The sequence below is a fragment of the Solanum lycopersicum genome, chromosome 5 (assembly GCF_036512215.1).
Source record: "Solanum lycopersicum chromosome 5, SLM_r2.1".
Taxonomy (NCBI): domain Eukaryota; kingdom Viridiplantae; phylum Streptophyta; class Magnoliopsida; order Solanales; family Solanaceae; genus Solanum; species Solanum lycopersicum.
Genome location: NC_090804.1, coordinates 7,195,683 through 7,267,771, shown reverse-complemented (window position 1 = coordinate 7,267,771; position 72,089 = coordinate 7,195,683). Strand labels below are relative to the sequence as shown.

The 72,089-nt window shown below is 33.1% G+C and overlaps 2 protein-coding genes, 1 long non-coding RNA gene, 2 other non-coding genes and 1 pseudogene across 9 annotated transcripts in view; 1 reads left to right on the top strand and 5 right to left on the bottom strand.

Annotated features, from left to right (window-relative positions):
* LOC138348498 (uncharacterized) overlaps positions 1–431 on the bottom strand; it is a 1,416-nt gene extending 985 nt beyond the window's left edge. Inside the window, exon 1 of the long non-coding RNA XR_011221126.1 lies at positions 55–431. This is a non-coding gene — a long non-coding RNA (uncharacterized lncRNA). The remainder of the gene's footprint in view (positions 1–54) is intronic.
* A 15,575-nt stretch (positions 432–16,006) lies between these two features.
* LOC101268683 (uncharacterized) lies at positions 16,007–18,644 on the bottom strand. Of its 2 annotated transcripts, none has more exons than XM_004239084.5 (2): positions 18,226–18,644; positions 16,007–17,497 (listed from the first exon to the last, which is right to left on the bottom strand). In XM_004239084.5, the coding sequence occupies exons 1-2, from the start codon at positions 18,319–18,321 to the stop codon at positions 16,400–16,402; spliced, it is 1,194 nt and encodes a 397-aa protein (XP_004239132.1). In that variant the 5' UTR covers positions 18,322–18,644; the 3' UTR covers positions 16,007–16,399. The 2 variants fall into 2 exon arrangements, with proteins under 2 accessions (XP_004239132.1, XP_069153992.1); XM_069297891.1 differs by having other exon boundaries at positions 16,007–17,799; positions 18,226–18,538.
* A 9,501-nt stretch (positions 18,645–28,145) lies between these two features.
* On the bottom strand, positions 28,146–28,235 carry LOC112941612 (small nucleolar RNA snoR8a). Its single transcript, XR_003247033.2, has one exon. It is a non-coding gene; the product is annotated as a small nucleolar RNA snoR8a (small nucleolar RNA).
* A 14,332-nt stretch (positions 28,236–42,567) lies between these two features.
* On the top strand, positions 42,568–46,363 carry LOC101268394 (BTB/POZ domain-containing protein At1g67900). 4 transcript variants are annotated; one of them, XM_069297889.1, is made up of 6 exons: positions 42,568–42,738; positions 43,010–43,105; positions 44,153–44,224; positions 44,296–44,365; positions 44,450–45,688; positions 45,768–46,363. In XM_069297889.1, exons 3-6 carry the CDS (start codon positions 44,166–44,168, stop codon positions 46,230–46,232), a joined length of 1,833 nt encoding a protein of 610 aa, XP_069153990.1. In that variant the 5' UTR covers positions 42,568–42,738; positions 43,010–43,105; positions 44,153–44,165; the 3' UTR covers positions 46,233–46,363. The 4 variants fall into 4 exon arrangements, with proteins under 4 accessions (XP_069153990.1, XP_004239131.2, XP_025886886.2 ...); XM_004239083.5 differs by having other exon boundaries at positions 42,605–43,105; XM_069297890.1 differs by lacking the exons at positions 42,568–42,738; positions 43,010–43,105 and adding an exon at positions 43,653–43,725.
* An 8,489-nt stretch (positions 46,364–54,852) lies between these two features.
* Positions 54,853–56,268, bottom strand: LOC112941536 (uncharacterized). Its single transcript, XR_011221125.1, has 3 exons — positions 55,892–56,268; positions 55,507–55,686; positions 54,853–55,116 (listed from the first exon to the last, which is right to left on the bottom strand). It is a non-coding gene; the product is annotated as an uncharacterized protein (transcript).
* A 563-nt stretch (positions 56,269–56,831) lies between these two features.
* Positions 56,832–60,065, bottom strand: LOC138348475 (uncharacterized; annotated as a pseudogene).
* Between the last annotated feature and the right edge of the window lie 12,024 nt (positions 60,066–72,089).

The window sequence follows — 72,089 nt, the reverse complement described above, 5'->3', positions numbered from 1 at the left end:
AAAAAATTTTCAAATCTCATAATTTACGATGAAAGGCCTTGATTTTGAACTTACTTGATCTTGGATGTGTAAGAAGTTGTCTTTTTTAGCAATATTATTGGGGTATGGCTTTTTAAATAAAGATAAGAACTTTGGGAAAAGGGAAGTGATAGTCCAACAGGATTCATGAGGATTATCTTTTTCGATTTTTATGTCTGAGTTTATATTCGATCTTTTATTAAATTTAGATCGTGTATTGCATAATTTATTTAAGAATGATATTTTTGAATTTTTTTTTTATATTCAAAACTCAAAACTTATAATTAAGAGCGAAACAATTCTATCACTTTACCGTAATCATTATTAATTTCGTAAGGATATTTGGTTGTGGGTGAAACTAAAAGGATAAGGAAAAAAGAAAAAGAAAAGTGATGGGATTGCACTATTGTAGTAATTAAAGCAAAGATAGGTATAGTCATATATATATTTATTTTCATTTTATTATATAACATAAATAATATAATACAACTTTCATCTTTAATTCAAATATCTTTAGTCTTTTTCTTTCTTTGGTGTCACGAGAGATATAATCAACTCCATAAAATGTCCCATCTGCATCCAAAATTTAAATCACTTTATGGTCATCACTCAACCACTCCAAATATCCTAAATCAATACAAAGAAAACTTTAATCTATTTCCTACTTTTTTTTTAGAATATTTTATATTAGTATTGTATGATATTTGTGCATAACTCAATCTCTTCTTCAAATCTATACAAGGAAATCATCAATTCATTCTTCAATCAATGTAGCACTTACCCACTCTAACACCCCCCCCCCCCCCCCACCTCACGATCAGTGTTTTGGGAAGCGAGAAGCGGAAAAAAGCGACGAGGGCTTGCTTCACAGAAGCGAGAAGCGTGAAGCGAAGCACTCGCTTTTTTTTAATTAAAAAAAGCGACATTTAGTATAAAAATAAAAAATATTAAATAACTAAATAGAGGTAATATAGTCTTAGATTGAAAGAAATTACATAGGCAAAAATACTCATAAGTCATAACATATAAAGCAAAAAATAAAAAACATAATTAAATCACAAAGATTCAAACTCCTATTCTTCAACTTGATCCTCAAACTCTTCAAGTGCTATAACCAAGGGTTCTACTTGGTCATCATCTTCTTCATCATCAGAAGACTCATCAACAAGGTTTCGACTTGAACTAGAACCTCCAACTTCTCTTTCCTTGCCCCTCAATGTACTCCTCCTAAAACTATAAATATTCTCCTCAACACCACTTGCCACAGAAACATCACCATAAGCGAGACTTTCTTTTTCGTACACTTGTTCATCTTGATGATGTTGTGGTGCTCCAGTTAACCATTCATTTGCCTCATCAATACTATCGAACAAAATTGAATTAATGGTATTACGAGCCTTGTAACGACGCGCCAATGTTCTATTATATTTGATGAGCACTAGATCATTAAGGCGTGTCAACTCCAGCCTATTTCTCTTTTTACTATGGATCTGCACATAGTAGAAAGTAATAATAGGAGGACTTGGGATGATTAAGATATCAATTAAATTAGTAATAATGTATTAATGTAATGTAGTTTCTCACATGTTCATACACGCTCCAATTTCTCTCACAACCGGATGCGCTACAAGTTAAACTTTGTACTCTTATAGCAAAAATTGTTGCAAGTTTGAGACATTATGACCATATTGCATCCACCATTCAACTGTAGAAGAGTTATTTTAAAAGATGTGTAATAACTTAAAAGTTGAAGTTGTAAACAGTTAAAAGATGAAATTCTCACCTGGTGACCTCAAGGTTCTAGCTCTAATGACTGATTCAATTCCAAGTAGGCCACCCGCTTTCATGTACACACCAAGCTCCTCCCCTATTTTGTCTTGCAAAGTTTTATCTGGGATCATCCTCTCTACACATTTATGATATGTCTGCCACACTTCTTCAGTTAAAGTCTTCATGTGATTATTTTTATAGTAGAGTCCTAGGTTTAAAATGTGTCCCGCTGCATGCAAAGGCTGATGAAGTTGATCTGTCCACTTTGCATCAATGATTTCAAAAACACTTTGATATTTTCTTGTATCATAATTGAATGTCTTTTCAATACTTTCTTTGGCCCTATCCATGGCTTCATAAATCGTGGCGGATCTAGAATTTTAAGGTTGTGGGTGCTCTGAAGTGAAACTATAAAAAATATGTGTTAACAATGAGATTTGAACCTTGGTACAACAACATTAAAAGAGTCTTAAGTACCCATCCTAGAACCATTGGGCCAACTATATGATTTATTCATTGGGTGCTCTATGTTAATTTTATACAAATACCTATCGATTTTTACATAGATATATATATATTGTAATGAATTTAATGGGTGCTCGAGCACCCGGCGGACACCATGTGGGTCCGCCCCTGTCATAAATGTAACCCATTGGTGGGTTTTTTCCCCATCTACCATACGAAGTACATGAATTAAAGGACCACCAACTCTGAGTGCTTGAACAACGTCATTCCAAAAAATGGACTAATGATATGTCTCACAACTTCTTTACCAAGAGGTTCCTTTGAATAAATACTCTCATTCCATTCAGTTGACATAAACAAATTTCTCAAATTTTTCTTTTGCTTATAAAAACTATATAAAGTAAAAAAAGTTGTTGCGAATCTTGTCTTGGCGGGTTTTACCAAATTTCTTTGCTTTGTATATCTCCTCATCATATTCAACAACAGTGCCCTTTGATTGATATAAGCATGTATCTTAACAGCCTTGCCAAAAACTGTCAAAAAAATGACAGTTAAAATATAAAGAAATCTAACATGAAGTTTAAAAAAGCAAATTAAATATCAAGACTCAAGTTCACCTGTAGAATACGGGGCTTGTTTGAAAATATCACCAAACATCAAGTTGATACAGTGCTTTTTTTGTTCTCGCTTGCATTATCAGTCACAATTTGTACCATATTTTCCTGCCCTACCTTCATGATAGTCTTCTCAAACAAATTAAACATCTTATTAGAGTCGGTAAAAGAGTTACTAGCATCATAAGATTCAAGAAATACACTTCCTCTTGGAGAGTTCACCAAAACATTAATGACCATTTTTCCGTTCCTTGCTGTCCATTTATCCATCATAATGGAACAATCATGCGTTTTTTATTGAACCTTATGTTCTACTACTATCTTGTTTGTCCTCTCCACCTCCTTTTTTTTTAGAAAAGGAACTCTTACCTCATGATAGGTGGGACGCTTCATTCCAGGGCCATATTGGCCGACTACCTCAATGAATTCACCAAAACTATCTGTGTTGTTAACACAATTGAAAAGAAATCCTGCATCATACATCCACCTAGCAAAAGCAGATACATCACGATCCCTCAAAATCTTTCTAGAAGATTCTAAGTCAAACGGTTCACCATTTCTCTTTTCGTTTGATTTTTGCGAGAAATAGAGATTCAAAGGACCCTTTACGATGTTATTGATGAAAGACCCACTCCCACTACATGAAGGCATCCTTTGTTGCTTTGAGGGAGGCCCCATTGGCATCGACATATTAACTTTAAATTCATTATCATCCATTTCATCATTATCAACAAGATTAACCATGGATGCTTCATGGTTTAATTGAGTTTTAAACTCATTTTTCTTCAACATATATTCTTTGATCTCTTCCCTCACTTTATTCGGAACTTTCGTACATACTTTTAAATCTCTATAGCCATCCATGAGATGTCTTTTGTGACGAAAGATTCCACCATTGTATGTCACATCACAAAAGATACATTTGACTTTTGTGTTACTACCCATAGGAGTTCCATATGCCCAAGCCAGATCTCTCTTTTGTGAAATCTTTTCAAAAAATATAAGTTCACTAAATACTACAAACAAAAAGAAAGTTTCAAAAAATAATATAAAAAAAGCTGCTAGCATACACACTAATCACAAAATAAAAAAAAAGCAAAAGAATTGAAAAAAAAATAGAGGAGGCAACAGTCAGTAATTAGAAAAGAGCAAGCAGCAGAGATGAAGAAAAGAAGAGAAGAAGAAGAAAAAACTAGAGTAGTCGAAACTCAGAGAGATGAACTAACAAATATTAGCTAAAAAAGAGATAAACAAAAAGTTACCTGCAGTCGGTCGAGGTTGAAGAGAGAGGCAGCCAACAACCTCAGTCGAGATCGTCAGGAGAGAAAGAAGAGTCACAAGGAGAGAAAAAAGGGAAAGAGTCGTGAGGAGAGAGAAGGTTATATTTCAGATTATTTTTAAAAAAAAACTTAATTTTTTTTTAAAAAAACCCTAATTGTCGCTTTTTTTTTTATATAAAAAACGCGCTTTTTCCTTAGGGTCGCTTCTCGCTTCTTCATCTGAAGTGAGAGATTTTTTCAGATTGCCTCGCCTCAAGATAAAAAAGCGCACAAGGGTCGCCTCGCTTTAAAGCGCGCTTTCACAACACTACTCACGACCAAGTCCAACAAGAGCGTGGATCAAAAGTCCAAACATGGATGAACCTGACTCTGATATCATGTAAATATATGGCACATAAATCTAAATCAACCTCAGAAATTAACTATTGGCAAACATACTTCACACTATCAATTAGCTACAGAAAGAAAAAAAATGAAAAAGAGCATGTGAGCAGTACATTGTATCAGCACGTGAGGGAATAAAATTAGTTAGGTTGTTAGAATAATTCTACAAGATTTATACAAGTGTACAACTGAGATTTTTCTATATTTTTGTTTTTGCTTATCTTCCTGCAAAGAATACTTCTATATTATAGATTGAAGATAATGATCAATAGATTATCAAAAAAATTCCACAAACGTCTCCTCCATTTCGTATATGGTATCAAAGCAGTAAGCTCGATCCATTTCTCATTCACTTATCATCTACAATGGGATATTCTTCATCACCCTCCAATAATTCTGGAACCAGTGTTGCACCTGCAGCATCTGCTATGGACTTCAGTCACCTCTATTATCTTCATCCCTCTGAATCTCCTGTAATAAACCTCATAAGCACTGCATTTGATGGACGATGTTTTCTCGGGTGGATGAGATCGATCTTGATAGCTCTTTCAGCTAAAAGGAAGCTAGGCTTGATCAGTGGCACTTGTCAAGCACCAACTTCCAGTATCTGATTTTTTCTCAATGGAATTGTTGTAATGAAATGTGTTTTATCGAAAAATTGATTTTCGAAAAGAGTTTGTTTTATTTTCGACTTTTAGGAGTCGCCACTTAATTTTTAAGAAAAATCAAGAAAACTTATTTCCAAAACAATTTAAACAGAAAAAATCGTTTTGAAAACTTTAAGGGGTTCGGGATTCATATTAGTGTCTTAGGAAGGTGTTTAAGGCACCTAAGACACTCCGTTAAAAACGGTTTTCCGGCGATTAACTATTTGACTATTTTTGTTTTAACTTTTGCAATTTTGAATTTGAGTTTATTTCATTTAAACAAATTTACAAGTTTTTGCAATATTCATCTTGCCAATTTTATTTTTAAGGTTAAAGCACTTTAACTCAAACGAACTTAGAAATTGAATTTTGAACATATTAGAGTTTTAAACAAACTTACGAGTTGAAATATTTATCGTTTTGAGATTCCCTTTTAGTTGCAAGTTTTGATAAAATAGATAGACGTTTCGAAAGGAATTTGGAGTTTTCTAATCCTAAACTAACGACATTTAAAACAAAACGTCAACAAATAGCAAAGAGAGATAGAGAGAGGGGGAGAGAGAGATTTGGGTCAAAGTTTTCGGGTTCTGTTCGCCTTGACCGAAACTTGGACCCCCCTGCTTTTGGGTTTTGACCCATTCACCTGTCCTAAGATAAACATACAAAATAAAATATGAGAAAGGTAAAGCGATAAGGGCTTATGCCCGTTACAAATAAAAACACAATATAAAATAAATAAATAAATAGGGTCTTCCAGTCTCTCTTCTCCCAACTTCTTCAATTCTTCACTCCTTTTACGCGATCCTCGACTTTGGCGAGTTGACTCGATGGAAAGAATTTCCGAGCCTTTATATCTCTCCCGAATGGAATCCAAAAATGGACTCGAGGAAGGTTTCACGTGCCATATGCCACAAAACAAACGAAATGAGAATGGTCATCTTCAAACAAGTAACTAGAAAAAATAAATTCACAGGCGCAACAATGACCTTTTTTAACATGTAATGCTAATCGCATGCTCCTAAGGACAGCAAAACCAGCATCCAACAATTTTAAATAACAACTTTAAGGCTATGTGAGTCAAAATCTAACAAAAGGAAGGCAACCAGCAACTTATAACAATCCAAATGCTAAGATCTCAAAAAGGTCATGTAACATCGCTAAGCGTACACAATTGTGTATCAGTGAAACTAAGGTAGGAAGTAAAAAAAACATTTTTTATATCAATAGTAATCAAAACGCTTTGAGGACAATGAGAAAGCAACACAACAACTAATCCTCACACAACCAGATTCTCAAAGCAAGTATATCATGGAACTCAACACAACAAATTTAACGACTAACCATCTCTGCCAACTTTTCGAGACAAGACAATGGACTACGCAGTGAAGAAACATGAATAAATATCCTTGAGAACAAAACAGATGCAAAAATACCAACTAAACTTTGTTGGAAATAGATAACTATCATCAGAAAGTTCCAGATAACTATGGAGATGAAGAGAAACCATCGACATTCAAGAAACATCCCATTTGGAAAAGTTGAACAGACTCCTTCAGCAGCCATGGAACGAAAAGTGAGAATAATAACAACAACACAATCAAAGGTAGCGACTTCGTGATCGAAACAACATGCTAAGTTGAAAAGACGAGGAAAACTTAAGAGGACGGTTACCTTCTTCGGAGCAGCGACTGAGGACGATGGCGAGCGAGACGACTACCACCGTGCGAGAATACGATGTTGTTATCGAGACGGAAGCGAAAACTCTGTTTCGAATCCTTTCGGCTAACGGTAAAAACAAGGCGAGAGGGAGGCAAACTCTCTTTGCTTCTCGTCTTCTGAATCAAACCGGAAAGAGACAGAATGTTCTTGAAATTCTGTCTCCACCCTTTGTGATAAAACTCTCCCAATTTCTTTTAGTTCTCTCGGAAACAATAGAACAAAACCAAGAATCTCTTTCTCGAATTTTCTTTTTAACTTTTTCTTTTCCAGGAATTCCAACCCTCTCCCAAATTTCCCAACTTTTCGTGATCAGAATCCCCCCCCTTTTTTTTGAAGAGGGGAGGGGTTTATATAGAGGGAGAAATTTCGGGTTTGAGGGGTTAGGAGGGTGGGTGATACGATTTTCCGCCCATTTTTGAACTCAAAATCGAAATCCCTTTGGGTCAAACCCACAAGGCAATTGCGTGTTGGCGAGGGCGACGGAGACGTCTCGCAGACCTGCTTGACAGCGGCAGGGTATGGGTCTCTGTCGTTACGTCTCGCTCACGCGAAATGGAGGGGGGAAGGGAGAAGAACGTGGGGGAGACGCGGGAGAGAGGGAAAGAGAGGGATAGAGACGCGAGGGGGAGAAAGCGTGGGAAGGGACTGTTTTTTGAGAACTTCCGCGCGTAGGCTTTGGGAATTAATTTGCTGGGTCGGGTATTAGGTGTTGGGTCGGGTAAGGAATATAATGGGTTGGGTTTAAAAATTTGAAGGGAGTGTTGGGCTTGTTTAAGAGAAGTGGGAGGATTGGGCCTCAGCATTGGGTAAGGTATTGGGCTGGGAATGGATTTGGGTGGATTGTTTAAAATGTAAAAGAATTCAATTTTAAATAATAGCCAATTGATTTAAAACAACAAATGAATTTGGTACAAATTTGTTGACGAGCTTACTTATTTGGTAACACAACTATTTAAATTATAAAATAATGATTCAAAATATAGTCGTGATTTAAAGTAAACTAGTTTAATAGAATACCTTCAAAACTTAAGATATACATATATACATATACATATACATACATATGTATATATATATATATATACATATTTTTATTTTTATTTTTTTTTTAATTTTCGCAAGACTTATAAAACTAATTAACTTAAATAATTTGAAAAACTCATGAAGCTCGATAATTAATTTATACCAACGCGGGTCAAAAATTGGGTGTCAACAACTGTCCCTCATTTTACTTGGGTTGATGCAAGCAACTCGAGGAAAATGAAGTTGACCGAACCAATTTTGACCAACTCCATTCGCTTTTAAAGAGAAGGATTTGACAAAGACTTTAGGAATTAGGGCCGAACCTTTGAAAACGGGTCTCCTACATATCTCAGGCTATATGAGAATTCAGACCACTTGTAGTTCGATAAGCTTGATTCACCGCATGATTTTGAGAGAATCAAAAGCCACATCGATACCGAATTATGAAGGTATCGAAATGCTTGATAATAGGATTCGAGAGCGAATGTTGGAATACAGCCGAGTTTTCAACATTGAATCCGCCTACATACCCTTAAACCTTCGGGATCAGGCTATGTGTAGTTCGACTCGATCGGTGGAAAAGGAAATCTATTGTGCTAGATAACCTTTGGTTTTGGACAAGTGACAAATTAAACGAGTATGCAAAAAAGGCTTGTAACCTCTTAACCATGAATGTGGAGCTCTTCACATACATAGGTAAGAACTTACACGGACATAATTTCCAAAGCTCTTGGCGCATTGTCACTCAGATTGGAAACTTGCCCCCGATAAAACAAAACTTCCGGACGCGAGACGGAAACTGACAGAAACTAAAGAAAAACCCGCATGTTTTGAGAGGGTGGTTCGATTGTGGTGGAAGTTCCTTCTTCCAAAGTTCTGTCTTACTTCTTATTTTCTTAGCGATTCGAGTTTTAGGCTTACTAGAGTTTGCAAGAACGTGCAAGAGTCGTGAGTAAACCGTCTAGTGCCGCACGGAACATAGTCCGAATCAAAAAGTCCGTGACAGTTGGTATCAGAGCCCTGGTTTATCGTAGGAAAATGACGAACGGAGGAAACGGTGGCGGCACCCCCAACGTTCAGGGAGGAAAGAAGAACAAAAAGGGAAAGAACAAGAAGGGCAACGAACCCAGTCTGCCCAACCCTCCACCAGGCGACCTGCCAACAGGCAGTCTTCCACCAGGCGACCTGCCATCAGGCAGTGTCCCCTCGGGCGACCTGCCATCAGGCAGTGTTCCACCAGGCGGTTTACCATCAAGCGATCTGCCAACAAATGATCCTCCACCAGGCGACGGACAAACATCTTTCCAGGAGAATACAGATGAGGAAAGTGAAGACGACGTCAGCGAAGACGTTATAGACGTCACTGTTGGACATGAATGGATTGCCAGCGTTGAGAGGGCAAGACTTGCTGTTGAGATTTTGGGGCAGCGCTTGAATGGTTTGGACAGCGATGTTAAAAACCTTGAAGAAAATTCCCTTGAGGAAGTTAACATCATCCGGAAGGAGTTGGATCTACGCAAGCGGACTGAATTGGAGTTGAAGGAGTCCATTACTTCCTTGGAGTTCAGGTTGTTGGATGCCACCACAATGATCCAGACCCTGAAGAACAAGGTAGTAGCCCTCGAAGAAGAGAGGGAGGTTGCAGCAACAGCATCACTTGGCCAGGAAAGGGAGACCAGGGTCGAGGTTCCCAAGCCACCAACATTCAAGGGTGTCCGAGACTCCCTAGAGGTAGGCAATTTCTTATGGCACTTGGAAAATTATTTCAGGTGTAATCGGGTCAGGAGCGATGCAAGCAAGATCAACACTGCCGTGTTGTATCTTTCTGACGTAGCCATGTTGTGGTGGAAACGCAAAGATGTCGAGATCAAGAGGGGAACACGCACCATCGACACATGGGAACAATTCCTTGAAGAATTCAAGAAAGCTTTCTTCCCCAACAATGCTGTTTATGAGATGAAGCGCAAACTTCGGGAGTTGAAGCAGACGGGAAGTATTAGGGCCTATGTGAAAGAGTTCACAATCTTGACCCTCCAGATTCCCCAACTCACGGAAGATGACATGCTGTTCACCTTCATGGACGGGCTGCAGAATTGGGCGAGGACCGAGTTAGAGCGGCGTCAAGTAAAAACCATCGATGAGGCCATCACTCAAGCTGAGACCTTGACAGATTTCAAACATGATCGTTTGGACAAGGCGAAGGGCAAGGAGGCAAAGGGCAGTCAAGCTAAAGGTGGGGGAGACCGTGGCCGAGGCAGAGAACCGTCGGCACAACCCAAGCAGCAAGACACACCCAAGTCCGATGGCAGACGGTTCGAACGCCGGAAGTTCTCGGAGAAGCGGACGCAGTCCAGTAGAGGAGACGGGTGCTATATATGTGGCGGACCACACGGTTACGCCAGGTGCCCAGAGATGAAGAGTCTTAGTGCCATCGTCCGTGAGCGGAAGGAAAAGGAGGCACAAGACAAGGTGAAACCGGCAGACACCACTCAATTGGGCATGGTTGGAATCTGTGGTGCCATAGCAAAGCAGGCTAACAACCCGGGGGATTTCAGCACACAATATGTGGATATCTCCATCAATGGGCAAGCAGTTCGGGCCATGGTAGATTCCGGGGCTGAGGCTAACATCATGACCAAGGCGGCGGCAGAGAAATTGGGACTGAAAATTGTTCCAAGTAACAATCGCCTCAAGACAGTCAACGCCCCACCAACTCCCGTGTGTGGAATTGCTCATGGGGTCAGCATCACTTTAGGACGGTGGAAAGGTAAGACAAACTTTACCGTAGCTCCTTTGGATATATCCGATGTCATTCTTGGGCAGGAATTCTTTCAACGTTGCCACACGATGATCGATCCCTACCTTCAACAACTCATGGTGATGGAGGGGGAAGGGTCTTGTATGGTGCCTCTTATTAGGGTGCCGAAGAAAGACGGATATGCCCAACTGTCGGCCATGCAGATTGTGAAGGGCCTGAAGAAAGGAGCGCCAACCTTTTTAGCCACCATCGCAAGTTCGAGTGAAGACCATGGTGCTATGCAGCCACTGCCACCTATTATAGAATCTGTTTTGCAGGAAAACAGTGATGTAATGCCGGAGGAGCTGCCGAAGACACTACCTCCAAGGCGCGAGGTAGATCATATGATTGAGTTGGAGGCGGGGGCCAAGCCACCTGCGCTTGCACCTTATCGCATGGCTCCGCCTGAATTAGAAGAACTGAGGAAGCAATTGAAAGAGCTCCTCGAAGCAGGTCATATTCATCCATCCAAGGCACCCTATGGAGCGCCGGTGCTGTTTCAGAAGAAGAAAGACGGGTCGATGCGTCTATGCATTGACTACAGGGCGCTCAACAAGATCACAATCCGGAACAAGTATCCAATCCCGCTGATCGCAGATTTGTTCGATCGTCTTGGAGAGGCCAAATACTTCACCAAGATGGATCTCCGGAAAGGCTACTATCAAGTGCGCATTGCAGAGGGGGATGAGCCAAAGACAGCATGCGTGACCAGGTATGGAGCATTCGAATGGTTGGTGATGCCCTTCGGCTTAACCAACGCACCTGCCACATTTTGCACGCTGATGAACGAGATTTTGCATCCCTACTTGGACCAGTTCGTAGTGGTGTACTTAGATGACATAGTCGTCTATAGTAGCACTTTGCAGGAACATGTAGAGCACTTGAAGAAGGTCTTCAAAGTTTTGCGAGAAAATCAGCTCTATGTCAAGCGGGAGAAGTGCGAGTTCGCCCAACCAAAGATACATTTCTTGGGCCATGTGATCAGCCAAGGTGAGCTTCGTATGGACGAGGCAAAGGTAAAGGCGATCCAAGATTGGGAAGCGCCTACAAAAATGACCGAGCTACGTTCTTTTCTTGGACTTGCTAATTATTATCGCAGGTTCATCAGCGGGTACTCCGCTATTGCTGCACCACTGACCGAGCTACTGAAGAAGAACAGGCCTTGGTTGTGGAGCGAGGAGTGCGAGGAAGCGTTCGAGGGTCTTAAGGCTGCGGTTACTAAAGAGTCAGTCTTGATGCTGCCTGATTTCACCAAGACCTTCGAAATCCATACGGATGCTTCTGATTTTGCCATTGGGGGAGTCTTGATGCAGGAGAAGCACCCCATAGCATTCGAAAGCCGGAAGCTGAATGAAGCGGAACGACGGTACACTGTACAGGAGAAGGAGATGACGGCCATTGTGCATTGTCTATGCACATGGAGGCATTACCTACTAGGCTCCAAATTTTTAGTAAAAACTGACAATGTTGCCACTAGCTATTTTCAGTCGCAGAAGAAGATCACACCAAAGCAGGCTCGTTGGCAGGATTTCTTAGCTGAATTTGACTACAACTTGGAGTACAAACCAGGAAGGGGCAATGTGGTAGCCGATGCATTGAGCAGAAAGACTGAATTAGCGGCCATCTCCTCAGTCCGTAGTGAATTCCAAGGCGCAATTAAAGACGGTATGCAACGCGATCCGGAAGCCAAGAAGATTATGGAGCTGGCTGCTCAAGGCCAAACCAAACGGTTTTGGGTAGAAGACGGATTCTTGCTTACCACTGGCCAGAGGATCTATGTACCAAAGTTTGGGTTCATCAGGCGGCGTATTATCAAAGAAAGCCACGACACTCCGTGGGCTGGGCATCCGGGACAGAAGAGAACGAGGGCGTTAGTGGAGGCCTTCTATTTCTGGCCACGTATGCGGGAAGAGATTGAGCAGTACGTGCAGACTTGTCTAGTGTGCCAGCAAGACAAGATAGAGCAAAGGCAACCAAGAGGGCTGTTGGAGCCGTTACCCATAGCTGATCGTCCATGGGAGAGCATATATATGGATTTCATTACTTCTTTGCCGAAATCAAACGGGTTTGGCACTATTATGGTCGTAGTGGATAGATTTTCCAAATATGCTACATTCATGCCTGCCACAGCCGGTTGTACTGCTAAGGAAGTTGCACAATTGTTCTTTAAGAATGTTGTGAAGTATGGGGGGCTGCCGAGGTTCATCATTAGTGATCGGGATCCTCGTTTCACAGGGAACTTTTGGAGTGAACTCTTTGAGATTCTTGGTTCAAAACTTCATTTCTCCACCAGTTTCCACCCCCAAACTGATGGCCAAACTGAACATGTCAACGCCTTGTTGGAATGCTATCTTAGGCACTATGTTAGTGCACATCAGAAAGATTGGGCTAAGCTCCTAGACATGGCGCAATTTTCTTATAATTTGCAGAGGAGTGAATCTACAGGGCGCACACCGTTCGAGTTAGCAACGGGCCAGCAACCCCAAACTCCGCACTCATTGCCAACATTGTTCGAAGGGAAGAGTTTGGGCGCTTACAACCTTGCCAAGGGTTGGGAGGAGCAACTCGACCTTGCCAAATCTTATTTGAGTAAGGCGGCAAGGAGGATGAAGAAGTTCGCCGACCGCAAGCGTCGTCCCACCAACTATAAAGAAGGTAATATGGTTTTGGTAAAGTTTAATCCGAGGCAGTTTAAGGCGCTTAGAGGCATGCATCACAACTTGGTGCGGAAATATGAGGGTCCGTTCAAAATTGTTGCCAAGGTGGGTAAGATTTCATACAGGTTGGAGTTACCTCCACACTTCAAGGTCCACCCGGTCTTTCATGCCAGCGTCCTTAAGCCTTATCATGAGGACAAGGACGATCCCAGCCGGAACAAATCACAACGGGCCCCTATCACCGTTACTGCCTCGCATGATCGTGAAATTGAAGCTATCATAGATTACCAAGCCAAGCGGAAACGAGGACAGCAGGCCAGTGCCATGTTTCTCGTACATTGGAAGGGACAAACTCCGGAGGAAGCCACATGGGAGAAGTACGAAGACTTGTGGCAGTTCAAAGACAAAATTCAGGAGCTCTTGCAGCAATGCGTCGCGGTCGTCGCATCATGGGGTGGGGGAGATTGTGACGTCCTGCCATCCATTCGGGCCGAACGCCACCCAACGAGGCAGCCAGCAGGCGCAGGGGAGCAGGCTGACCACGCAGGTCAGCAGCCAAGGGGGCCTGCAGCAGCTGAAGAGGCAGCAGTTACAGCAGTTTCAGCTGTTACAGCAGTTACAGCCGTTTCAGCTGTAACACTTGTTAGTGGGGCGGCTATTACAGGAGTTACAAGTCTTTGAGAGGCTTGTGGAGATCATGGGGCAGACTAGGAGCATCTAGGAGTCCTTTTTGGAAGACTTAGAAGCTTGTCTTGTAGGCATAGTCTTAGGAACTTGTACAGTTTATTTACTAACTCTTAGGCAGCATTAGAGTAGTATAAATAGTAGATTATTTTACTTGTAAAGCATCCAATTATTTTCAAGTAATAGAAGTTCCTTCTTCCAAAGTTCTGTCTTACTTCTTATTTTCTTAGCGATTCGAGTTTTAGGCTTACTAGAGTTTGCAAGAACGTGCAAGAGTCGTGAGTAAACCGTCTAGTGCCGCACGAAACATAGTCCGAATCAAAAAGTCTGTGACACTATGCTAACCCTCCATAGAAACACTTCGGCATCTCCAATCAAAACTCTATCATCAAATTTGGTATAATCAGCTTCAACTCACTGTACTAAATTTATATTTTAAAAAAATCTTTTTTATTTTTTATTATTATTATATTATTTTTTATTTAATTTATATTTTTTTATTTCATAAACTAATTTTTTTAAAAATAATCTTATATAATTTATATTATTTCTTTTTATAATTATCTAATATAAAATTATTTTGTATCATAATTTTTTAAATTATATAAATTGCTAGCAAAGCAAATATTATACGTAATAATAAATAATACAAACAAAAATGAAATCATTAGTGAAATACAAATAAATGAACATTACTTAATTGAAAAAAAAATAGTTTAAATTCTACATAAATATTCAACTTTCAAGATCACTATTGTGCTCCATAAATGTTATATTAATGAATGTGGATGGTATTGTTGATCCAAATGTTTGTGAATTTGTTCGACAAGAACAAAGCCGAATAATAGAAAAAAGAAGTCAACAATTTCAATAACCGCAATCACAACCACAATAATTTTCGACCTCATATAATCCATATTTTAATAGTATCGATAAATTCAGAAAGAATCTATCAGATTATTAAGTTATTCTTGTAACTTTTTAAATTATTATGTTTTGTTATACTTTTTAAAATTACTATGTATTTTATATTTCAATTTTGATGTATGCCAATTCTTACTTTGTTGAATGTTTATTATTTTCGGTTATTTTTAAGTATGTTGTATTATTTGGTTAAAAAGTTATATGTTTGCATTTTTAATTTTTGTGAAGGTTAATTGTAGTTTAGATAATTTATAGTAGAATCAACATAAATTTAATTTTTTTTAAAAAAAGTCACATATAAAAAAACTAATTTATGCTAAATTTTACATCTAAAATTAATATTATAAAAATAACTAAATATACAAGAGAATTTAATTAAAACATACAATTTATATAATATTTAATTAAAAGTTTGTACAATGAAATAATATTATAATCTTCAAAAAAAAAAAATTAATGTGATGAATAATGTTACAGCATTTGATGTAAAACTATTTACACACCAAATTGACGTGAATCGAAGCCCAAAACACCAAATTTAGCGATGGTCTCAAGTCTCAACAAAGTAAATAGTGTCATGTCTAAAATCCCAGTCTGGTGCAATAGGCATCCAATTCTAAAAAATCATATTGAAAGCGCCTTAATAGAATATGATATATATTACAATAATGCCTCATTATTATTAGTAATATAGACAGGTTATGCATAATCAATTAAGTTGTCATGTCTCAAAAATTGATGGTACCTATGCTAACACAAATCATGTGGAAAAGAAGTCATAAATTAGCCTTCATATTGATATTAAAGTGTGGAAATAACCAAAAATACAATCTCAGAACTTGATGTGGTCATGTGTTAAAGAGATGCACAATTGTATCAATGCAAATACACTATCTGAATGCAGATAGTGTATCCAAAATGGAAGGATCTGCTGATACATGAATTCAGATGAAATTGCACATAATCTCCTTGTACTTTTACAATCAAATATCAAAATATAACTAACAAGCAAGGAAAAAAAGACTTATCAAAGTTGAGTGTAGATTGTGAGTCCCAATAATTGTGATGAATACTACAAGGTGATAGAGGAAATGCAACACAAGAATATAAATTAGTCCCTATTCAAAAAATTCTCATCATGAGGAATGTAGAATGTTATCCAACTAGAGAAAATACAGAGTTATGCACAAAGTTTAAACTAATAACAGAGAACTCGCCATGCCTGATCAAGAAAATCTTCTCTAACAAATATATACAAACACAACCCATCAATTCCAAAATCATCTTGAGTATTCATCCAAATAGTTTCTGGAGATGTTAAGGTTAACGATCCTCTATTTGCTTCGCAAGGAGCAACGCAAAACTGCACCCTTGACATTTACAAAAAGAAAACACAACTTAAACACTCACTCCAAGATCAGCCACTTTCTCTCATGCAATTACCGGGCAAGAGAAACTTATATTGATCTGCCTTTTCCAAAAGATAAGCTGGAAGGTGAACGGCAGAGTACGAGTGGGGAATAGGACCCATTTTCCCTATGATTTCCCTGAATGTGTACTCCTCCGGTAGCATATCAAATAAGTCAGCTCCTTCACAAATTACCTTTTGCACTCTCTTTGGATTAAGAAAATGAGAAAATCTTACCCTGTCAAAATGACTGTACGCTTTCATCTTGAATATGAACTCGCTTATGTGGTGGAAACAAAAGCTACAATGCCATCCTGCATCTGCTAAGATCACGTCTGACTGTCGATAATGTGCATACCTTGTCTTACCAGATTGGTACCGATGAACAGAAGCTCTCCAGCTATTGCTGTCCACAAGGAACTCAAAAGAGTAGAGATAGTTCTTCAATCGGAGATGAAGAACTGGAGGAGTGTCATCACACCACCTCAACAGATTGATGGTATGTCTACTAGGTATCTCATCAACATCCGACATTATCAGCAAATCATCATCCTGAATACCAGCTTGTTTGAGGAGATAATCCAATGCAAGTCTCTGATACGCTTCCTCAACAAAAGGGTTCTCTCCTTTCCTAAATCTCCCAGGGATTTGCCCGTAGGTCAATCTTGATTCAACAAACTCAAACTGATCTCTGTGATTAGCAAAGTACGAGGGCTTTGGCAATCCGGTGAATGTTGAATTGGATTCAAGTAAAACAAACTCCGTTACATAAGGGAACAACTCTTTCCACCGTATGGTCAGCATTTCCACCTCATTACTGAATAACACTGCATCAAAGACGCGCCTAGGATACTCCCGAATTCCCCATCCATGAAGTTTACAGAGGTTCTCCATCGACACATTCTCATGATAATAGTGTGGCATCTCATGGAAAGGCTTTGGGGGCTTTTCCCATAATGGTCGTAGAAAATAAGTGATTTTCTGTCCATGTAAATATATACCAAACACACATGTTGGAACAAACAAAAAAAGGAAGATATATGTTTTCAAGTCCAAGCCACGCAGTGCACACTTTAGTCTCGACATGCTCAATGCTCGACCTGCTCCCTGCAGTCGACAAAACCTCAGTTTGAGAAACGCAAAACTGGGATAACACTAACCAAGGATACAAAAAAAGAAAAAGACACACACATAGCTCTAATTCATAAGCAAAAAACCTTATTGAATAGCAAAAACAAACTTGTTGAAAGCAGAAGCAAGATAAGTCCCACAGCTGATCATACCCAAATTGAAATAGTTGACTTAACCATGGTAAAGTAATTTCGGACCCGACTCACGAGTATATTGTTCAAACTCTTCGAAATGTCTTAGCACTCGTGTCAGATGCTTCAAAACTTCACTACGCCCACCTGAATATATATTTTTGAAGAATCCGAACAACAAAATTCTTTAAGTACCTACCCAAATTGTGTTGTGCTGATTGTTACCACCCCAAAAGATGAATAATGCCAGATATATTAAATTAAACTTCAAGCAAAAGTAGAAAAATACTTGGTGGAAGGACACTTTCATTTAAAACACAAGAAAAGGTCTATGTGAAAAGCAACAATCTAGAATCAAAATTCACAAGCATACATGAACCAATACACAACCTTGAATCAAATATTAACCTAAAACTTTGAAATTTTCAATAACAAAATATTTCCCCCTTTTGAAAATTGACCTAAAACTATAAAATTTTCCCCCTTTTGAAAAAATTAACCTAAAACTTTTGAAATTTTTCATATCTACAAACACACACACAAAAAAAACATGAGAGAGAAAAAAAAAATTACCTCATTACAAATATCATCCTTCTTCTTTGAACAATACCCAGATCCCCCTTCTTCAAAAATATAAACTTTCTCCAAAAATCTAGTGACACCCCACATCTTTCTCCTCCTTTAACTATATTTCTATGGTTCTATTGATCGCTTGTAATACAGATCAATAGGTAACCCACAAATTCAGACACAGAAAAAAATGGACAGATCTATAGATAAACCACAAAAAAAAATTGTGACCCAGAAAAAATTGGTTGATGCAGAATAATAGTCACAAAAAAATGAAATTAGAGAGGAATTTGTGTGAAGAAAGAAAATAGGAGACAAAAATATAGGCCAGAAAGGATGAAATATATTTAATTAGGAGAGGGCAGTTGTAAAGAAGATTACAAGGAAGCCGTTTTCTATTGTCTGAGTACCCCACTACTACCGGCTAATACAAAATCATTAATTAATTTTATGCCTTTTCCTAATCATTTGTTTTCCTTTTTTGAAAAATATAATGTTAGGACAATAATACCCTTTTCATTTTTTATTTTTTGAGAACTATCCAAGAAATTTGGTCTAAATCATTAATTATTGACAGTCTAAAAATACCTCTTTATTTGCCTGAATGAATTTAAAACATATTCGATCTTACAATATATTAAATTCTCGTCAAGCTTTTTAATCAAAAGTTTCATGCTATGTCATGTATCAAATTGAAATGTATTTAAATTTAGTTATTTAAATAAATATATTTATTTTTAAGGTTATAAATAATTTGTCAAGTTAAAAAAAATTTAGTACTTTTTTTCTATTACCTTAGATATACTGATATTAACCCCTTTTACACTAGATATCGATATATAGTAAAAAATATTTACTTAGATTTTTATGTTTTATTTTTTGTTTTAGTCTATTTTTTTAAATAATAATTATTGTCATGATATATTTAAGGTTACAAATATGTATGGTATCTTTAGTTTAAGAGCTTATGACTTTTTCTTTTAAAGAAAATTACTTTTTAAAATTTGATACAAAGATTAAATAGGAAAAACAAATTAAAGCAGGAGAAATATATAATAGAAACAGAAAATTTTAACAATTATAATCAGACATTAATTAATATGAAGATAAAGTATCTATAGTTGTTATATTTGGACATACTTTAGAGTTTAGTTAATTCATTTTTATTTTATTATTATTATTATTATTATATATATATATATATATATGAGAATATCTGGTATTAATAAAGTATTATAAACTATCGTGTAATTATTAATATTATTTTATTAAAATTTAAGAGACAACATCACAATCAAGATTTGAAAGAAAAACACTAGTCCTTCCATCTTCACCCGTATATATGTTTCATTTCTCGAGATTTAAATTATAAGTTTTGATTAATATTTAAAATATATTCAAATAATTTCATTTTATCTAATTTAATTCAAAAAAAAATAATCAAATAAACTGTCGATCCTTATATATTGGGACAAAATGAGTCTGATGTTGCCTTGTACTTAAAATATCATTATATTCTTTATTCTTTTTATAATAAAAGACAATTAATTCATATAAATTTAATCGTCCATTTTAAATATTAACTTTATTTTTTGTTAATTGAATGTATGGGCAATTTAGTCATTTACTAGTTTGTATGCCCCTTACCTTAAGGCCAAAGTCTTTTAGCGTGTTGAATTGACTGGCTCGATGCAACTTTATGTGCTTGTCGCTTGTGGCTTAGTACAATGGGAATTAAGAATATGTAACGTTTTAATTAAAACTTTGTAGTAAAATTAAATATTAAATAATATAATAAAGTTTGAAATTTTGAGGACATGTGGCAATTTAACTTTGCCGTTAATATGCTAATGTCACTGTCATGGCCAGAGAGAATCATGTTAGGTGTCCCACCAATTTTCTTTAGAAGAATATTTAAAAGGAAAAATTAGTTAAATTAATATCTTTTACTAATAAATAATTACTAATTTAATGATACTTTTTATTACCATTTTGTGTAATATTATGTTTAATTTAAATATGTATTAAAAGAAAATTATTTATGTAATAAATATATATTATAACTGTTTTAATAATATATCATGTTTATTTTGTAAGAAATTGATACATTGTATTATAAGTATATTTAAATATGTGATAAATATATTTATTATTCATAAATTTATATTATATGTGAATAATATTGTTCTTTGTAACATGTATCATAAATATATTAAAAGAGATTAAGTAAAAAAAATTATTATTGCTATAAATGATAAGTATTCTTCTAATATAATTTATATAAGTTTCCATCTTTAAAATCTCTCTGATTTTTTGTATTGATTTAGCATAGAACTAAAAAGTAAGAAAGATTTTTTAAAAATTTGAAAGCTAATTATAAATATATTTATTTTAGAAGTTTTTTTTTAATGACAAAATAACCATCTTAATATTAAAATACTATTGAATATAAAATTAAAGAATTGTAAACGAGAAACTCTATTTTCAAAGAGAAAAAATTGATATAAATAATTAATATAAGAAAAGTATTTTATATATACTTAAATTTAAGTGATATTCTCCTTAAATTATTATCTCTTATTTAAAATTTCCAAACTTCCAATAGTGTTACAAGAGCTTGTTTGACTTAACTTTAAAAAATATGTAACTTTCGCATATAATAAATATAAAAATTATATTTGTATATAATAGCTATACTTTACATAATTGTGCTTTATAGCAAATATAATTATGTATACTTCGTTATACATATACAAAAAAGAACAGTTGCAAAATTCATTATGCATATACAAAGAAATCAGTTGTATAATTAGCTTCAATTGCAAAATTCGTTATGCATATATAAAGAAACCAATTGTATAATTCGCTATACATAAAAAAGAAAGCCGTTGTATGTAAAAGATCAATTGTATAATTTGTGTATGCATGAAACGAGAAAGAGAGAAAGACAAAAGAAAAATGGGCAGAGAATATTTGTGTTGTATAATTGTAAGTGTATAGGACGAAAATATATGTATTTGCATGCGTATATACAATTTTTTTCTCGCTTTATACAAACAGAAGCACAATTTATACATTTCATTTTTGTTTGTATAAGGAAGAAAGGCGAGGGTGGCGAGCGAGATCTAGGAGAGGGGAGAGAGGAGAGAGGGAAAGAAAAATATATGTATATATACAATTTTCTCTCGCTTTATATAAACACTAACACATTTTATATATTCTGTTTGAATAAAAGCGAAAGGGAGCGAGCGAGCGAGAGTTTAAGGGAGAGAGGTGACTGACAAACAATTTGCTACAGGGCACAATTAAATCGAAGTGTGGTTATAACATTTAATTTGAATTATTAGTTTGTCATTATATACAATTTCCCAAAAATATACCAGAGTACAAGCTTATAACTTTTAATCTTTTTTAAGTCATTTTAAATTTTTTTAAAGAGGGTGTTTAGATTGATTTAAATTTGATCAAATCTACTTTTAATTGAGTTTTTGACTTTCAAAAGTGTTTAGTAAATATAAAAGAATAAATTAAAATAAATTAAAACGCTTAAAAATAAGTTAGAAAGTGTTTGACAAGATAACAAAAAACTTATAATAAGCATAAAATAACTCAATAAGTTAGAGACCAAAAGTAAGTCTCACATGCTTTTTAATTTTGACTTAAAAAGTAATTTCAATTTAACTTTTTATTTTTAACTTAAAAGTTATTTTTTAAAGCTAATCGAAAAAGCCTACAAATTATTTTTTATTTTATCTAACACTCTTAAAAATTAAAAATTAAAAATAAATTAACCAATTTTTAAATCAATTTAAGTTGGCATACATAGTAGGCATTTGGCCATGTGATACCATATCACGATATGGTATCGTGGATTTCAGAGTTTGGACATGCGATTTTAAGTTGATTCCACCTCATGATTCCATATCATAAGATATGATACTCTATTCTACAAAAACCATGATATGGAATCATATGAGAATATCATATCATGATTTGGGTTATTTTAAGGGATAATGCACAAGTACCAACCCCCTCAACATATAACCAAAATCTCAGAGACACAGTTATACTATATTAAGGTCCTATTACCCCCCTGAACTTATTCTATTAATAATTTTCTACCCCTTTTCGGCGTACGTGGCACTATCTTGTGGGTCTAACGCTGGTTGACTTTTTTTTCAAGCTAGTGTCACGTAAGCCAAGAAGGGCTAGAAAATTACTTATAAAATAAGTTCAGGGGTAATAGGATCTTAGTATAATATAAGTGTGTCTGGAATTTCGGGCATATATTGAGGGGTACTTGTGCATTTTCCCTTATTTTAATACAAAAATTGATCCACGAGTTTATATTTTGTTAAACCAACCCCACATTTAAATCTACAAACTATTTATTTCACATGTAAATAAAATTTTTATCACACCATTACTTTTTGAAATTTATTATTCTCACCGACAAAAAATTCATTATTCTCACCAACATATAATCACTTTAACTCACACTTCACGATTGTTGAGTAATAAAATCTTGAAAAGCCCCGTGAAAGGTATTTCATTTTTACTCAAATATATTGATGAAACAATTACTTAAATGGAGAAAAAATAACTCTGTAATAATTTATTATACGATTTTATGATTTTTGTCTATTTAATAATATTGAATAAATAATTAGGCTATTTTAATAATTTTAGGACTTATAGAATTATTATGTTTATCAGAAAATATGCAACACCAAAATTTTATATCATATATTTAAATAAAACTTTAATTTTATTTCATAGTTCCATATCATGATTTCGTATTATAATACCATATCGCATGTCCAAACGGCCATAAAAAGTAACTTCATTTAAAATTTACCCAAAAACTATGACCACGTGATATTTTCTCTATCAGCTCTTACCAACTAGATTATTATTGTTTTCTCATTTTCTTTTAATGTATTTAATAATCTCTTTTTTCAGTAACACTAATAATAATATTAATATTTATATGTTAATCAAATTGACTATCTAAGGATATATGAGCAGAGGAGTGAATGGGACTTATCCATTTAAGATTATAGGCTAATTAAAATTTTGAAGAGAATTATTTAGAATTCACGTTCAATTTTCAATCGGTTGAATTAGTCTTGAAAAAACACATAGATTATGTAAATTATGTCAAAGTTAGTTATCTCTTATCTTCATCCTCAGCTCTAATATCTCTTCCCCGTTTTGATTACCTTCTTACTGTGTATAATCTTCATAGTTATTATTGTTACTACCTTATTGTTCGGATTCTAAGTTGTAATTTAAGTTCAGTAATTATAATTATAATGTAGTTTGTGTTTCTATTGAATTGACACGTTACATTAGTTTTTTCAATTTCATACTCTATCTTCATTCTTCATATCTTGGTGGTAAGCCCTTTAACTGATTTTGTTGAATCACTATAATAAAAAAATTTAACGGTATTAAATAACGATATTAACAAAGAGTGATATTGATATTAATTAAGTGATATTAGAATCAATATTGTTAAAGGTTTTAGGAACATATATAAAAAATATTAAATACTGTTATGTTGAACAATATGTGTAATGAAATGTCAACTAGAATTTTTATCAAAAAAGTAATCGCAGAGGTGCAATTCGAGACTCCAATAAAAAAAGAGGTATATGACTACTACATCTCTAAAACATGGTTCTAGTAAACATAAAAGTAAATTAAAATCAAATTTTGTTAATAATAATAAACTCTCTAGTAAAAAAGATTAACTATAACACCAACAGAATAAAAGAAACAAAACTAGAAATTAGACTATTATAACTCAAAATCTAAATAATTTGACCTTAGAAACTTTTATACTGTTAAATCAAAAGAGAATGAACAAGTCTTATTATTAAACAACCAAGATAATCACACAAAATGTTTTAGATTTTATATAGTAGTACTCCAATTTTCAAAAAAATAATAAAACAAATCTTTTGTTCTCTCTCCATATAGTCCCTCCAATTATCAAAAAGAAAATAAATCTCTCGTTCTCTCTCCATATATTCTCCCAAAAAAAATCTCTAGAGTACTCAATAATAAAGTGATTTTCTATACTATTTTGAATATTTTATTTTATATTCTATGTTGAATGTTTTCATTTTATATTTTTTTTTGGATTTTATTTATTGATTTTAGAGAACAGTTTTAAAAGAAAAAAGGATCAAAAATACTCTTAAACTATTCGAAATAGCTCATATATATCCTTAAATTTTATTTCGGCTCAAAACTATCCTTTCTGTCATATTATTAGGTTAAAAGTACTCTTATTAATAACGAAAATTGTTAAATGCCATGTGGATGCCACATTGCATGCCAATAGAATTTCACTGCCACGTAGACTAAATAGAAAGGGTCAAAAATACCCTTAAACTATCCGAAATAGCTCATATTTACCCTTAAACTATATTTCGGCTCAAAACTACCCTTCCCGTCAAACTATTGAATCAAAAGTACCCTTCTTATCAATAGAAGTTGCTAAATGCCATGTGGATGCCACATTGCATGCCGATAAGGTTCCACTGCCACATAGACTAATCCCTAAATCTTAATTATTTTCCCCTCATTTCATTATTTCAGAAATGATATATTCACCCGTTCTCCCTCATTTCGCGGCTAGGGTTTCATACTTTTTTTTCGTGGCTGAGTTTCAAAGTGGATATTCATGCTTGTAGGTTAGTAAATATTTTTTTTTTATTATATTTTTGATTTCAAAGCATTATAGTTAGTATTTCACAACTTCTCCCTAATTTCGCAGTTAAGGCTTCGTAGGTTTCTTGGGGGCTGAGTTTCAAAGTGGATATTCATGATTGGGTTAGTAAATATTTTTTCTTATTTTATAACGTTTACGATTTCAAAGTATGATAGTTAGAATTTCACAACTTTTCCGTCATTTCGCGGCCAAGATTTCATAACTTTCTTTGGAACTGAGTTTCAAAGTGAATTTTCGTATTGTAAACACAATAAAATAAAATAAAAAGTTTACTAACCTATAACCACGAATATCCACTTTGAAACCCAGCGGTGAAGAAAACTGTGAAATATTAGCCGCAAAATGAGGGAGAAGAGGTGAAATCGTTTCTGGAAAATAATGAAATGAGGAAAAAATGAGTAATTAAGATTTAGGAATTTAGTCAATGTGACACATGTGGAATTTAACAACTTTCGCTAATAAGAATGTCACTTTTGACACAATAGTTTGACGGGAATGGTAGTTTTGGACCGAAATATAATTTAAGGATATATATGAGCTATTTCTCATAGTTTAAGGGTACTTTTGAATGTGACAGTGGAAATCTATTGGGGTGCCATGTGACATTCATGCGGCATCCACATGGCATTTAACAATTTCCGTTAATTAGAAGGACAATTTTGACCCGATAGTTTGACGGAAAAGGTAGTTTTGAGCCAAAATGTAGTTTAAGGATATACATAAGCTATTTCATATAGTTTAAGAGTATTTTTGACCATTTTCTATTTTTTTTTAAAAAAAGACCCCAAAATAGAGGGTTGCAAATTTTTATTATGATTTTGTAAAGAGTGTTTTGAGACTACAAAGAAAAGGCTTGAAGCCTACATATCTTTCTAATTTAAGATAACAAACTTTCAACGAGACAACCCAGTGTACTTGACAATGTTTTTTTAAGCAATGTGATCAATCAAGAAATTTTTTACCAAATACTTTATGATATTTTCATTTGAAAAATGATTTTTTTTTCTCACCAAATATTTCATATCAGAATAACTATTTAACATGTCTTTATAAATTTTGTAATAACACTTATTTTAGAACAAAAATTATTGAATCATAACAATAATGGCATGTGATTTATTTCAAGAATAACATATGCCCTTAGCTTTTAAAATTATTTTTTTTGTTTTAAAGAATTCTCCACTAAAATAAATTCACATTGTTTATGATGGAATTTTTTTAATTTCATTCGTTGAGTTTCACTATTTCAAAAATTTAAATATCAATTTATGTTCATGAAAATTAGTATATCACTTCTTCATGAAAAAAATTAGAAAACTTTTGATTATCTTTCCCGTTGAACAAATAGAAAAGTATTCTACGCTTTTATCTCTTAAATAAATTTGGCGATATTGGAGTTGAATGATATTGAGACCTAATATCTTGTATATATTTATTTATACGGAGAAAGAGCCTGACAACCTATCAACTTTGGGTGTGTGAGTCATTTATGTTACAATGTGTATATGTGCGCCACTTTTATAGCCAAGATATATTAATCCTAAATCGCAAAATTGAAAGTTGTATCAAAGTCTTTTCCCCTATTGTATACAGGTGTATAAATATCTCTTATAATTTTATAGAATGTTACATATTGAGTGTATAATATCGTTTAACAAAATTTTATATATTGTTGTATGTCAGATATATATTAATGTGTACCAAATTTCTCAAACATTTTTAAAAGAAAAAAATGGTTATGCAACTTAAAACTTAAAAAATTGACTACCTTAAAGAGAACAAAAATCGTTTTTTATATAAAAAAAATGGACTCATTTTTTGAGGGGGTTAAAGATTTGAAATGCAAGTTTTGAGCTAACCTTCATAAATCACACTAACATTGGTGCTAATTACCTAATACATATATAATCTAAAATTATTACATTTTTAGTCTGAATTGCCTCTAAATACATGCCCCTTCCAGTTTTTATATTTGCATATTCAAATTTCAATCTATTGTGTATATCAATTTCATCTAGTGGATATAGTATCAAATATATAATTTATTCAGTATAAAAATTACATTAACATATACCACCTCAATTTGACTAATATTCAAATTTAAATTAAATCATATTAATTCAATATTTTAAACAAAAAAAATTAAATATTCTAAAACTATATGAAAATAACCATAAATTGCAATTTTTTACATATTAATATGATGAAAAATACATTTTAAAGTAATATATATATACACTTAGAATAGAAGAAGGTATATTTTTTCAAATACACGTATTTGTTGGTAATAATGTATCTAGTTGAATTACATCTTAATTAACGTTCATTCAATGACTATGTAGCCATTACTTGTAATGCATGCATAGATATCTTTTTATATTATTTTTGATGTTGTGCCAGTTCATAGTGTAACATTCATTGTCAATTGTTTGGCCCAAATAACAAAAAACATTCAACATAAATAGGTCAATGAAGCACAACTGCACATGGATCGGTTTCACGTCTGAAACTTGATTCCCTTAATTAATGCCACACAATAATTTCTCTAATCCCAAATGATTGTTAAATAAAAGATTAGCAGTATAGAATAATAAATAAATATACAATTTTTAGTTTTCTAGTTATATATCAGAAATACTATGCCAACAAATTCAACTCAAAAGATATTGGCGGATCAATAACACTATAGTAAATTTGACTCAAAATATATTGAGAACCATAGTGCTGTTGAATTTCTTAATATACAGTTTTTTTCCATACTTTAAAGTAAAACAGATGTGAAATATAAGGTTCTGATGTAGCTCGAGTAGTCATAGAATTGTACTATCGGGCAACGAAGAACACACTTGGCTTTTCCAGACATTCAACGGTTTTCCACAACCATAAAATGTGGTAACACCTGCCTAACGTCTGGTTCAACATAAATCACAAATTTACTATTTATCGCAAATCTGAAATCTTAATACAAATTAATTTCAATAATACATTTGGAGGTGTGCGTAACCCCAATTTCTGGAATTAAAATTTAGGGCTTTAAACACCACCTTTTCACAATTTAGGAGACACTTAAAACTACAAGGCAAAACAAATTGCCATGTATATAATCAAGCTAACTCCTTTAAAGGTTTTTGGATCTACTTTTTATATACAATACACAAATTGATCCATTAGAAAAAATGATTGTTGCTCATATTCTATGGGTGTAAAAGAGTCTGTCATGCCGTAGCAATAGCATTCAGTACGAGGAATTTTTTATAATCATCGCAACAAAAACACAATTTTATAAAAATAATTTTTGATGGAGAAAACTATTAAAGCAAGGTAAAAATCAAAATAAAATAATACACAAAAACTTCAAAGAATCACCTGGGGTGTGAGAAATATAATATTCACAAAAAAATTGGAAGAAGATTGTGGCGACGTAATAGCATTTATAGGAGAAGAAGAAACCCTAATTTAAAACAAGGCCTGAGGTTTATAATGGTTCGGGCTGCAGCTATATCTCATTGGGCCTGTTTGGTCAAATTTTTGGGAGCCCAAAATTGTTTATTTTTTAAGAAAAACAAAATGGTGTTTGTCGAACTTTAAAACTATCGCAAACATTTCTATCATATATACTAATACTCCCTATTGTTTGAAATAATTAAATATTGTCGGATTGATGAATAACTTCATAGTAAATTGTAAGTCAGATGCACTTAGTTACATGTATTTTTACTATAAGATATACTTAAAATGGGGAGAGAGGCAAGCAAAATCTCTAAATGCATGCTAATCATACCTTGATACATATATTGGGGATACTAAAAATATGTATATCGATGCCAGATACAAAGAGCGAGACAAGCGAGAGAGTTTGGTACATAAGAATTAACTTGAATATAGTGTATCTATAATAAATTGCACCTAATTTTAACCCCATGTATATGAAATACTTTATCCGAGAGTCCAAATTCAGTAAGATTTGTAATACAACAAACTAGCATAAATATAAGTTATTAACTCCTAAACTAATGGGATTTCTCTAGGTTACCCTTTTTAAGGAGCAATAGAAACTTATTTTTTAGAAGTTAAAGGATAGTTTTTTCTCCGAATGTAATTGTTGAGAAAATACACTTAATATTCAAATCACATGTCCAACAAAACTTCAATTTCATATAGTCTCGTAAGTCTTAACGAGAAGCAATTGCTCATCGGCGACGATGATTGTCTGTTTATATGGTTGGTGAATTTTGGGCCTCAACCTTGGGCTCTTGTATATTGCTTTCTAGCCCAATAGAACTTTATAAGAACCCAAATGCTGTGTACATGATAAAACTGGGCTTACTTTGGTACCACTGTTAACATGATTTGGGCCCCCATGCTAAGAACCCAATAGTTCGTCGGTGAAATTTGCATTAAGTGGGCGTTTTCCCTAATGTCACATTTGAGTACTTTCTATCCAAGTATTTCTCTCGTCATAAAGATCTTTCGATAATAAAATATGACAACAGAATAGGATGATAGGAATTTTTTTGGTGAATATTATAGAGGATTTATCTAGAATAAGCCTAAGAAAGGCTATATATGTATATATTCCAAAAAGGGAGAGAAAAAGCAAGAAAGTTGTGTATATACACCAACAGTATATGGATCCCCAATATAATTTTTTGACCCATTCTTTAAATAAACTAGGTTAATATATGCTTTTTTAGTTTTTCTCCTCTTAAAAATACGACCATGTTTTTTTCTTTCTTTTTTGACATATGGTGTCATGTAACGCTCCTCTTTTTTTCTACTAAGTTTTATCTTACTAATACTTTTCTAATTGTTTGTGTGTGTGAATATTACAAGTTTGATTCAGTAAGTTGTTCATGGAAAGAAAAAAGTTTATTGTATTACAATTAAACGTTTACTATCACATCAAAAACTATATATACAAGTCATAATAGCAAAGACATGATTTTTTTGTTGTAACAAACGTCCATCAAACAAGTGTCATATTCTGGTACAAAAACAAATGAAATAATATGTGGTGACTATTTATCTATGGTCGATAGAGTTACTTTTTTTTTTTTATGAGAGTAAGAAATAAATTAAATGATCTCACGTGTGCAACATAACATTTTTCTGGTAAATGATTCAATCAATGTTCCCTTACCAACTAGCCATTTGGACATTTTCGTGTTTGTGATTGCACACTGCAACCAGTTATATATGTTGTTATTATTTGATTTCAAGAGTACAAACTGGGCAGACTTCACATGGCTATGTTTACATCTTTGTGATTTTTCATTGAAAGAAATAAGTCATACAACTTTAATTGGACGTTTAACTCTTTGTTCATAAAAAGGACATATCTAATTGGTCATGATTCATCAATGAGATTGACATTTTGTCATTCACTCTTAACATATGGATCCCAATAGCTCTCATCAATCTCATTTGCCCTATGTTATATGCTGACTTGGTTATTATCATGTCAAGATTACTTAGTTCTTTGGACATAAGCTGTTTTCGTTTAGCGGAACTTAATTATCGACTATGGTACGTAAGGTCATGACTCAGTGATCAATGAAATGGTTGAGAGTCATGAAGTCTCAGATTCACATCACAATGAAACTTAATTATCGGCTATAGTACATAAGGTCATGACTCAGTGGTCAATTAAATGGTTGAAAGTCATGAGGTCTCAGATTCACATCACAATAAAACTTAATTATTGACTATAGTACATAAGGTCAGGACTCGGTAGTCAATCAAATGGTTGAGAGTCATGAGGTCTCAGATTTACATCACAGTAAAACTTAATTATCGACTTAAGATGAATTTTGATTACATTAGAAAACGTGGAACAAGATTCATGATACAAAATGACTTAGGTTAAATCATAAAGCCAAATCTTTTTTATTTTATATATATGTGAGCAGCTTGAGTTTTGGTAATAGTCAATTTTGGTCCCCTTTAAGAATGAAGAGCAAATAATAAAAATGTACCATCGGACATAAGTGTGTTAATTAGTTTTGTTGCCTCATTTCAAGGTTTATAAAAGTACATTTTATCAACCATATTAAAAGTCATGCATGTAGTTAACATTTTCCATTCCTTTTTTTGGTTTGAGAATAAATGTTTATTCCATCATATTGCATGGCTTGTATTATTTTGTTAATGGTCCAGTCATATTTCACAATCACGTATAATGATATCAAAAATCATAATACTACTTATGTTATTTTTTAGTATGTTATATTTCAAAATTGCATAGTACTAGAAATATAATATATATTAGTTATAGATTATGTAAAATGTAATATATATAATAATAACGAACAATTTAAAATCACATAAAATTTGGCCAATTATTAAAATTTATATTATATAAATTGAAATAAATAAAATAATGTAAATTAAACGCATACTTATCCTGATTTATTATATTTCAGATAAAAAAAAGAAAGGGTTGATATATATATAAGAACTCTTCCAGAAAATGTTAGTAATAATTCATGTGGATGTCCCACATGGAAATTAAGATAGAAAAATTAAAGGTAATTATGAGTGTCCCACTAGATATATGCAATAATTTCTAATCTTGATCTTGTTAATTAATATGTTTTTTTTTCCTGATTTGGCCCAATTTTAACTTGCTAACCATACTATAAATACTATATAATAAAATTTGAAATAAATCGACTGTCAAAAAAGTTTTCTCTAGCGTTGCACTAAACCAAATGCTAGTAAATTACATTTATAAAAATCAACTCTCATTTCGAGATATAGCTGTTGATTAGTCATTTTCTTGTTTATCTTTTCCTCTTTTAATTTGTTAGGTGAAATGCAATTGAGTTATATCATGTGGTAGGGAAAAATTTCAACATTTATTAAACACCTCCACGTACTACGTTGTCCATTAAACAAACATTTACTAAATCTTGTTTTTGGGTGGGGTTTGAGTGGGGGGTGGGGTGGGGGTTAAATTTTTAATTAGTAATATGTTCAATAAATTTATGTTACCTTACGTATACAAGATTAAGTGCATTCTTCGTTTACTTGTAGTCTGGGCGGATTTAGAGCAGTGGTGGAGTCAGAATTTTTAATAAGGAGTTCAAAAATCGTAGAAATAGATACACAGAATAGTTGAAGGAGGTTCGACATCTCTATATATATAAAGTGCTATTTTAATCATGTATAAATAATATAATTTTTCGTCAAAAAAAGTTCGGTTGAGCCCCTTGTACCAAGGTGGCTCCGTCCCTGATTTAGAGAATATCGAAGAATATTTTTAAATTTTCTCAACAAAAAGTTATATGAAAATTGAATTTTCTTTATGTATATTTATATAAAGAGATTTTGATGTTTTTAAAATAAAAATTAGGGGTTCAAAATTCATTTTAGATTTCAGTTTAAATCCAAGTAATACATTTATAACTTGTGATATAAATGTTTAGCACTACATTTTATAGACTATGAGTGCCCTTGCACGACAAGTTGCATTCCTCGTTCTTAAATAAATTATGGTATCATCACTTACCAAAAACAATTTTATGGTCATTTTTTTTAGATTTCTTTCTCTTACAAATATACTTTTTTTTAAATCTGTTTTAAATTACTTTTTTTAGTCTATTTGGAACTTTTTTTTCTTATTAGACAATGGTTATACATTACGCATATATTTAGTTAATTAAGATCACAATATTTAAAAAATTTATATATTTTTTCAAATTGTGTTGAATGTGCCCAATTAAAGCTAACACAATACAATTAAAACAAAGAAATTAATAATTCACAAAAATGCATGCAACTTTTGAAAGCTTGATAAACCTATGGGGAATTTGTTTCCTAGCTAATAATATTAGGTAAAGGCTTAATAGGGTGATTATTATCGATCCGCAAAAGCACGAATAATTTACCTAGTCGAATATGAAAAGAACACAATATAAAAGCCGCCCATTCTCAACTTTAAAGCCATATATTCTCTTACTAATTGTCAAAAACTATTATAGGACAGTTGAAAGCCTATGCTATAAACCTATGTATAGCTTTTAACTTCCAAAATTCTCTTTCTTTTATGTATATAAAATATATATTTATTAAATAAAGTTAAAAAGATCTCTGAATTTGAAGACAATTATAATATGGTTTTCTTTGTAGATTGAATTATCTATGTTATGACTAATAATGATTGAGAACTAGCTATCTTTCAATTCTTATTATTATATAGACTATAATATAAAAAGCAAATGCACTCTTTTAATTTGACACGTAAAATTATAAGATTTTGAGTCATATTGACGATTGAGTTTATTCTTTTATCTTTTAACATAAGGTATATCTATTTGCTTGCCTAAAAAAGTTGGATCTTTCACTACTTTTGAATGATAGCATGATCTTGTTCCACTATTAAAAGAACTTATAAGGTCAAAGATGATTTCGTTTTCATCTTTTTATTTCGTATTTGATATCTACTTTGAATTTTTAATTAATTGAGATTTACGTTAAATAAGATAGACACATAATTAGTTATATAAATATTCGATTTTCAATCGAATTCAACTACTTCTTATTAAAATATTATTTTTTAATTTATTTGATCTACTTTTCTGATAGTGATCTGTTTGAAAAAGAAAAATTCTTTTTTTATTTCGCAACTTTTTAATTTCAATTATTCATATGACATATTTATGATCATAAGATTAAAGAACAATTTGATATATTTGAGATCTTTATTTTTAGATTATAAAATTTAAAAATATTTCTTACTCTATAAACACCACACCAAATCAAAATAAAGTCAGAGAGTAGATTTTTATTAAGAATTTTTAAAAATATGTATAAATTCTCTGGTGACGTAAAATTCATTTGAAGCAAAAAAAAAAACATTTTTAATAAAAAAGAAATTACAATTCAGCGCACTAGAACTATATTTTCCTCAAATATAGAGTAGTAATACAAATACATCAATAATAGAATGATTTATTACCAAATAATTCATTAAATTTGTGGAAATTCTCGCTATAAAAGAGATTAAAAGTGTAGGCATCAATTAATGGAAGATAAAATACACTTAATCAGATATATCACATATAAACCAACTTTATACTAATTTATAGAATTATTCAGTTTAAAATATAAAGTATAAAAGACAAAAATAATAATAAAATGATATAAAATTACAAGGAGCATGAAAGAATGTGCAATCGACAAGTATGTAAACAGTTTACAACTCCTTTCAAGCTAATTATCTTAATTAAGGTATTAATGAATGATTTATTACAAAAAATTTGACAACAAGATATATAATTACACTTATTAGGGGACCAAATAAGATTCTTAGATGTACGAATTCTCCTCTTTACACCAACAATAACAGTGGAAAGTGTTGATTTTTAAACCAAAAATAAAATAAAATTATAGTATTATCTCAATTAGTATTAGCCTGATAAGCATCCATATAAATCACGTCAAACCAACCTAATCATGATTAATTGGATTACTACGTACTAATCATATTCATTAACATGTTTCTAGGTCTTAGCCGAGGCTAAGTCAGACTTTTAACCTTATGAGTTCTGAAAGTGTTAACGACTGAGTTCTAAACTTAATATTTAGACATATTTAATAAATTTCTTAATAGAAGTATGCTGTTTGAACAAAAAGTTACTGAATTCGATTAAATCTGTATCTGAACTTCTAGCTCCGCCTCGGAGTGTGAGCCCAGCTCATCATCATAATAACATTTGAGAACCTTTTTTTTTGGGAGTCAACAAGATGGAAGATGAAAAAGTTGAAGGCAAATTGGTGAAGTCACACTCATTCGTGCCTCTCCCATGCGTTGCACGCGAATCTTTGACAAAACACAAGAGGTTAAGTGGGTGGAGTTGGGTGAAATGTGTCCAATAAAATAATAATTTTGTATCTCATCATTTGCTAAACAACGTGTCATAAATCAAAATAAAATTAAATTACGCCAAAATGTTTTTACATAAAATCATATATAGTAGTAGATTATGATAATTCGAATCAAAGGAGTCAGACAGTTCAAAATATGAAAAAGTAAATTTATGAAACAATTGAAAATTCATGTATGAACAATGTAGTATTTTATCAAAAAGAGTTCGGATGAACGTGCTGAACGCTTACTATAGAGGTGTAAATACCATTTGGGAGATAATTTTCGATTTAGAAGTGTTTTTTTTTCTTTTTCCATCGAGCATTTCGTTTAACTTATTTGGTGATGTGTAATTGCGTTGGCCTTTTAATTTCCTGTCTTCTCTTGTCTCCTATGTATACAAGAAAAATGAAAGAACTAACCAAAAAAGTCAAATAAGAATTTATTATGAAAAAGAAAATCTTGAAAAGGGGTTTCAAATAATCACCAAATAACAAGAATGTGCTTGAAATTTAAGGTTAGAAAATTAAAGGAGGGATAAAGCAAATAATGAGGTAAAAGAAGGCAAAGACAAAAGAAAAAAGACAGTGAGAAAGCTGCAATATTATTGTTATTATTATAGTATTACATTCCACATAGGTCACACTATAAATTGATAATTAGGATTTTGGATATTCTTATCGGAAATTTTTGTCTTTTTTAGGAATGCGAAAGGTCATAATTACAAATTTAATTCAATTAAAACGAGATTGCTTCATGCTTTAATATGTTTGCAATATATACACTTGTGTATGGAAAAATGTCACATTTAATGTGTATAAACTAAGAAATAAATAAAACGTCTAATATAATTAACAAAAGTAGGAGGTTGAGGAGGCAATGCCAGAGGAAAGCCAGTAGTGTTTGGTCTGTTGCCTTAGTGGCAAGATTCATACTTGTATTCATTCATCTTAGAGAATAACAAGACATCTAATTAACAAAAAGGGAGGCCCACAATGAAGTGGCCCCAAATCTATGGTTGGTTTACACATTATTTATATGAAAAAAATGTATCGAAAATATCCCTAAATTCTGGGCAAGTTATTAGTTTTATTTTCAAACTATTGAACACCTTCTTATCTGTCACATGACGTAACAAGTGGTCTCAAACTCTTGTAGAACATGAGACTCCTAATAAAAAAACCACGAGAAGTGTTAAAAACACTCCTAAAACTTGTTTAGAACTAATTAGAGGTGTATTTTACTCATGTTGCAAGATCGGGATTGTATCTAAGTTCAGATTAGTTAAGTAAAAAAGTATTTTTTTAAGGCTGTCAACAATTCAAGAATTAAACTATAGTTTAGGTTAAGTTTATTAATGTTTTCAATACTTCTTTCTATTTATATATATGTTTTATCTCTATTTTTTAAAATTATACAAATATAACTTTAAAATATACACTGTATACATATTTATAAACTACTAGATGAAATCATCATATTTGAGTGTTATTTTCCCAATAAGGGTTTATGCTCAAAATGAAAGAAAAAGAATGGCATGATAGAGACTTTTGCATGACCATTTTGCCAGTTCATAGAGGTGTGTGTAATGAATGAATATTACAAGTCGAAGCCCAACAGTATCACATTTGGCTTGTCTTATGAGTTGTGTGCATGCCCCTAATATATATACAACGTTTTAAGACGTAAAAGTAACATAATTTACATCCATAAAAGTTTTATATTCATTCCACCTAGGGTGTATAAGCAAAATCAACAAATCACATCAAAACGTAATTCAAATCAAATTGGAAAAAAAAAATTGACTAATAATTTGATTTGATGTTGGAAAAAAAAAAACAAGTCTATAATTGTGATTTAATTTAATAATAGTGAAATCGAATTAAGTTAACCTGAAATAATTTTTAAAATATTTAATTTAATTTGTAGATACCTTTGCAACTTTCTCATAGTTTTTATAGATATTCGTAGGACTTTGGCTATTAATTGTAGAAAGTTCATGATGTTATACGTTATTAGTATAATTTTTTGAAGAAATGGAATATTATAATTGATGGAAAATATAGAAAAAGCTAAGAGTTAGGAACATAAATCTTAAATCAGTATTTATTTGTCTTAGAAGAAGCATACAAAATTAGTTATGAGAAAAATGAAGGGAATTAAGCAAACTACAATTAACATGCCCTACATATAAGTCTTTGTTTGTAAGGGAGAGCTACTTATAATTCCAAAAACTTGGTTGAAGAAATGAAAATCATGATGTTGTAATAAGTTGTTTGCTAGATAAAAAATATTAAACGGTTCGTTCTTTTCATTTATTCTAACTAATTGATGAATATAGTTATCTAATATTCGTTGTTGATGAAAAGTGATAAATACTTTTTAAAATGCGTAAAAGCTGACTAATACATATTATCGAAAATAATAATGGAGTGATTAATAAGTTGTTTGTGAGTATGGTGAAATGCAAAAAATGAATGAAAAGGGCCATTCTTTTGACTACTTTGGTTTTATCTTCTGCATGCGGCCAGTCATTTCAATTATTTAAGACTAGTCTTCTTGATAACTCTACAAAATTTATTAAGTTATGAGTATTTAGGGTTTCAATAATAGTTTTTTTTCTTTTTTCCGATATTCCACCTGATATATTTGTTGGGTTTTATTTGCCCTGATTTCTTACCATAAATAGGTTTTTTTTTTGGGAAAAGGTTTTGAATTGACTAATTCTTTTTTTGGTAGGAAAAGATTTAGGACTTTATAAATAGAGGCATGTTCCTTCTAACTTAATTAGCAATCACAATGTAGTTTTAAGGGCTTTGAGAGTTTTGGTTAGAGGGAGAATTTGTGAACCTCTCATGTATTCCGAGTGAATTGGTCGAGGTTGTTTCTCTCTGTATTTTGTACTCTCATATTTATAGTGGATTGCTCATCTCCTTTGTGGACGTAGGTCAATTGACCGAACCACGTTAAATCTCTGTGTCTTTTGGTATATTTCTCGTTGTCTTCTTACTCGTGGTCTTTCGAGGTTTGTATTGCTAGCTTCCGCGTTTACACCTGCTTATTTCCGGTCCTAACAAGTGGTATCAGAGCCAGATTCAATAATGGAGTCACGTTCAGTGGTTCGATAAATCGATGATTGAACTAAGTCAGAAAGAGGTGTTCATCTTGACGGGTGTAATTCTAGCCGCAACCTTTTTGACAGTAATGAAGATTTTGTTGGAGAAATTGTTTCAGAGAGGTTTTCTGTGTTGAGACATAAATTTTGCAAAGGAGATTATGGAGAGGAGAAGCAAGTTGTTGAAGATTAAGTAAAGAAGGTGGACAAATTTATTTTGTCCGAAATTCAGGCCAAGGGGGAGATTTGTTGGGTTTTATTTGCCCTGATTTCTTACCATAAATAGGTTTTCCTTTTGGGAAAAGGTTTTGAATTGACTAATTCTTTTTTTGGTAGGAAAAGATTTAGGACTCTATAAATAGAGGCATGTTTCTTCTAACTTAATTAGCATTCACAATGTAGTCTTAAGGGATTTGAGAGTTTCGGTTAGGGGGAGAATTTATCGGTCACAAGCTTGATACGTTATCACTTGTGTGAACCTCCCATGTATTCCGAGTGAATTGGTCGAGGTTGTTTCTCTCTGTATTTTGTACTCTCATATTTATAGTGGATTGCTCATCTCCTTTGTGGACGTATGTCAATTGACCGAACCACGTTAAATCTCTGTGTCTTTTGGTATATTTCTCGTTGTCTTCTTACTCGTGGTCTTTCGAGGTTTGTATTGTTAGATTCCGCGTTTACACCTGCTTATTTTAGGTCCTAACAATATTTGTGTTGAAGCTTCGATTAAATTTAAAATGTACATTACAGGTACTATTCGTAGATGACAATCTTAACAGAATTTTTTTTATATTCTAAATTCAAACTTAATATCTATGATTAAGTATTATCTTTTTTAACCGGCCACTAGAATTTTTGTTCTTGTAATTCCTTTTCCTTTCCAACTGTGAAATTAAGGATTCTTTAATCCCTCCTTTTATATTAGTTGTATATTATTTTTAAAAGAAATTATTCACGACTATAATTTTATAATTCGGACGGTTATAGGTAAAAAAAAAAGATATGATACATTGCGTGTATACAATATGCTTTCAATAATGTATATATAATTCAAATGAAAAAAACAATAAAGTTCAATTGAATTTACGTAGACACATAAAATGAATTAAGATCTCCTAACTACTAACCAAATAAATAAGTAAAAATGATCTTTTCACATCTGTTATAAAAAAAAAAATCATTATACATAACCTACAAAATACCCTAGATCTTATAAGACTTGAAAATCAGAAACGTATATAGAATTTTGAGATGATGGATACTATTATGAAAAGGTGAATCGAAGATGTAAATTTGGATCAGTTGACATTTACGTTCTAAATCATTAAAATTTTAAAATATTTTCCATCTATCCAAACGGTGTTATCCAATTTTAGAAAGGAAAATAAAACAAGATAGATAAAAGATTTATATTTCTAACCTCACATAGGTGCACCCAATCATCATTGAACGACATTATATGATATTTCGGGTGTGAATTCACATATCTAAATTTAAACATTTTTTAAAAAATATAACATTACTACATGAGTTCACGTAAACCTAGTAAACCCCTGCTTGAAATCTCCCTCTAGAATTCTTCTATAAATAAATCTAGTTATATTATTATAAGAGCTTAATTAATTAATTAGCTCTCCACTATATATATTTTTTTCTAACGGTGAAGTGATATTTTCAACTATTTTTGGGTCCATTGATCACTAGTGTCTACATTGAGGCCCACAAAAAGGAGAATGACCCTACATGTTTAATACTGGTAACCCCGTTGGCTAACAAAGATAGCGACCCAGACGGACGCCGTTGCCACTTGCTTCATCATTTTAACCCGAAAACGTTAAAATTTGTGTAACATTGAACAAGTATATAGACATATATATCATGTGTGACACTTTATATAACAATTCATGACCATCTGAATATATCATGTTATATATAGATATGTATATCTACTTATTTAATTTTATATAAACTTAAAAGATCATTGAACTATTAACTAATTACTGAATCATCAATTGAATAGTAATTTACTTAATTTTCATAACGAATTAATTGATAATTCGATAATAATGGTTGAATTATAGTTTACTCCTTAAACATACTATAAAGTATAAAGTAATTTGACCCTAGGTAGTTATGCTAGCTAGTTTCATTTTTTATTTTTTTTGGTTGTTGTTTTAATCTTTTGATAAATGAATTTCTTTGAATTTACCTCTTCAATTATTTCTTCCCTTTGTTCTCTGATCTGTCGTTTTTTACTTTTTTTTTTTCCTTGCTTTATTCATTAGCCCTTCATTCCCTTTTCTGGCATTTTATAGCACATATATTCCAAAGGATATTCAAAGTGATTACACAAAACAAAAGGCTTTGCTATAAAAGCTGAAATGGTTCCATGGAATAAACCTATACTACTATAGAATAGTTTTTGGTTACTAGATTCATTCTATATTTCTTCATTTATTTTTACTTGTCAGGTTTTGTTATTCGAAAATCAAATTAAATGAACTTTGACCAACATTTTAAACTATTATAAAGTGGTATCATCAAACTCTATATTGAGACATTGATCCTATCAAGTAATAATTACTTCCTTAGTGTAAGTTGTCACCTTCCAATTTATCAGACACGTTGACCCCAAAAAATTTCGTCTTCTAATAAACCAAAACAATAAACAACATACGCAACTAATAATTTTATATCGAGATTAAGAATATTTTGGATTATAAGTACATTAAATGGACTAGAAAATTATTTTACAAGGTCGAAATAAAATAATTATTCAATACATACAAAATGTACTAGCATAAGAAGTTTGAAACTATACTCACATAATTCTGATAATTTATATATAAACCAATTCTATAATCATATTGGTAGCTTTGTTCAATTTTCATCTCAGAGCGTGAACATAAATTAAACTTAATATTTACAAGAACAAACGATTTAATCTTATGTGTTTTAGCTAAATTCTATATACTAAATTATCTACTATATATACAAATAATAGACATACAAATGAACTTATTTAAAAGTAAACTTTGATATTAATCGAATATATATATAAATGAATGAAGTGAGTGGTGGTGCATATGTTGATATAGACCTATTTGGCAAATGCCAATGATAATGGTCCTGGCCGGACCTTGATAGAGGTAACTCATCATATACTTTCCTCCAGCTACGCATCACCAAACATTGATAGAGCCATTACACATTCAATTCTTGTAGAATAGCTAGAGGTAATTGACATATATATCTAGCTTGGACCTTCGTGTTCGGTGATGAATTCAGAAATCTTAATTCAAAATATCGATATACATATACGATATATACTAATATAATTTTTAAGAAGAGTGTTCAACTGTTACTTCGCTTGTGCCAACTCCAACTATGGGTCAATATCTCTTTATTTGTTACCATGCAACATATTAGGTTGATGCACAAAACACCATAGTTTATTATATTTGAATTACCAAAAAAGACAATGGTATGTATATATCATATATCATTACAATTGAAACCAACCATTATTCCTACTTAATTAGACACTTTTGTTTTGTTATAAAAGTGTGGTATACGCAACACTAACTACTTCAATTATTATATACATACTATATAATTCAACAACTAATTCAGTCACTGTCTTTGGCAATTCTTAAGAAGTCTTCTATGAAATGATGACGATTCTACATATTTTGCATGCTAGAAAGTAACTAATAAAACAAATGAAACTAAATTTAACAAGAAAATAAATGACAGAAAGTACTTAGTATAAAATTTGCACCTAAGTTTTAGGATGTCAACTTAGCAATAAGTGATTGCTAAACCAACAACATATATAAAGTTTTGTGGCTTACCAAAACCTTCGTTATTAATCAAAGATTTTATATTCGAGTGCTAAGTGTAGAGTTATTCTAGTTTATTTTTGTGATGATCGTCATGGGATACGTATCATTTCCGATCAACATGTACCTCATAATTACTCTGTCCATCAATGCTAAGTTTTGCCCCTGAGACCTCAGGGTTACTTTAATTTTTAGGACGTGCTTTATTCTTTATTGTAAAACTTTCTTACGTAAATTCAATTTTAATCGAATCTCAATATGAATATCAGTAGACGTAATAGCAACAAACTTTACTTTGTTTTTGTATGGATAAGTGGATAGAACATATAGATGCCACGGCCACATACTAATATTCTCTTCAATTTTAATTTTTCCTAAGTTTATTTAACGGGACCCAAAACTTTTCATTCAGAGTTATTATCACTGTGATTGATTTTGTTATCAAATATAATTTTTACGATAAAGTATTATTTCAGTAGAATCCAAGGCAGAAAACAAAATTGACCAACATATCTTTCAACTTCCAAATTAATGCATTTTATCCCCACCTCAATATTTTAATCTCTACAAAAAAAAAAGAGTCTAATTGAGGTAAACTAAATTCTACAATTCACACACAAATTTGAACAAATTATATTTAATGGCTATGGCCCTCTTTTAATAAATGTTTGATGGTCTAGTTATTATTATTATTTAGATATATTGAAAAACAAGGGCAAACTTTTTTTTGTCCCCATTTAATTATTATTTATATATATCATGAACTTGAGGCCCTTGTGTGAGAATACTTAAAAGCCCAACTTTGAAAGTGATACACAATATATATCCTTTTACTTTCTGCTCTCTTCTTTATATCATTACTTTTTCTTTACATGTAGTATTCTTTTTCTTTTTCTTTTTATTCCCAAAAGGAAAAGAATATTATTTCTTGTATTATAAACCTAAAAAGGTAAATGTTTAATACAAAGAGAGCGGCGTAGGATGACTTGTATCATTGTTTTTGACTAAAATAATCAAAAACTTTGCTAACAAAGAAGACCCGTGCAAATTCAGAATTTTCACTATAATAAATATTTCGAAAAATTAAGAAAAAGTTTTTATTTTTGAATTTTAAAATTTACGATATAATCGAATCATCTTATATTTTTATTTTCAAAAATTTTGAAATCTATAAAAAAAAATTATCAAAGTAGTGAATAAACGTCCTCGCCTTTTTCTAGATCCGCTTCCGCCCCTAACATAGGATAAGCACGTGGGCGTCGGCTCTCTCTTATTGCTGGCTGGCAGTTGGCACTGAACAGAGTCTATCAAAACAGGTAAAATGATAAACAGTTTTGTCAAATTTTGTCTCTCTTTATTTTATTTATTTTTATTTGCTTTTGCCATTAATGGAAATACAACATGAAATGAGTAGAAATACAAAAGAGTCTATAATTTTTTCAAGAAAAAAAAAATATTCAAATTTACTCCTCAATTTATGATTATGTGTTAAAATTATCGTCAAATTGAAGCTTCTTTTAAGAATCAAGGACATAATGAGACTTTTTATAACAATTAGGTAAAATTTTAACTACCTAAACTTTAATTTTATTCGTAAGGATTCGATTTTTCACATTTGAATAATTTCAACAGCTCAATTGATTAGTTACTTTATTTTACTATTCATGTCAAAGTCCGTCTTAGTGTAATTTGACATATTTTGTATTTAAGAATTCATCATAAATTGACTAATTTTAATATCGAGTTAACATATTTTTGCTATTGTTTATTTATAGAATTCACGAAGAAAGGGGATTTTTTATTTTTTTTTGTATTTTCCATTTTCCATTATTAATATTGAATAAATTTTGTGGCTCTTGATTTCCTTTTTCTTTTTCTCTTTTCAAAATTAATTGATTTATATTGTCACAGTCCTTTGAATTAAATGAGAGTTGGGGTACGTTTGATTCTTTCTGTTTTCATGTCACTAACTAAAATTTTCTTGATTCTTATCATTTTGGTCAGCATCATCATTAATATAAATTGCATTAGTGCAAGCCAGATACTAACAAATCCACAACCTTTAGTTTCATGTCCCTCCTCTTCTCTCTATTATTATTTATTTTTCTCCTTAGCAACTATTTGTTGAGTTGAAATAAGTGTCAATCTTGTTATGTTATTTACCAAACTTTTTTTTAGACAGGATATTCTAAACTAACTAGTGCTTCTTTTTGTTTTTAGACAATATCTATTGCTATTTGCTAGTACTAGTAGTGGTGTCTAATAAAAGTGAACCTTTCAACTGTTGTAGAATTTAGCTTTGTCTCTCATGGTTTTGCATATTGCTTGATATATTTTGTGTTTTTTTTTTGTAAAACAAAAAGAGGGCAAGAAAATATGAAGTTTATGAAACTTGGATCTAGGCCTGACACTTTCATTACTACTGAGGCTGTAAGGTAATTTTATTGATTGTTTCTTTGAACTCAAAAAGAAAAACATTCAAAAATTATTTTTTGTGTTGATACAGGTCTGTTAATTCTGAAGTTATTAGTGATCTTATAGTTCAAGTAAAGGGTAGTAGATATTTGCTTCACAAGGTTAGATTCTTTACCTTTTTGCTCAAAGTATTTATTATATGAAATTTTGTATATTCAAACGGTTAGTTGTTTGTGTTAAAACAGTTTCCCCTGCTGTCAAAGTGTTCAAGGCTACAGAGGCTATGTTCTGAAATTCCAGAAACTTCACAGCATCAAATTGTGCAGTTACCAGATTTTCCAGGTGGAATTGAGGCATTTGAGATATGTGCAAAGTTCTGTTATGGAATTACCATCACTCTAAGTGCTTACAACATTGTCGCGGCTCGTTGTGCTGCAGAGTATTTGCAGATGACAGAGGATGTAGAGAAAGGGAACTTGATTTACAAACTTGAAGTGTTTTTCAATTCTTGTATACTTTCAGGTTGGAAAGACTCCATTGTGACATTACAAACTACAAAGTCTTTCCCTTTATGGTCTGAGGATTTGGTAATCACAAGCAGATGCATTGAAGCTATTGCTTCGAAAGTTTTAGCTAATCCAAACCTATCGAGAAGAGGGCCGAGGGATGATATTTCTTGCGTTGAATCCGATAGCAGAAGGCATAATAAAGTTTCGTCTAAAGTTTGGTGGGCTGAAGATTTAGCTGAATTGAGCATAGACCTATACTGGAGAAGTATGATAGCTATCAAATCTGGTGGCAAAGTAGCTGCAGCTGTTATCGGTGATGCATTGAGAGTTTACGCCTCAAGATGGTTACCAAACATTTCAAAATATGCAAATGTTGAGAAACAGATAGTACATGATCCATCCGAATCGGATTCCATTGGTAAACATAGGCTACTTTTGGAGTCAATAATCAGCTTGTTACCAGCTGAGAAAGGGGCTGTTTCGTGTAGTTTCTTGTTGAAACTAGTTAAAGCAACAAACCTATTGAAGGGTTCTTGCTCCTCTAAAATGGAATTAGCAAGAAGAGTTGGACTTCAATTAGAAGATGCTAGTGTTAACGATCTGTTAATACCTTGTGTTTCACACACACGTGACACAATATATGATGTGGATATAGTTATTACCATATTACAACAGTTCATGTTGCAGGTTCAAAGTCCTCCAACAAGTCCAGTAACAAGGAAAGTAGATTTTGAGAGGAGAAGGTCTCGATCCGCGGAGAATATTGACCTTGAGTTTGAAGAAAGTAGAAGATCATCCTCAGCATCACATAGCTCAAAACTCAAGGTAGCTAAGCTTGTCGATGGATACCTTCAAGTAATCGCTAGTGACACAAGTTTACCCTTATCAAAATTCATATCGATAGCTGAAGCAATCCCAGAATTTGCTAGGCTTGACCATGATGATCTTTACAAAGCCATCGACATCTATCTCAAGGTAAAAACTTGCACATGTGTCCTAAAAATGAACTTTTAATACCGTCAGTGTGTATAACTTTTTACAACTTCAAACGCAGGGTCATCCAGGGCTAAACAAGAGCGAAAGAAAGCGTTTGTGCAGGATATTAGACTGCAAGAAACTATCGATGGATATTTGTATGCATGCTGCTCAAAATGAATTACTTCCATTAAGGGTAGTTGTTCAAGTTCTTTTTTTCGAGCAAGCTAGAAGCGCCATGTCTGGTGGTCATGTAACAGAGTTGCCTAGTAACATCAAAGCACTACTAGCAAACCATCATCATCAAACAGCCAACACTTCAGCATCTTTTAACAAGGACAAAATGACACCACTTAATGATGACCAATGGAGTAATGCATCAGCCCTAAAATCGCCAAAGTCATCGAATCTTTCAACTCTGAAAATGAAGCTAGCTGAGGAGGATGATTTACATGAAATTGGAAAATCTTCAAGAATTAAAGCTTTATGTCTTCTTCCAAATAGACCAAAAAAAATGTTGAGTAAGTTATGGTCAAACAAGTGACAATTTCATCATTTGTTTTTACTTTTGTTAGTTTTCTGGAGAACAATTTGTAGCCTTTTACAATAGACAAATCGTATTGGTGTAAAATGTAAACCTAAGCTAATAAAAGTACAAAAATTTTACAATTAGAATTATGTGTTGAGCTTCTTTTCTTGGATTACTACATACATGTACCATCAATTTACAAAATTGAATTACAAAATGCCAGGTATAATGCGACAAGCAAGAAGCTCAACCTCTTTCAAATATACAAAATGAATTCTAAATCTAAAGGCATAATACATAAAATAACCTTTTTAACTTGGCTTCAAATCACAGTTATGTCGTTCAATTTTGGGTGTGCACAAGTAGACACTTAAACTTGTATAAAATTGAACAAATAGACACACATATCCTATATGTCATCCTACATGTCATTTTTTGTGCTACGTGTATTTTGCCATGTAGGACTCATATGTTTATTTATTTAAAAGTTAGATGGTTAAAGTGTCTGTTTGTTTATTATGAAAGTTGGAGGTCAAAGTTAGAATTTGAAGTCAAGTTTAGGATCTAATATATGTATTATGCCAAATCTAAATGAATCATACTTTCCACGGAGGCTTGTACTATGAAATATATTATACAAAAATTTTGGATTAACATATAGATATAGTAATTGGAACATCTTCTTCCTCACATTATCTTTTTCTCCTTGAATTTTCACACAGAGATTATTACTCATTTCATATCTAGAATTTTCTATTTTTGTACTGATATCATATTGAATTGTTTAACCTTCTCATCATCTAAAAACTTGAGCGACTAGAAAAAACACACATATTTTATCCATCTTCTAAATTAATCTCATCATTCTAGTGCTTTTTGGACCAACATTCTAGTACATACGTGGCCTTTGATTCAGGACTCAAATCTAGTGCTTTTAACATATACCTATTCTAGTACACGTATCATAATTTAATCCTAAACTTTTCATATTTTCTAGCTCATGAACAAATTAAGCATACATATATACATGCATCTTAAAATTAATTTCCTAGTACATGTTTTAAATAAAGGGATAATCATGTAATTGAAGAACGTTGTGCAGTAATTTTCTTTTGAATATTTTCCAAGTTGTATTAATTAGATTGAGAAATCCATCTTATTAAATTATTTTTCTCAGATACAATTATACTAATTACTGACAACAAGCATATACTGAAATTTGTTTTGTTCGTTAAATCATTTATAATTATGCACATAACAGCTAATAAGGCTCGTTTTATTAAAAACAAAAGATGCTTCGATTTTTTCTCATCATAATAATTATGTCTCTTTTTATTTTTCTCTTTTGAGTATAAACAGCTTGATTATTATTAATTTACAGATCTAGGTGTTCGACATTTGTGAAATCTTGGTGATTTGTAACATGTGATATGTGTCAATTATTTGTATCCACATGCATATGAGTTAAATTTTGCTTGGGAATTAAGGCTGTCCAATTTTGTTTCAAAAATTTTATATATTGGTTTTTTTTTCATTACGTGTTTGGAGTCTGCATTGCAGTTTTAACTAAATTTGAATCGTATACTGTATAATTTATTCGAAAATAACGCTTCCAACAAGATTTTCTCCTTCATATCGAAGGCTCGAACCTGAGACTTTTTAATACACCACTGACTCATGTTGGTGACATTGTTATTATTGCGAAACAAGCATGATACATAATGTGGGAGTTTAGTTTTGTTGACAGACATATTCATAGTATTTTGCTTGGGTTTACCAAAAATGTAGTAACTGCAAATATACCCCAGATCGATAGGATATGTCAGATTTTGTAAAATGGTACAAAAAATTTAGCATAAAATCCAAAGCTGCCCCTTCTTAAGGCTACACTAATTAAAATGATTCATGTTAGCAACTGGAGATGTAGGGTTGCATTGATATAACAAGATTGCATGCTTGTTTTTGAAATTATTCTTTTTCATTTTGGTGGACAATTACTGTATATCTCCCATCCTTGTTTTAAGTTATTGGAATTTTGGAACCCACTTGATTAGTTGATTTCCGCTGGAACATGAAATTACGCTGATAAACAAATATAGATCAGTTAATTAGCTAATCAATATATATATATATATATATATAAATAGGAGCTGATGTGGCACCTCTCTATGACCTCCATTTCAATTTCTTTTTTTCCTTTTTTTTTTTCATTTATTTTCATTAAATAATTTGTTTATTAATTAAAAAATTCATTCATATTTATTATTCTAATTATACCTAATAAGTTACAACAAAACCTCCATCTATTTACATTCCCTACTTAAATAATATGTCTTTTCAACTTATTTTTAATTATTCTTATGGTTTACATAAACTATAAATAACAACTATCTATATTCAATGATCATTCTCATTTTCTCATTCTTTCTTTTTATTAGTATAGTTTTTTTCTCTTTTACATCTTTTTCATCAATCATGTACTTAATAAGTTCACCATATGATCTTCATATTGATAAAGATCATAGATATATTCTTCAAGATTCATCAAATTGATGTTTGCATTAGTTTGGTACAAGTTTATGAAAATGAAGAAGGAATCATAATTATTTCAAGATTTCATCAAGAAGATGATCATATTAGTAAAAAAGTTTGAATGATTTCCAAATATTTTGAAGATTAATTCATTCATGTATTATTTTGATTATATTTTTTAGTTAGATATATAATTTCATGTTATTCAACAAAAATTAAATTATGAAACTCTACTAATTAACACATTAGAAAGCTCAATTAACATTATTTTCTTCATTTTACTTTGCTCTTTTTCTTCTTCTTCTTCTTCTTCTTCTTTTTATTATTATTATTATTATTGTTGTTGTTGTTGTTGTTGTTGTTGTTGTTGTTATTATTATTATTATTATTATTATTATTATAATTATTATTATTCTTATTATTATTCTTATTCTTATTCTTATTATTATTATTATTATTATTATTATTATTATTATTATTATTATTATTATTATGTGAATGAATGAAAATGAAAAGTTATATAGTTTTATTTTTATGTAATTTTTTCGTCAAGTTCTAATTAATATTTTAATTTTTGTCACAGTTGAAAAATATAATATTGCACATGATACATTTCTTATAACTATTGCATATTGATGTCCCTAAAAAATATATGATGTAGTTTATCATATTAAAAAATAGTCATAGACTAAACAAAAAATAAATTAATCATTTTTAGTACTTTTAAAAAATTTAATGAATAAATAAATTATTTAATGAAAAGAATGAAGAAATTTTTTTCCCTTAGTCACATTAATTATATTAAAACTAAAAAGTGTAATTTATTTAACTTCTCTTAATTATTGAAAATGAGAAACATAAAAAAAAGTGATGTGACATTTATCTTCTCTTTATTGACCTTTTTTATTATTTAAATTAATTAATTTTTGTAAAAGTAATTTACTTAATTAATTAAAAATAATTTTTATTAATAGATAAACATTTACAATAAAAACTTTTCACATACTACTTTATTAGGAGTAAATAATAATCATCCATAACTCACATCTAATTTTCAATCCTAATAGATTGATTTTCCACTTTCTTTTCCTTTTTTTTTTGACATTCTTCTGATTATAATTTTAGAATAACAATTTTAAAAAAATATTTTAAGTTATTTTCTCTTTATTATTTACTTACAACCAATATATCTATTTACATATAAAGTTAGAATGTTAGAAATAAATAAGATGATGTGGTACATTTCTATTACCTCCGATCACATGTATTTTTTCTCTAAATTATTTAGCATGTTTTTTATTTTTCTTCACCAGTGTGATATTGTAAAATATATTTTCAAAATTTCCTCTTCAAATAATTACATAATAGTATTATTTTGCATAATTAACATTTTTTTTATATATGTAACTTTTATTTTTAATTGTTAATTGTTAATTAATAATATTCATGACTTCAAAACCTTTCATGTGGATAACCCCCTAAAGTAATTAATGTGCAAGTTATATAGTTTTTCTTATCTTACTTAGTTGCTACAAGTAACAATTTTAAAGAGATTTTCTATAGAGTTTTTGTATTTTATTAGTATTTTTTTATATATTATAAATTTATAAGTGTTTATTAACAATTTGGTATATTACAACAGTTGCTTTTTTTTTCGTTCTGTAATAATAATTATTGTGTTGCTATTTTTTAAAAAATATTGAATGTTTGCTTTTCATATTAGATTCATGTTAAATTAAAAAAATTAAGTAGAGTATATTGTTAGTTGAATAATGAAAATATGATACTCCTATTGAATTGCTTATTGTAGTGTTGACATGATTTCTCAATATACCGAAGATGATTTTCACCAAAATAAAAGTCAACCTTTTGTTATTTTACAAGCAATAGATTCTAAAAAATGTAATTATTTTAGATAAAATAATATGATAAGCATGACTTGAAATTAGTTGTATATTTCCACTCTAGGAATCATATATGATATGTTTTCTAATTTATTAAATTATCGGTTATCAATTTATTTAGAGTAACTTTTTTCATTAATATTTTTTATATGAACATTGTATAATTTAACTCCCTCCTAAAATATAATTTAGAATTTACTACAACCGCATAAAGAAAAAGAAAATTTTCATGAAATTATTTTTCTTTCTTTACATGTTTCTAAAGATAACATACAAAATTGATTATACGAAATCAACTATATTTAAAATACTAAAAGCATAGATAGTGAACAACAAATTGAAAAATATTATTTATTGGGTTCAATAATAATAAATATTTGACTCGATATATTTAAACAAAAAAATTTATTCATAAATCTAATAATGTCCGCGCAAAGCGCGGATATGTTAACTAGTATAGCTATAATTTAAACTCACAATTTCTTTTGTGCGCCTCTCTCCTCTCTCCTCTCTTATACATATACTAATACAAATTATATGTGTATATGTACACAATTATATGCCAAATATATCAATACAATTAACCTCTCTTCACTCTCTTGCTTGTCTTTCTCCTCCCGCTCCCAATCTTGCTTGTCTCTTTCCTCCCTCTCCCGATCTCACTCGCTAGATATACAAATATAATATATATATATATATATATATATATATATGTCGGTTACATAATACAATTATCTGACAGATATACATATACAATTCGACAGATATACAAATACAATTCACCTCTTTGTCCTGTCTCACTCGCCTCTCTCTTCCATCTCCCAATCTCACTCGCCTCTCTCTTCCATCTCCCAATCTCATTCGCCTTTCTCCTTCCTCTAACATGTAGCTACTAATCGTAATTATGAAACTATAGAGATAGAGCTTAATTAAACTACTTGTAGTGGATATTTGTAAAATTTCTCCTAGCTAGATCCATTAAAATGGACTAGGTATGTCGACCGACTCATTCCAATCTGCGATTATTTGTAGAATTGAACTATGAATTTGAAATCTATTTCAGATTAGGGGTTTTAATGCCGGTTTGTGGGACTTGAGCATAATGAATTGGATCGGTTCGTGAGACTTGAGCAATATGAATATAATACTAAAAATAAGTGCATCCAAACTCAAAGTCTACTAAAATCAATATATATATATATATATATATATTAATTTAACAAATTTTATGTTTAAGAACATTCTCTTGTACGGTTGTACTCAAAATATTTGCATAACAAAATCATGTATTCCTATTATTATCTTGTAAATATTTACATATATTAATATTTTAAAATTTAAATTTTAATTAAAAAATCATTACAAAATATATTTCCTTAAAAAAAGATTTGGCCCATCGTGGGCCACATATAATAATGAATTGGGCTTGACATTTTTTGAAGGAAAAATTACGTTACTTACCTAACATTTGATAGTTAATTATGCTTTAAATTAAGTTATGAATAACAATTATTGTTTAAGACGTTAAGTCAGGCTCCAACTTTTTTATTTTTTAGTTTATCAAAACATGTAGAATCCTTTTTCTCCTTTTATACGAATCTACACACTATCTCACTTTAGCATACCCACTTAATTTGCTCCTTAAATCTATCAACACCCCCATAAAATTACTGAACCGAATCAAAACTCAAATTTTAAAATTTTTGAATCAATCATCCTAATAGTGCAAAATCAATTTCAAGTAATATTAATTCACAATTACATAAATTAATTTACTAAAGAAATGTAAGTGAAATACATTTGTGTTTGAACAAGAATAACAACGACAATGAAAATTTATATATGACAAATTCATTTTTTTAAAAAAAATAATTGAAATCTGAAAGTAAACTCATTAACTATGTAATCATTAATTGTTAATGTAATAATGAAAAGTTGAAAAATTTCAGTACATAATTAAAGGAATTCAGTTATTTTATTTAATCCATTATAATTCTAATTGTATCACTGTATAATTAAAAACAAAACAACTGTGGAAGATGATTATTGTGCAACGGACCAACAAGAAGCAGAAGACTTAAAGTTATAGCCGTGTTTTTGTTTTTTCTTTTCTTTTCAATTGGTATATGACATAATTAATGAGTTATAATTTTAGCCGATTGTATTTATTAAATAATTACTAACTACCATATGTATAAGTATTCAATTATGCTATTTCTAGTTATATTCATACATGACTAATATTGTATAGTTATACAACTATAACTATATATTTGTATAATGAAGGCCTGTTATTGGTATATTTTGTGTACAATCTATATAATATAGAGCTCAAATCGTCATATATACAAATTGATATGTATAAATGAAAATTATTCAACTATACACGGTTGTTGACTTAAAATATAAAACGACTTATATACAAAATATACAATATGCTTAGACACACAAACAAATTTAATTTGAAATTCGATATCAATTATATACATATACAAATGATTTTTAAGCAAATTAACTACTTCATATAGAATGTTAATACACTTAAAACTATTTTAAACTTATAAACAACTATATAATTCAAATGAATATTTGTAGTCAATAACATAACAATGTAAATTAAACACACATTAACCAAGTAATATATGAAGTACATATAAATTGAATGTAGACAGAAAAATATACAACGTGTAATGGATACATTGTATATACCACACAACAAAAAATCAATGAATTATGTTCTAATTCAGAAGAAATTTCGATATAATGAACACATGGATACATTGTATATACCACACAACAAAAAATCAATGAATTATGTTCTAATTCAGAAGAAATTTCGATATAATGAACACAATGAGCACTCTGTGGTTGTCGAGAATGAAAGTCTTATTTGGTAACGTATGCAATTGAAATAAATGATCTTTAATTAAGTTTTTTTTTTACTTACCGCATAATTAGTTATATATAATTTTAAATATGATATTATATAGGGAAACTTTCATATATAGCCACTTAAAAATAGTTTAATTACTCTCCATATCTATAGTTTGATAATTACAATTCGTAGCTACATGTTATATGGAGGAGAGAGGCGAACGAGACTGGAAGAGAGAGGAGAGATAGGGAGAAAGAGTGGGAGAAAGGTGAATTGGATATGTATATCGGTTAAATAATTGTATATATTATACATATGTATTTGTATATATGGGAAGCAAGAGTGGGAGAGGGACGAGAGAGGCGTGCGAGAGAGGCAGAGAATGGGAGAGAGGTGAATCGTGTATGTATATAATTGTATATTATACATATACATTTGTATATAGAGCAAGCGAGAGGGGAGAGAGTGGGAGAGAGGTGAATTGTAATGTATATAGGTTAAATAATCGTATATTATACGTATATATTTGTATATTCTGGCGAATTATACATATACAAATGTGACTAATTATACAAACTCAAAGTCAGCCTACATAATTAATGTATAATGTTAGTCGCGAATGGTGATTTGTTGTGTACTTTTCCCTATTATATATTTATTTTATGAAAAGGGCAAAATAAACAAATCGGATTCACTAGCTAATTAAACTATTGCTATGATACGTAAATAGACAAACTGCGATTAATGAAGCCTAATACTTTAGCTTAAATGCTACTTCCATAGAAGGAAGGATTTAAACAAAAGGAGAGGCCGGCAATATTAGTTATAAAAAAATCAAAACAAGAAAGGTAGACGTAATATCGTAAATCACAAGAAAAATGAGTGTTATACAGTAAAACCTCGAGGGAGACTTATGAAATTATCTCAATTCTATAAGGTATAAGATTGGAATATTTACATAATTGTCTATTACAATTAAATTATTCATCCGATCATATTCATTAAAGTATCTTTACCTGATATTCTGAACCAAAAACAAAATTACCTCCAACAACTCAAATCGACCATGCCAAAAACATGATATTAGGCCCCAAATTCAAATATGAAATCATTGTATTATAGAGCAAAGCCAAATCGACTTCAAATTCTACACACTTAAATAAATACTAATAACATATCTCGATACATGCGTCCTTTTCTATAATTTCCCTTTTAACATCCACAAACCACAAAAGGAAAAAACCCTCAGTACATTTATATGCTTACTCCAAGCTACCTTTCATTATAAGAACTCAAGTCTCTATGAGTGAAAACACAAAGGAAATAGATCAACTTAATTATAATTAATTAATAACAAATAGAAAGCAACGTTACAATACATACATTAAAGTACAAGATTTCAACGTAAATGACATAATCCAATTTTTATTGTAACTCCATAGAACTATAGAATTAATTAAGCACCATTGCTAGCTAGTCGTATAAGCATTTGGATTAGCCTTATTAGGATTTGATTCAATACTTTTAGTCCTCTGGAGATTTGGATTAGTCATCGTCGGAGCACGATGAAGCCTACATCTGAATGAACCTGTATCATCATAAAAACGAGTTTAAATTATATATATTGACAATATAAAAAAAGTATTGCTAAATCAAAAAAAATTACCAACACTAACTTTGTATAATACGTACAATGATGAACCTAACTTTTGGACAAAACTCTTTTGCTTATATTTAAAAAAGAAAATCATACAATATTACTAAGTAAACACTCATGATTTTGTTTGGAATTTTCAGATTAAAAGTGATTGACCACCCATTGTAACATTGATTGGTATTTCAGCATAAATTTAGTAAAGTAACTTGTTTGTGCAAGTAAAATTATATCGAGAATGTTAAAAAAATAATAATAAATTATTATATTGTTAGTGTATATAACTGAACTTCGATTCAATCGAAGTTTGATTAAACAAGGAACCTGCATGAGTCGTCGGAGAACAAAGACAATTATTCTTGGACATACTTCCTTGCCTTGCTAATCCTCCCGTCGTTACATTTTCCGATGGTGGCGATATATTTTCCGGCTCCGTCGATGAATTAATCTCCACCTTCATATCCTTAGTTGTAATTGCTCCACCTTCCATATTCCCTCTTCTGACTGAAAAAAAAAAACACACATCAAATTTCATTATAAAAAAAAAATTACAAGTCAATTCACTAAAATGAGTACTAGCTAGTACAAAATTAATAGAAGGTGGAGAATATTTTGTTTTCTCTATGATTAGTATCTTCTTTTTTTTTTAACGACGAAAAAATTTTCAAATCTCATAATTTACGATGAAAGGCCTTGATTTTGAACTTACTTGATCTTGGATGTGTAAGAAGTTGTCTTTTTTAGCAATATTATTGGGGTATGGCTTTTTAAATAAAGATAAGAACTTTGGGAAAAGGGAAGTGATAGTCCAACAGGATTCATGAGGATTATCTTTTTCGATTTTTATGTCTGAGTTTATATTCGATCTTTTATTAAATTTAGATCGTGTATTGCATAATTTATTTAAGAATGATATTTTTGAATTTTTTTTTTATATTCAAAACTCAAAACTTATAATTAAGAGCGAAACAATTCTATCACTTTACCGTAATCATTATTAATTTCGTAAGGATATTTGGTTGTGGGTGAAACTAAAAGGATAAGGAAAAAAGAAAAAGAAAAGTGATGGGATTGCACTATTGTAGTAATTAAAGCAAAGATAGGTATAGTCATATATATATTTATTTTCATTTTATTATATAACATAAATAATATAATACAACTTTCATCTTTAATTCAAATATCTTTAGTCTTTTTCTTTCTTTGGTGTCACGAGAGATATAATCAACTCCATAAAATGTCCCATCTGCATCCAAAATTTAAATCACTTTATGGTCATCACTCAACCACTCCAAATATCCTAAATCAATACAAAGAAAACTTTAATCTATTTCCTACTTTTTTTTTAGAATATTTTATATTAGTATTGTATGATATTTGTGCATAACTCAATCTCTTCTTCAAATCTATACAAGGAAATCATCAATTCATTCTTCAATCAATGTAGCACTTACCCACTCTAACACCCCCCCCCCCCCCCCACCTCACGATCAGTGTTTTGGGAAGCGAGAAGCGGAAAAAAGCGACGAGGGCTTGCTTCACAGAAGCGAGAAGCGTGAAGCGAAGCACTCGCTTTTTTTTAATTAAAAAAAGCGACATTTAGTATAAAAATAAAAAATATTAAATAACTAAATAGAGGTAATATAGTCTTAGATTGAAAGAAATTACATAGGCAAAAATACTCATAAGTCATAACATATAAAGCAAAAAATAAAAAACATAATTAAATCACAAAGATTCAAACTCCTATTCTTCAACTTGATCCTCAAACTCTTCAAGTGCTATAACCAAGGGTTCTACTTGGTCATCATCTTCTTCATCATCAGAAGACTCATCAACAAGGTTTCGACTTGAACTAGAACCTCCAACTTCTCTTTCCTTGCCCCTCAATGTACTCCTCCTAAAACTATAAATATTCTCCTCAACACCACTTGCCACAGAAACATCACCATAAGCGAGACTTTCTTTTTCGTACACTTGTTCATCTTGATGATGTTGTGGTGCTCCAGTTAACCATTCATTTGCCTCATCAATACTATCGAACAAAATTGAATTAATGGTATTACGAGCCTTGTAACGACGCGCCAATGTTCTATTATATTTGATGAGCACTAGATCATTAAGGCGTGTCAACTCCAGCCTATTTCTCTTTTTACTATGGATCTGCACATAGTAGAAAGTAATAATAGGAGGACTTGGGATGATTAAGATATCAATTAAATTAGTAATAATGTATTAATGTAATGTAGTTTCTCACATGTTCATACACGCTCCAATTTCTCTCACAACCGGATGCGCTACAAGTTAAACTTTGTACTCTTATAGCAAAAATTGTTGCAAGTTTGAGACATTATGACCATATTGCATCCACCATTCAACTGTAGAAGAGTTATTTTAAAAGATGTGTAATAACTTAAAAGTTGAAGTTGTAAACAGTTAAAAGATGAAATTCTCACCTGGTGACCTCAAGGTTCTAGCTCTAATGACTGATTCAATTCCAAGTAGGCCACCCGCTTTCATGTACACACCAAGCTCCTCCCCTATTTTGTCTTGCAAAGTTTTATCTGGGATCATCCTCTCTACACATTTATGATATGTCTGCCACACTTCTTCAGTTAAAGTCTTCATGTGATTATTTTTATAGTAGAGTCCTAGGTTTAAAATGTGTCCCGCTGCATGCAAAGGCTGATGAAGTTGATCTGTCCACTTTGCATCAATGATTTCAAAAACACTTTGATATTTTCTTGTATCATAATTGAATGTCTTTTCAATACTTTCTTTGGCCCTATCCATGGCTTCATAAATCGTGGCGGATCTAGAATTTTAAGGTTGTGGGTGCTCTGAAGTGAAACTATAAAAAATATGTGTTAACAATGAGATTTGAACCTTGGTACAACAACATTAAAAGAGTCTTAAGTACCCATCCTAGAACCATTGGGCCAACTATATGATTTATTCATTGGGTGCTCTATGTTAATTTTATACAAATACCTATCGATTTTTACATAGATATATATATATTGTAATGAATTTAATGGGTGCTCGAGCACCCGGCGGACACCATGTGGGTCCGCCCCTGTCATAAATGTAACCCATTGGTGGGTTTTTTCCCCATCTACCATACGAAGTACATGAATTAAAGGACCACCAACTCTGAGTGCTTGAACAACGTCATTCCAAAAAATGGACTAATGATATGTCTCACAACTTCTTTACCAAGAGGTTCCTTTGAATAAATACTCTCATTCCATTCAGTTGACATAAACAAATTTCTCAAATTTTTCTTTTGCTTATAAAAACTATATAAAGTAAAAAAAGTTGTTGCGAATCTTGTCTTGGCGGGTTTTACCAAATTTCTTTGCTTTGTATATCTCCTCATCATATTCAACAACAGTGCCCTTTGATTGATATAAGCATGTATCTTAACAGCCTTGCCAAAAACTGTCAAAAAAATGACAGTTAAAATATAAAGAAATCTAACATGAAGTTTAAAAAAGCAAATTAAATATCAAGACTCAAGTTCACCTGTAGAATACGGGGCTTGTTTGAAAATATCACCAAACATCAAGTTGATACAGTGCTTTTTTTGTTCTCGCTTGCATTATCAGTCACAATTTGTACCATATTTTCCTGCCCTACCTTCATGATAGTCTTCTCAAACAAATTAAACATCTTATTAGAGTCGGTAAAAGAGTTACTAGCATCATAAGATTCAAGAAATACACTTCCTCTTGGAGAGTTCACCAAAACATTAATGACCATTTTTCCGTTCCTTGCTGTCCATTTATCCATCATAATGGAACAATCATGCGTTTTTTATTGAACCTTATGTTCTACTACTATCTTGTTTGTCCTCTCCACCTCCTTTTTTTTTAGAAAAGGAACTCTTACCTCATGATAGGTGGGACGCTTCATTCCAGGGCCATATTGGCCGACTACCTCAATGAATTCACCAAAACTATCTGTGTTGTTAACACAATTGAAAAGAAATCCTGCATCATACATCCACCTAGCAAAAGCAGATACATCACGATCCCTCAAAATCTTTCTAGAAGATTCTAAGTCAAACGGTTCACCATTTCTCTTTTCGTTTGATTTTTGCGAGAAATAGAGATTCAAAGGACCCTTTACGATGTTATTGATGAAAGACCCACTCCCACTACATGAAGGCATCCTTTGTTGCTTTGAGGGAGGCCCCATTGGCATCGACATATTAACTTTAAATTCATTATCATCCATTTCATCATTATCAACAAGATTAACCATGGATGCTTCATGGTTTAATTGAGTTTTAAACTCATTTTTCTTCAACATATATTCTTTGATCTCTTCCCTCACTTTATTCGGAACTTTCGTACATACTTTTAAATCTCTATAGCCATCCATGAGATGTCTTTTGTGACGAAAGATTCCACCATTGTATGTCACATCACAAAAGATACATTTGACTTTTGTGTTACTACCCATAGGAGTTCCATATGCCCAAGCCAGATCTCTCTTTTGTGAAATCTTTTCAAAAAATATAAGTTCACTAAATACTACAAACAAAAAGAAAGTTTCAAAAAATAATATAAAAAAAGCTGCTAGCATACACACTAATCACAAAATAAAAAAAAAGCAAAAGAATTGAAAAAAAAATAGAGGAGGCAACAGTCAGTAATTAGAAAAGAGCAAGCAGCAGAGATGAAGAAAAGAAGAGAAGAAGAAGAAAAAACTAGAGTAGTCGAAACTCAGAGAGATGAACTAACAAATATTAGCTAAAAAAGAGATAAACAAAAAGTTACCTGCAGTCGGTCGAGGTTGAAGAGAGAGGCAGCCAACAACCTCAGTCGAGATCGTCAGGAGAGAAAGAAGAGTCACAAGGAGAGAAAAAAGGGAAAGAGTCGTGAGGAGAGAGAAGGTTATATTTCAGATTATTTTTAAAAAAAAACTTAATTTTTTTTTAAAAAAACCCTAATTGTCGCTTTTTTTTTTATATAAAAAACGCGCTTTTTCCTTAGGGTCGCTTCTCGCTTCTTCATCTGAAGTGAGAGATTTTTTCAGATTGCCTCGCCTCAAGATAAAAAAGCGCACAAGGGTCGCCTCGCTTTAAAGCGCGCTTTCACAACACTACTCACGACCAAGTCCAACAAGAGCGTGGATCAAAAGTCCAAACATGGATGAACCTGACTCTGATATCATGTAAATATATGGCACATAAATCTAAATCAACCTCAGAAATTAACTATTGGCAAACATACTTCACACTATCAATTAGCTACAGAAAGAAAAAAAATGAAAAAGAGCATGTGAGCAGTACATTGTATCAGCACGTGAGGGAATAAAATTAGTTAGGTTGTTAGAATAATTCTACAAGATTTATACAAGTGTACAACTGAGATTTTTCTATATTTTTGTTTTTGCTTATCTTCCTGCAAAGAATACTTCTATATTATAGATTGAAGATAATGATCAATAGATTATCAAAAAAATTCCACAAACGTCTCCTCCATTTCGTATATGGTATCAAAGCAGTAAGCTCGATCCATTTCTCATTCACTTATCATCTACAATGGGATATTCTTCATCACCCTCCAATAATTCTGGAACCAGTGTTGCACCTGCAGCATCTGCTATGGACTTCAGTCACCTCTATTATCTTCATCCCTCTGAATCTCCTGTAATAAACCTCATAAGCACTGCATTTGATGGACGATGTTTTCTCGGGTGGATGAGATCGATCTTGATAGCTCTTTCAGCTAAAAGGAAGCTAGGCTTGATCAGTGGCACTTGTCAAGCACCAACTTCCAGTATCTGATTTTTTCTCAATGGAATTGTTGTAATGAAATGTGTTTTATCGAAAAATTGATTTTCGAAAAGAGTTTGTTTTATTTTCGACTTTTAGGAGTCGCCACTTAATTTTTAAGAAAAATCAAGAAAACTTATTTCCAAAACAATTTAAACAGAAAAAATCGTTTTGAAAACTTTAAGGGGTTCGGGATTCATATTAGTGTCTTAGGAAGGTGTTTAAGGCACCTAAGACACTCCGTTAAAAACGGTTTTCCGGCGATTAACTATTTGACTATTTTTGTTTTAACTTTTGCAATTTTGAATTTGAGTTTATTTCATTTAAACAAATTTACAAGTTTTTGCAATATTCATCTTGCCAATTTTATTTTTAAGGTTAAAGCACTTTAACTCAAACGAACTTAGAAATTGAATTTTGAACATATTAGAGTTTTAAACAAACTTACGAGTTGAAATATTTATCGTTTTGAGATTCCCTTTTAGTTGCAAGTTTTGATAAAATAGATAGACGTTTCGAAAGGAATTTGGAGTTTTCTAATCCTAAACTAACGACATTTAAAACAAAACGTCAACAAATAGCAAAGAGAGATAGAGAGAGGGGGAGAGAGAGATTTGGGTCAAAGTTTTCGGGTTCTGTTCGCCTTGACCGAAACTTGGACCCCCCTGCTTTTGGGTTTTGACCCATTCACCTGTCCTAAGATAAACATACAAAATAAAATATGAGAAAGGTAAAGCGATAAGGGCTTATGCCCGTTACAAATAAAAACACAATATAAAATAAATAAATAAATAGGGTCTTCCAGTCTCTCTTCTCCCAACTTCTTCAATTCTTCACTCCTTTTACGCGATCCTCGACTTTGGCGAGTTGACTCGATGGAAAGAATTTCCGAGCCTTTATATCTCTCCCGAATGGAATCCAAAAATGGACTCGAGGAAGGTTTCACGTGCCATATGCCACAAAACAAACGAAATGAGAATGGTCATCTTCAAACAAGTAACTAGAAAAAATAAATTCACAGGCGCAACAATGACCTTTTTTAACATGTAATGCTAATCGCATGCTCCTAAGGACAGCAAAACCAGCATCCAACAATTTTAAATAACAACTTTAAGGCTATGTGAGTCAAAATCTAACAAAAGGAAGGCAACCAGCAACTTATAACAATCCAAATGCTAAGATCTCAAAAAGGTCATGTAACATCGCTAAGCGTACACAATTGTGTATCAGTGAAACTAAGGTAGGAAGTAAAAAAAACATTTTTTATATCAATAGTAATCAAAACGCTTTGAGGACAATGAGAAAGCAACACAACAACTAATCCTCACACAACCAGATTCTCAAAGCAAGTATATCATGGAACTCAACACAACAAATTTAACGACTAACCATCTCTGCCAACTTTTCGAGACAAGACAATGGACTACGCAGTGAAGAAACATGAATAAATATCCTTGAGAACAAAACAGATGCAAAAATACCAACTAAACTTTGTTGGAAATAGATAACTATCATCAGAAAGTTCCAGATAACTATGGAGATGAAGAGAAACCATCGACATTCAAGAAACATCCCATTTGGAAAAGTTGAACAGACTCCTTCAGCAGCCATGGAACGAAAAGTGAGAATAATAACAACAACACAATCAAAGGTAGCGACTTCGTGATCGAAACAACATGCTAAGTTGAAAAGACGAGGAAAACTTAAGAGGACGGTTACCTTCTTCGGAGCAGCGACTGAGGACGATGGCGAGCGAGACGACTACCACCGTGCGAGAATACGATGTTGTTATCGAGACGGAAGCGAAAACTCTGTTTCGAATCCTTTCGGCTAACGGTAAAAACAAGGCGAGAGGGAGGCAAACTCTCTTTGCTTCTCGTCTTCTGAATCAAACCGGAAAGAGACAGAATGTTCTTGAAATTCTGTCTCCACCCTTTGTGATAAAACTCTCCCAATTTCTTTTAGTTCTCTCGGAAACAATAGAACAAAACCAAGAATCTCTTTCTCGAATTTTCTTTTTAACTTTTTCTTTTCCAGGAATTCCAACCCTCTCCCAAATTTCCCAACTTTTCGTGATCAGAATCCCCCCCCTTTTTTTTGAAGAGGGGAGGGGTTTATATAGAGGGAGAAATTTCGGGTTTGAGGGGTTAGGAGGGTGGGTGATACGATTTTCCGCCCATTTTTGAACTCAAAATCGAAATCCCTTTGGGTCAAACCCACAAGGCAATTGCGTGTTGGCGAGGGCGACGGAGACGTCTCGCAGACCTGCTTGACAGCGGCAGGGTATGGGTCTCTGTCGTTACGTCTCGCTCACGCGAAATGGAGGGGGGAAGGGAGAAGAACGTGGGGGAGACGCGGGAGAGAGGGAAAGAGAGGGATAGAGACGCGAGGGGGAGAAAGCGTGGGAAGGGACTGTTTTTTGAGAACTTCCGCGCGTAGGCTTTGGGAATTAATTTGCTGGGTCGGGTATTAGGTGTTGGGTCGGGTAAGGAATATAATGGGTTGGGTTTAAAAATTTGAAGGGAGTGTTGGGCTTGTTTAAGAGAAGTGGGAGGATTGGGCCTCAGCATTGGGTAAGGTATTGGGCTGGGAATGGATTTGGGTGGATTGTTTAAAATGTAAAAGAATTCAATTTTAAATAATAGCCAATTGATTTAAAACAACAAATGAATTTGGTACAAATTTGTTGACGAGCTTACTTATTTGGTAACACAACTATTTAAATTATAAAATAATGATTCAAAATATAGTCGTGATTTAAAGTAAACTAGTTTAATAGAATACCTTCAAAACTTAAGATATACATATATACATATACATATACATACATATGTATATATATATATATATACATATTTTTATTTTTATTTTTTTTTTAATTTTCGCAAGACTTATAAAACTAATTAACTTAAATAATTTGAAAAACTCATGAAGCTCGATAATTAATTTATACCAACGCGGGTCAAAAATTGGGTGTCAACAACTGTCCCTCATTTTACTTGGGTTGATGCAAGCAACTCGAGGAAAATGAAGTTGACCGAACCAATTTTGACCAACTCCATTCGCTTTTAAAGAGAAGGATTTGACAAAGACTTTAGGAATTAGGGCCGAACCTTTGAAAACGGGTCTCCTACATATCTCAGGCTATATGAGAATTCAGACCACTTGTAGTTCGATAAGCTTGATTCACCGCATGATTTTGAGAGAATCAAAAGCCACATCGATACCGAATTATGAAGGTATCGAAATGCTTGATAATAGGATTCGAGAGCGAATGTTGGAATACAGCCGAGTTTTCAACATTGAATCCGCCTACATACCCTTAAACCTTCGGGATCAGGCTATGTGTAGTTCGACTCGATCGGTGGAAAAGGAAATCTATTGTGCTAGATAACCTTTGGTTTTGGACAAGTGACAAATTAAACGAGTATGCAAAAAAGGCTTGTAACCTCTTAACCATGAATGTGGAGCTCTTCACATACATAGGTAAGAACTTACACGGACATAATTTCCAAAGCTCTTGGCGCATTGTCACTCAGATTGGAAACTTGCCCCCGATAAAACAAAACTTCCGGACGCGAGACGGAAACTGACAGAAACTAAAGAAAAACCCGCATGTTTTGAGAGGGTGGTTCGATTGTGGTGGAAGTCGCTCCTCTGCTCGCGTCCTAAGAGTTTGACATTCCTCTTTAGACTATGTCCCAGTTCGCTGCTAAGAAAAAGTTCCACGTTGTGCTGCATCCTTTTTGATGTCGTCCGCACCTGTGGTTTTTGGAGAATTCATCTTTTTGGATGCTCTCGACAAAGACTGAGATAAAACTCGTCAGCTTAAAAATGCAATTAGGATGGGAGACAGTGTCTTTTACCATGTCGACACTTCATTGTTCTCCTCCATGTTCGACGTCGACTCGATCGGTCTGACGTCCAGAAAATAAAGCTTATGCCTTGTGTTTTGCAATATCATCTTCAATGTATTCCATACTTGATGTCGAAATAGATAAATAAATGCTGATGCGATATTGATGTTTCTTTCGTTGTCATCTTCGATGCTCTCCATGATGTTTATTTTTTATAAGAAATAACAGAATGCTGTCGAGGCCAATGGATAAGTATTGCTCTTTCTTTATCCAAGTACATCCTCTTGCGGGGCATGAATATCTTCCGCGATACGTAAATTCCCGCGAGATATGAACCTTCTCGCGATGCATAACTTTCAGCGAAGAATAAAATCTTCTTGCGATGTGCAAATTTTGACGAGGCATGAATTCTTCTCGTCGTGCATAATTAATGACTCGCGATGCATGATTTCCGCTACGCATGAATTCCAGCGAGGCATAAATTCTTCTCGCGATGTATAAATTCCAGCGAGGTATGAAGTCTTCTCGCGATGCATAAATTTTGACGAGGCATGAAATCTTCTCGTCGTGCATAATTACTGACTCGCGATGCATGATTTTCGCGATGCATGATTTTCGCTATGCATGAATTCCAGCGAGGCATAAATTCTTCTCGCGATGTATAAATTTTGACGAGGCATGAAATCTTCTCGTCATGCATAATTATTGACTCGCGATGCATGATTTCCGCGATGCATGATTCCGCGATGCATGATTTCCAGCGAGGCATAAATTCTTCTCGCGATGTATAAATTTTGACGAGGCATGAAATCTTCTCGTCATGCATAATTATTGACTCGCGATGCATGATTTCTGCGATGCATGATTCCGCGATGCATGAATTCCAGCGAGGCATAAATTCTTCTCGCGATGTATAAATTTTGACGAGGCATGAAATCTTCTCGTCATGCATAATTATTGACTCGCGATGCATGATTTCCGCGATGCATGATTCCGCGATGCATGAATTCCAGCGAGGCATAAATTCTTCTCGCGATGTATAAATTTTGACGAGGCATGAAATCTTCTCGCCATGCATAATTATTGACTCGCGATGCATGATTTCCGCGATGCATGATTCCGCGATGCATGAATTCCAGCGAGGCATAAATTCTTCTCGCGATGTATAAATTTTGACGAGGCATGAAATCTTCTCGTCATGTATAATTATTGACTCGCGATGCATGATTTCCGCGATGCATGATTCCGCGATGCATGGATTCCAGCGAGGCATAAATTCTTCTCGCGATGTATAAATTTTGACGAGGCATGAAATCTTCTCGTCATGCATAATTATTGACTCGCGATGCATGATTTCCGCGATGCATGATTCCGCGATGCATGAATTCCAGCGAGGCATAAATTCTTCTCGCGATGTATAAATTTTGACGAGGCATGAAATCTTCTCGTCATGCATAATTATTGACTCGCGATGCATGATTTCCGCGATGCATGATTCCGCGATGCACGAATTCCAGCGAGGCATAAATTCTTCTCGCGATGTATAAATTTTGACGAGGCATGAAATCTTCTCGTCATGCATAATTATTGACTCGCGATGCATGATTTCCGCGATGCATGATTCCGCGATGCATGAATTCCAGCGAGGCATAAATTCTTCTCGCGATGTATAAATTTTGACGAGGCATGAAATCTTCTCGTCATGCATAATTATTGACTCGTGATGCATGATTTCCGCGATGCATGATTCCGCGATGCATGAATTCCAGCGAGGCATAAATTCTTCTCGCGATGTATAAATTTTGACGAGGCATGAAATCTTCTCGTCATGCATAATTATTGACTTGCGATGCATGATTTCCGCGATGCATGATTCCACGATGCATGAATATTTATATCGCCCCCGTGAATAGTAACGGCAAGACGACCTCCAAATAATATATCGACTTGATCGATAATGATAAAATAATAATTGCATAACCGTCTCTTCTGAGGTAATGCATGGTCTTGATCGACAATAATCATCTTGCTTTGATAACGCAATGCAAATAGCGCCTTCTATAGAAATCACGAAATCTTCGCTGAGATTCCCGTTTGATTCACCTTTGAATCTGACTGGATACTTTGTAAATTTCCCATTGCTGAGAATGGTTTGAAATAAACAAACACATTCATAAGCATCCTGACGCAAACGATATTCCTGCTTTCCATAAAATCACTGGTTTTGGAGATAGTTCTCTCCTTCTCCGTATTCATCAGTCGGAAGAATTCGGTCGATTTTGAAGCGAAGCTATAAACCTGCATCCACAGAAAAATTGTCAGTTTTAAACATATTGATCTGTGTCGATCCCCTCGGTTGTTTGCTCCTTGTCTTGATGTCTCCGGTTGATTTCCCGATTTCCCGACTCTTGATAGATAAGAAAAATATCTTATTCCAAAACAGATGAAATAGAAAAGGGAAATTTTTAAGAGAAACAAGAAATTTTTAAGAAATAATATCTCGAAAAAGTCACTGCCAAGTCATGTCATGTCAGGCTTAACGAGCTTCTTTGAGTCCGACGCTTGTCGAATGAATTTCAGAGGCATTCCGGACTTGTAGGGAAGTCCCATGACGAAATTTTGAGGCCATCCTCAAAATTTCTGTCCCAGTTTAGTATCTTGCTCATCTTTCCATTGTAACCGAACAGATCGCGGAATTTTTGAGATCTTCTCAAAAATTCTGTCCCAGTCGCAAATTCGAAATGTCTTTAGTTTGATCCGCTGAAGAGAAGGTTCCTTCTGGAGGATTTTTGAGTCCCTCTCAAAAATTCTGTCCCAGTTTCTATTGTAGAAGGGGGAAATAGAAATCTTACGAGAGATATGACCGAGCCCTTGTGGCGCCTACGTATCCCGTTGAGGCAGGAATCAGGTCAAACGTAGTTCCCCTTAAAGGTTAACAAGAATAAAATTTACAAAGAAACCGACCGAGGCCGACAAAGGCCGCCTACGTATCTCATTCTTGAGAATTCAGGTCGAACGTAGTTCACAGAAATGTGCGATACATTTACGCAAAATTTGGCCAATGTTGGGCATTCTTCTTCTCGAATGAATATCTCCAAATGATTCAGTTCAGAAATGTCTTGTACTCACTCTTGAGCATCCAACCTGTCCTCCATTCAGGTGGTTTCCTCAATATTGATCAAGTTGTTGTTGATCATGTTTTGTATCTTGTGCTTCAGAGTTGAACAATTCTCTGTGTCATGTCCAACGGCTCCTGAATGATAAGAGCATCTGTGGTCAGCTCTGTAAAATTTTCCCAAAGGATTGGCTGGTCTTCCTTCTATAGGATAGAGCTTACCCATTGCTTTCAACCTTTCATAAAGTTGAGTTTGAGATTCCCTCAATGGTGTAAATACTTTAGGAGTTTTCCTAAATTTTGGGCGAGGAAATTTTTCCTGATTGACATTATGGTTTTGGTATTCCCTTTTAGAATCTGACCTCCTATGAGTAGCCGTGATCGTACTTACCTCCTCCAATTTTCCTTTTGATTTATCCATATCACTGATTCTGGCAGATTTTCCATTAGATCGCAATGCAGTGAGTTTGGTGAGCTTTCCAGTCTTGAAACCATCTTCCAAAGCTTCTCCCACTTTGACAATCTCGACAAACTTTTGTCCCATCATACACAACATTCTTTCGTAGTACTCAGGCTCTTGAGTACGAATAAACATTTCGGTGATCTCACGTTCGGACATTGGAGGTTGAACTTTTGCGGCCTCTTTTCTCCAACGAAGGGCGTACTCTCGATAATTTTCTGTAGACTTCTGTCTGATCTTCTCCAAGTAGTAGCGATCTGGGGCATCTTCTATGTTATGTCCAAATCTTTCTGTGAAGTCCTTTGCAAGTGCATTCCAACTTTTCCATTGTTTCAACTCCTGTGACGTAAGCCATTCCAGAGCTTCTCCACTTAGACTTCGACTGAAGAGACGCATTAATAATGCTTCATTTTTGTCAACTCCCCCGAGTTGATCACAATAAGCTTACAGATGTGTTAGAGGATTTCTTGTCCCGTTAAAAGTGACAAACTTTGGCACCTTGAACCCTTCTGGGAGGTCGAGATTCGGATGGATGTATACATCCTCATAGCTTAATCCATCGACTTCGGAAAAATAGTGTAACTCCTTCATGGCTTTCCTGATCTCTTCTTTCGCCTTGGGTACCTCTTCTTTTGACCTCCACTCTCTCTCCTGTTCCTCACAGTGATCAAGCTCGGAACAATCGGCATAAGGTTCAATTGAAGTCGGGATTTGGAAAGTAGTCTTTTGAGGTATGAGTGGGATAATGGAGGGATTCTGGGTATTTTGATTGGCTTGATAATCTTGGGGGAAATTTTGAGGATCAGTATTCTGGTTCTGAAGATAGGGGGAAGGTTTGAGCATTATTTGTATTTTGGTTTTGAGTGAGCTGAAGAATTTGATTGGTATTGTGAGGATGATGTGGTGCTTGACACGATGTGGTGGCGTGATGGGGATTGAGGGTAGTTAAGTCAATGGCTGGAGGATTTTGAATGGGGTTAGAGAGAAGGTTCTGAACTTGTTCCGTGCTTGAGGGAGGATAGTGGAGTGGAGGTCTTCCATCTCTTGGAGGGTTGAAGGATGACACTCGATTAGACAAATCTTGCATTCTTTGCATTTCGACCCTCATTTCGGCAATCTGTTGCATCAGCTGCATAATTAACTCATTTTGATCTGCCGCGGTGGGCTGAGCCACCACAAAATCTGTAAGGCTGACTTCCTCATTGTTGTCTCCCATGGCTGTATTTGCGTTTGGTCCGGGGCAGGAATCTGCGGGACCCTTTGATCTGGTGAAATAGTGGTGATCTGCCAGCTTTATCGACACAGATCAGTAAGATGTACCTGAAAGGCAAAATAACTCAAATGCAGATTTGTTAGTGCATATCCGGAGTACAAAATGCATAATATCGCACATAAAACAGATAAACACACAAGTCGCTTTGTTTGAGGATATCTTAACCCACGAATGAGGACGGAAATATATTTTGAACAAACAGAAATTTGTTTGTTTTGACGTCATCTCGGGAAAGCTGAATCACGTTGAGCTATGTTCTTCTTGCAGCTGCTTTTCGACGTCCGTTGATCTTATCTTCATATCTTCAAAACATGGAGGAGAATGAAAATTTTCTGTGATAGGGGCCGGGCCGGGAAGGCTGCCTACGTATCTCACGAGGAGAATTCAGGCCCAACGTAGTTCGGATACAAGGGTGAAATCTTTTCATTCACTTTTTCATTGTGATTACAAAGGGAATTAAGAACATCATTGAAATTCCTAGAAGACAATACTTCGGTGATTTCTCGTCTTGTAGCTGAGTCATTCTTTTCCTCTCAGACAATTGGAAATAGAGGCTTGTAGACAATTTCCTCTTCATCGTCCTCCTCAATTGATTCTTGGTCGGGACCACTGTTGCCTGCTCTCTGATCACGGGCGAGGTATTTTCCGCCCTTTGAGTTGCTGCGGGTTGCCAATTCTTCGTCGAGTGCCGCACTTCTGGCCAACAACACGGCAGTCTCAACATCTACCTTTGCTTCTCTCGCCTTTCCTTCATGTATCTCCAAACGAAGCAAGTTCAACCTTTTCCTTAGGCTTTCGGTTTCTATCTCGACCTCTTTCTTTCTTTTTATCTGTGACGCCAGATCTTCATCCAAGGTTGTGACCGCAGCTTTGTAGATTGCCGTGGTCATTTCTACCTTGAGTTCTTCCTCTTTAACCTTCTGAATCTCTCGAGTGACCCGCTCGATCTTTCTTCGCAATTCCTCCTCAGTGAGCTCCGTCTGGACGTTCTTGGCTTTGTCCATAGCTGTGATTCACCTTTCCTGAGAGGATAGAGAGGTATTTAGGATTTGTGAGAACGATTTTTTTGCGTGAGAAACTTAAGACTTGGTAATTTTGGTCGGACATATGGGATAGTGGCTTCCGTATATTCGTTGGAATTTTGGCTAGGAGTGGGTATATGACATCCTCATTCAAAGCAACATAACACATAAACATTTACACAAATATATCGCGTCCTAAACATGCATGTGACCCTTTGTGCCAAGGGTAGGTCTAGCGATCTGAAGGATGTATTGCGCCATTTAAACAAGTAATTGTACCCTCGAAACAAATTTCACTAGATGTAATAGCGTTTATTACACAATCAAAATCAAACGGGATATATCTTGGGAAGGGGATGTAGTGCAAATACACATATAAAATCAATCCCACGCAGGGGAGTTAAGGGTCGACGATCCAGCTCCTCTTCTGGCTTTCTCCACTTCTTCTCGGATAATGCACTTGCTGGTGAACACGTATGGCTCAGCGAACTCAGCTTTGGAAGATGCTGGTACGGCTCGTAAGGTGTTCATCTGCTCGTCCAAAATAGTGTCCAAACGCATTAGACAAGTCCTTGTGTCAGCTAATTCTTGTGACATTACGGCCAAAACTCTCTGATTTTCTAATTCCCGGAGTTGGTATGCTTGCTCCTTTTGTTGAAATTCCTTTTCTTTCTTATGGAATTCCTGCTCCCTTCGGTCCCACTCTTGCTGAAAATGGTACGCGTGAATCTGAAGCCTTGTCTCCACGTCTTCGATTTTCCGACTCGTGCGTGGTGTTGGATCCACTACACCACGCAAATCATTGTGCAACCATATCTTGTATTCGTCGACATACCCAGCTCCATACCTGTCTTCGGTGACCTCCCACTTCATTTTGACACGTCCGGCCCATTCCTGGAGGATAATTTTGGCGAAAGGTATTTTTTCCTTCTCGTTGTAATCAACAATGAAAGAGCTGGCATCTCCTTGGGCGGGTATGATTTGGACTTTCCCAAATTGCCGCATTACTCGCGTCGGGTTGTAAGGACGCAATCCTCTGATGCCGGGAAGGACTAAAAATGGCAATTTGGCCCCTTGGGCTGCTATCATCTGAGACCTGAAGCTCGGTAATACCCATTGTATGTCTTCTTCTTTCAAATTGTAAAACACCTTTGCCCACGCATCCCTGGTGGTGTGAATTGGAAATTTACGGATACTCAAGTAGAACTCGTAATTATCGAGAGGACTTGTTTGACTTGGTTCGGCCAAACCCTGTAGCTGGGGATTGTCTCTTTTGCATAGATGTTCCGTCAACCACCATTGAAGTAAGATGTTGCAACCTTGGAACAACGGGAAACCATTCTTGCACAGGCTCAAAGATCGGTAAATGTCGGACAAGATGACTGGGGCCAAACA

Bases quoted from the DNA above. Each gene is read 5' to 3' on its own strand.
- LOC101268394 (XM_069297889.1), top strand. From the start codon at position 44,166: ATGAAGTTTATGAAACTTGGATCTAGGCCTGACACTTTCATTACTACT. The intron at 44,366-44,449 runs GTTAGATTCTTT...GTGTTAAAACAG, and splicing joins GTAGATATTTGCTTCACAAG to TTTCCCCTGCTGTCAAAGTG. The intron at 45,689-45,767 runs GTAAAAACTTGC...CTTCAAACGCAG, and splicing joins CCATCGACATCTATCTCAAG to GGTCATCCAGGGCTAAACAA.
- LOC101268683 (XM_004239084.5), bottom strand. From the start codon at position 18,321: ATGTGGGGTGTCACTAGATTTTTGGAGAAAGTTTATATTTTTGAAGAA. The intron at 17,498-18,225 runs GTAATTTTTTTT...TGTCGACTGCAG, and splicing joins AGGATGATATTTGTAATGAG to GGAGCAGGTCGAGCATTGAG.